The 72,089-nt window shown below is 32.3% G+C and overlaps 2 protein-coding genes across 2 annotated transcripts; one reads left to right on the top strand and one right to left on the bottom strand.

The window, feature by feature from the left end:
• Positions 1-9,395: 9,395 nt before the first annotated feature.
• LOC127727825 (T-cell acute lymphocytic leukemia protein 1-like) lies at positions 9,396-18,927 on the bottom strand. Its single transcript, XM_052234943.1, has 2 exons — positions 18,826-18,927; positions 9,396-10,266 (listed from the first exon to the last, which is right to left on the bottom strand). The coding sequence occupies exon 2, from the start codon at positions 10,241-10,243 to the stop codon at positions 9,491-9,493; it is 753 nt and encodes a 250-aa protein (XP_052090903.1). The 5' UTR covers positions 10,244-10,266; positions 18,826-18,927; the 3' UTR covers positions 9,396-9,490.
• Positions 18,928-26,282: 7,355 nt separating this feature from the next.
• Positions 26,283-64,916, top strand: LOC127727684 (WD repeat-containing protein 70-like). The gene is made up of 16 exons (XM_052234801.1): positions 26,283-26,353; positions 31,322-31,402; positions 32,077-32,342; positions 35,615-35,674; positions 36,390-36,523; positions 37,389-37,542; positions 40,252-40,328; positions 45,227-45,407; positions 48,912-49,011; positions 49,399-49,483; positions 53,477-53,615; positions 54,830-54,930; positions 57,951-58,030; positions 60,908-61,024; positions 61,484-61,652; positions 64,530-64,916. The coding sequence occupies exons 1-16, from the start codon at positions 26,317-26,319 to the stop codon at positions 64,621-64,623; spliced, it is 1,875 nt and encodes a 624-aa protein (XP_052090761.1). The 5' UTR covers positions 26,283-26,316; the 3' UTR covers positions 64,624-64,916.
• The last annotated feature ends 7,173 nt before the right edge of the window (positions 64,917-72,089 follow it).

Genomic DNA, 72,089 nt, shown 5'->3' with positions numbered 1-72,089 from the left:
TTGAAACACAAGGTTCCATACCACAAAGGGAAGGTTGGGTTTGACTTTGGGAGTTATGGCTCAAACCGTTCAGGAATAAGGGGTAAAAAGGGGGGAGGAACAAGGTTTTTCTGGTTTCCAGACAAATACTTAAGTATTAGTCGATGGATCTCTATGAAATTGTACCACAAGGTTCCATACCACACACACAGGAGGTTGGGGCCGATTTTGTGGGTTGTGGCTTTAATCGTTAAGAAACTAGAGGCCAAATAGGGGCTAAAAACAAGACTTTTCTAATACTGGCTAAGCTGGTTCTAACATAAATTATTTCTGATCTATATAAAGAAACTTGCAATATATAACAATAAAATGTAACAATGAGCATACAATATTTCAAAATAAACAATACTTTACGAGTCTAGCTATTGAAAAAAGATTACAAAAATGATAACTGAAAAATAGGTAATGATGATGTGAATGTACCGCAAATACCCTTTTCAGTATCATATGACAAGAAATGTCTAGGACCTTTTGATAAATTCGTATACATGTTTAAATATCTGGACGTTTTGTTCATACGAGAGGTTCGGATTACCAGATTTTAGTAACTTAACATTCAATATAAGGTCATCAGAGATTGTTGTTTAATTTTTGTCGAGCCTTCAACTTTAGTCGAAAAAGCGAAACATAGCAATCCTACATTCCGTCGTCGGCGGCGTCCACAAATATTCACTCTGTGGTGAAAGTTTTTGAAATTTTATTAACTTTCTTAAACTATCCTGGATTTCTACCAAACTTGGACAGAAGCTTGTTTATGATCATAAGATAGTATCCAGAAGTAAATTTTGTAAAAATAAAATTCCTGTTTTTCCGTATTTTACTTGTAAATGGATTAGTTTTTCTGCCGGGAAACATTACATTCACTCTGTGGTTAAAGTTTTTAAAATTTTAATAACTTTCTTAAACTATCCTGGATTTGTACCAAACTTGGACAGAAACTTGTTTATGATCATAAGATAGTATCCAGAAGTAAATTTGTTAAAAAAATTTTTTTATTTTTTCCGTATTTTACTTATAAATGGACTTAGTTTTTCTGCCAGGAAACAATACATTCACTCTGTGATTAAAGATATTAAAATTTTAATAACTTTCGTAAACTATCCTGGATTTGTACTAAACTTGGACAGAAGCTTGTTTATGACCAAAAGCTAATATCTAGAAGGAAATTTTGTACCTCAGTTTATCCGTATTTTACTTATAAATGGACTTAGTTTTTCTTCCAGTTAACATTAGATACAGTCTGCAGTTAAAGTTTTTAAAACATTTATTAGAATCATAAACTATCCTGGATTTATACCAAACTTTGACAGAAGCTTCTTACAATCAAAAGATAGTATCTTTAGGAATATTTTTATTGATTTTTTTCCTCATTTTTGTTGAGCCTGCGATTAACAGCAAAAGTAGGCGAGACACTGGGTTCCGCGGAACCCTTACGAATTTTTTCAACACTGGGGCGAAACCGCTGCTGGTGAACTATTAGTACTCGAGGGTATCATCAGCTCAGTAATATGACTTTTAGCAAACCTTTCTCAAATTGTCCGTTTATGAATTAGGAGTGATAAATAAACTAATGTTTCAACTCCCTCAGGCAAAATTGATGTTAGATGGATTTGGCTATTATTTTAATGTCCTTTTTGGTTATAACGCTCTTCAACTGTTTCTATTATAATACAATATGGCTTTAAAATATACGGATTTGGGCGTTCCTGGTGAAGGTATATCCAGAAAAGTGCTTCAGACGCATGAAATTTATATAGTGTTGTTTTTTTATCTCCATTTTTTTCTCAGCAAAGGAACTATTCAAGAACTGTTTTGTTAAATTTTTTAAAACAAATATAAATAACATTTGTTCTTTCCTCAAATTAAATAACCGGGAAAGGAGAATGCGGTAACCTCTATGAATTTTAGATTAATAAAACGGAAACTGTTATGAAACATTTATACTTCTATCTATTTAATTTGCTCATCTCGGAAAGTATTTAAGTTACAAATATACATTATATTTCTATATTCATATGCAGTTCCACACGCTGTAGTAGATTTACATGATTCTGTACATATTTGCTGTGTTATATTTTGGGTCTGAGTGTTTCTTACGTAGGATAAACTAGCAAGACACTTTAATTCGCCGCAAATTTGATATCGGTAACTTTGGTGCAATAGTACAAAGTTGCGTTAAAACAAACAATCAGCTGAAGTCGTCTGTATTGTATATTTAAGTTAATCTCTTCAAGCGTAGCTTCCAATGTTCAATAGATAACCAAATTTTTTTTATAACTGGTATTCTAAATTTTGTTTTCAGTCTTTTATATTTTAGTATGCAGAGTTTGAATGTTGAATAAGATAAAAATTCTGTTTTGCAACTAATTTAAATATTTCAATGATTATTTTTCTTGTATTTTCACTTTGCATTATTTAATCGACACGTGCGACGAGGTAATAAATTGTCGCAATTAAAATATAAACAAGTTTCTTTGTCATTTTCTACAAAACCTGAATGTAATTAACACATCAGTTCATTTTTGTACTATTTTCAAATACAGATATTCTTACAGAAATTAATTATAATGGCAAAGGTGATTGTTGGAATAAATAACACAAACACCCTTTTGTGTTGTGATTTTGTAACTCTTTGACAAAAAGTCATGACCTATAAACGACTCATAAATTTTGGAAATTTCATCCATATTCAAATAATAAATTAAACAAGTAGAATATCACAATTTCGGTAAATTTCATTTATGTACTATACTTAAAAATTCGGTCTACTTCAAAGAAATTAAAGAAAAAGATATTTAAACCAAAACACCTGTATAAACAATATGTATCAATCAAAACTAGCTAACACGCAAATATTAAATGAAAAATGGAACATATCAACAAATAAGTAAAATGAAAGGTTAATTAGAAATTCTGTAATTGATTCTGTCATCTCTTTGTATCAAATTCCTCTCTTACACAAACAATCACTGACGCAAACGGAAATAAAAAAGGTTTAATTTTCTTTGACTATAATCAGTGTTGAGGTTGCAGAAAACCTTGAAAAATGTACATTAGGTATTTGTTATCTAATTCAAAACCAGAAGTATAACATTATCTTTCAAATACAGACGCTCCTCATTGCGCCGATCAATTGACATGTGATTAATTTGTCACACAAGTGAGGACTCCTGGAATTCTAAGATAGACGGCTTAGTTTGAAATAATCCGATAGAGCACATTTCCCTTTTAATTAAAATCTCTTTATGGTTTGAGAGTTATAATAAAATATTGAATTTCTTCTTTCCATCGATACGTGTGAATGGCAGTCTTTTATTTCACTAATTTTCATTCGGGATGTACAAACAATGATAACGTATTATTTTAGTACATAGCAATCAGCAGCTTCAAAGCCCGTTCTGACATCGAAGCATAACCCCCTTAACTACTTTACAAGAAATTACCCATTTGCTATTTATTTTGAACAATGATAATTTATAACGGAAGTAGTCTATTCTGATATTACGTATATATATATATATAAATACGTTTTACGTAAGCCAATATATAGTCGCACAAACAAAGAAACAACACTGAACAGCCCGTGGTCCAGATATATGCAGCAGCATCCACTTAACATTTGACAAAACCCAATCGCCTGAATGGTCTTTTTCAATACGCAATGACATAAATTATTTGTCACATCTAGCGATAAAAAAGCTTTAATTCGTTTGAATGCCCCGCCAACAATAGTAGAGTCCTGTGTTTCCGTCTGTGTATTTGTCTACTTGTTTGTCCGTAACACTTTCGAAGTGATAACTTCAACTTTAACTTCCTTGTAAGCATTAACCCTATGTCAAGGAAAAGCCGATAGAACACGCAAGCTTTGTAACTTCATATCAACTTAGATATATATTCCATATGAAGGCGCTGGAAAATGTTGGTACTTAAAAATGGAAAGTTCACAATGAGAAAGCTGAAATCATCCCTGTGTCGGGAAAGTTTAATTTTCACCGACCATCATGGTCAATTTCAGTTTCTGGATGTAAGTGAAGATTTGTGACATACTTAACTGTTTTTGTTGTAGCATTTATTTCACGTTCGATGGGACGGATGCGATAAACATAGTCACCAAACTTTTTTATATCTAATAACAGAACGTCTCTATGTTGCGGAACATGCAGTTAAAGGATAATGCTATCTAAAGTTTTTTTCTTGAAGATCATCTGAAAGAAGTCTGTCTCGTATGAATAATGGAATAGGTCGGCACGAAGAGGACAATTAGTTCCCATAGGAATGCCAATTGTTGAAAAACACGCTCTCCAAATGTTAATAGTACTTTGTCAATAAAAAAATCAAGTAACATTGATGATGTCAGTTTCAAAAAACTTTTTGTTTGAATTAGGGTGGTTATTTACAAAGTATGATATAAAGCAAGATATTTGTATTTACGTTGGCCATTCTTTTAATGAAACAATCTGGACTAATTCTTTCAATCTATCTTTAAGGAAAGGATGTGATTGAATATGTGTTTACAAAGATGTTGACAAAAGTCGTCCATTGTTGAAAATCGTGTGTTGCCATCTAAATTATTTTGTTGTTTTCTTGTGGTTTCGGAGTTGATGTATTATTGACTTACATCCTACCCCCTCCACCCACCCCCTTTCTATTCACATCTTTCTATTCATATCTTTCAATTATTAGGCTTTGAGACATATAATTCAAACCCTTACCAAGAAAAAACATATCTTGAATAGTACTAGTAGTATGTAAGAAGAACTATCAGGCCCTCGACTAACAAAATAATATGATATTATAGGGTAACCCGGGTTATTGCATGAATATTGTCCTGGGAATATCGTTATATTATACGAGCTTGCGTGTGGAATATCTATTCTACCAGGCATAATATTCACCAATATTCATGCATTCAACCTTTTATTGCACTAAAAAAGTGCTAAACATTTTTGTCACTGATGACGTTTCTAACTTGGAGCTATATTGCAATATGATAGAATGATGCACGCGTTGCTTTCATTATGTTCTGTGGGGTAATTGTGTTGCTATACAATAAAAATATATTTATATATAATAGCAGGTCAATCTCAGAAAGGCATCCGCTTTTTTATATGAGGCTTATAATTTGAAAATTTGGAAGGGTGATGTTTACATATCCTTTTAACAGTTTTGTGAATAATATAAAAAATGGATATTGTTCTGACATTAATAATTTATTGTTTTATACTGCATCTAAAACTGTCCACAATAATATTTATTACTTATTTTCCATCCCTAAATTAGACTCTGATTGTGAAGAAAAGTTATGTGAAATGAAACTGACATTACACAAAATAGCACGTTATTACTAAACATACTAACAAAACATTTTTTTTTAACATGAGACTGGTGATGCCATATGCTATCTTGTGAGCGTAAATTACCTTTAACCGTATATATAACCGGGTCGTTTAGATGTTTGACTTAACATCTTTCTAAGTTGCTTATTACATTATTTCTACAGTAAAAGAAGCTTGCTTTCAGAAATATTATGATGAGGTATATTCAACCAGTGGTGTCAATCAGATTTGGATTCTTAAAAATTCTAAAGATCTACTCCAAAATCTTCAATCTATACAATCGGCAGTAATAATTAAACTGTTGATTTTTTTCTATGCCTTTTACTGCTACTCCCAACCCTCAATTAAAAGATAGCATACATCGTTACATTAATTAGAGATTTTTCTAAACAAATTAGAATCGTTGATACAAATTGTTATAGGTCATGAAAAAATCTTTCTCTATGAGGAACCACAATGATTCGAACAACAAATAAACCGAAGATGATATCATTAAAACTCTGCTACATATCTTAATGTTTTCCCTGATATTAACACATATGGAAGACTTCAAACTTGAATCAATGACAAAAGTAATATAAGTCATTTCAACTTTCCAATTGTCAACTTCATATCTACCCGGTGGAAGGTGTATACATATCTCAAAACTAGTAATACGTCACGCTCGTGTATGTTTAAACTTTAAGGACTTCATTAACAAGGATGTGCTTCTAAAACAATCCAAAACCCTGCCCAAACAGAGTTATGAGGGAAAACGACTGACATCAATTCTACAGATATAAGTCACCATCACGAATTAGTTGACCGATACGAAGTGACCGTTTCTCAACTCACCACTAATATATTTTCGCGTTCTTAGATCTTTAGATAACATTATAGTCGTCTGATCTGTAAAACAAAATGTGCCCCAGTTTTGTACTCATAAGAAGCAGAATTCACACAGAACCTTCTCAAAGACAAAACAAATCTTGCAAAGTTCTTTAATTTCACTTTCATAATATTGATGATGTTCTATAACTCAATAACCCACATTTCAAAGAGTGCCTTCATCTCATATATCTCAGTGAACTCGAAATTAAGCATACTAGGTAGGTCATATTTTCAATTTGCCCTCGATATTGACACAGACGGACGGCTTCAGACTATAGAATGTATGACACACGTGATTAAACTTTCCAATTGTCAACTTTCCATTTCTCAGCAGTAACTTACCCTCTATTCCATCTTATGGCATTTACTTATCTCAGTTAATGCTTTGAGTTAGTGCATGTTCAAACTATATGGACTTTATTAACAGGGGGCGCTAAAAAAAACTGTACCAACAAAGATATTTAGACACCAGTATAGTCTTTACCGGTTGTGTTCTGTTCCCGATTGGGATATTTTTACTGAGTGTGAATTTGCATGGTGGTCGATGGATGCATAGCAGGAGATGCTTACCCTGTCGACGCACACGTCTTACTATTTTTGAAGTTAATGCGATTCCCTCATGTTTTGTTTGTTACCTTGATTTTTATTTTCCTAATCGAATTACAAGATTTACATATCGGTAAACTTATGTCGCCTTAATCTATTCTCGATTTTGACATTTTGACTGAGTGCGGATTATGTTTGCAAAGTAGGAAACGCTTACCCAGTCGACGCAACCGGTCTCGATCTCTGTAGAGTTCATGCGATTCTATCAGGTTTTGTTTGGTTATTTTTAACGTTGATTTGTATTTTCTAAATGCATTTTTGAGATTTGAACATCGGCAAAATGGATAAAGTGTAGATTAAGCTGGAATGTTTTTATTCTTCCAAAATAATAATTGTTATGACAAACCTTTATTTTTGTCAAAAGGTATCTTAAAACAATACTTTTTTGAAAAATAGGTCCATTCATATCATATGAATAACAATATGAATAAAACCGGATAGTCTAGATCATCAGTGTTGTCATTCAAAACAAAGGTCAAGTTATTTAAAAGTGTGGTTAGGCCTATATCGGTACTACTGTATAGATGTGAAACCTGGAAAACAACAAAACAAGACAAAAATAAATTAAACACCTTTCAAAATAGATGTATGAGACAAATTTTGAGAATAAGATGTCCCAACATTATATCAAATGAAAACCTTTCCATCAGAGCTGGTACAAAGATATTAAGTGATGATATTATGGAACGGCGTTGGAGATGGATTGGCCATGTACTTAGAATGGATACCAACCTTATATGTCCCGTGACACTGACATGGAAACCAGAGGGAAAAAGGAAGGTTGGAATTATATGTGAGGCGAGGTGAGTATAAAAAACCAGGGGTCTGAAAAGGATGTTCATTCATTTAATATAGACTTTCAAAGACGAAATTCCCAAAATGACAAAAACATTATAAAGCAATCAAAAAAGATGTTCATTTGATATATCATTTCAGCAAAGTTGACCTTATATACAATTTATGATTTCGTTATTCAAGCTCCGAAATGTTTAATGTACTTAGCTTCCTTAACGTCTGGCCTAGATGAAGGTTATTTAATAAACTGATAGCATATGCATTTATTAAGCTTTTTCCTAGTATTTTCCAAAGTTATTGTATAGTATTTCCCAAGGTTATTGTATAGTATTTCCCAAAGTTATTGTATAGTATTTCCCAAGGTTATTGTATAGTATTTCCCAAGGTCATTGTATAGTATTTCCCAAAGTTATTGTATAGTATTTCCCAAAGTTATTGTATAGTATTTCCCAAAGTTATTGTATAGTATTTCCCAAGGTTATTGTATAGTATTTGCCAAGGATATTGTATTACATGCATGAATCACATATCCCTTCTTTTCAAATGGGGTGAAATTGAATGAATATAATTGTAAAGAGGCCTTTTCAGAATAAAGACGGTTACAAACTTTAATCCGCAAAGCCTAAAATAAATACAAATTATTCCGTATTCAAAACCTGCAAATTTATACAAGAATATCTGGTAATCATTCGAAAATATTTCTACAACTGATACGATAGACATTACTAAAATGAGGAATTGAAAAATGGTGGTTAATAGTAAAGTTTTGTGGAATTGAGTGAAATAGAGAGAAATAAGTGCCAACGAAATTAGTTTAGGGAGTTGAGTAATGTATCCACACATACAAAACCTGTTGCAAACAATGTCGATAAACACAAAAATAAAATGGTTCTTTATTGACCAACGAAAACTTTCTTGGTTTCTTTTGGAACAAAATTTGCCAAAATCTATCAAATTTACAGTTTGTAAAGAAAGATAAATGTTCATTGACATAAAACGAAAACTCGTGTTGACCAAAGTCAGTTGATCCTCTCGTTTGTGCAAAAGAATGAAAGGTAAAGAATGGACTTTTTTTTTAATTTAAAGTGCGAATTTTGACCTTTTTTTTTATCTCATGGAAATACTTATTATTTTTCACGTCCTGTATTTAGTGAGGATTTCATGTTTTCTAAAGGGAATGGTACAGCCAACGTTAATTTCTGCTTTTAGATTCACTTCAGCTAGGTTCACGAAGTATTTTTATTCACCGTAAAAATTCAAGGATTGTGTTTTTAGTTAGATTGGAAGAATCTATACTTGTCTTATATCGTTTATATTATTTTCATCGTCCCATTGTTTTATTGAATGTTTTTCATCAATGATAATTTAAAAAGATTTGTAACTATCAATTTCCCAGCGTTCGCTCGTTTCTAATATGTGCGTAGAAAGGTAGGAATTTCTATTTTTTTTTTTAAATATGTCTATTTGTATATATTATCGTAACACTTTTTCATGATTAGCCCAATTTTAACTTCTAGATAAGTAAATTCACATTTGGTAATAACCTGAAATCACAATTTGGGCAAGTATAGCATTTATATATTTTTCTTTGACAAAATTTAAAACAAAAGACAAATTTAAACTAGCTGAACTTTGCCATTCGATAAAAACATTTACACACACATACATTTTTTTTTTAGTGTGTGACTGAAATTATTATAAGATTCACATCATTTAAATATATAGAATAATATGACAATTAAACAGATATTTTCTTTTAAAACTAAATTTAATCATAAATTCAACAACAAAAAATGTCATTTTCCATAAAGTGGAATGTCTCACTTTTGCCTGGCTAAATAAAATCAGTTGGAATCGTCGCTTTCTGGACTGTTTGATTCAAACACTTTGTCGTCCCACAAAGTGTGGTTGGATTGGTTTTCTGTATTCATATTAGTGTCTTCACCATCAGCTGACATTTCATGTTTTACTATCTCACCCTCATTTTCATTTGTCTCGGCTTTCTGATATTCCAAAACACCACTTAAAAGTCCTATATATTTTATTGTGAGTTTCAAAATTTCATGTTTACTTAGTTTCTTATCTGGTGGATGGGTAGGAACTAATCGTCGTAACTCAGCAAATGCTCCGTTAACGTTTTGTTGACGCCATCGTTCTCGGCTGTTCGTGAAATTACGCCGGGGACATCTTGATAATGGTTTACATTCGTACTCTCCATCAATTATTGACTGACTTAGGTTTCTTTGTCGTAAATCAAGAGGTGCATCTGGGAAAATGTTGTCAGCGGAATGAGAATAGAAAGGTCTAGGCGACAGCAGTGGATATGGAACACTTTGTAGACAAATATAACCAGTTTCAGCTGGTCTTTCAGAGTCATAAAACACATTATCATCTCCTTCCTCGGAATCTTTTATGTATTCATCTTTTTCTTCGGATAAAGTTCGGACAGAATCAAATCTCGCATCGTACATGGCCTCACTACCGGAACCTAATACGAATTTTTCTGTAAGACATGTTTTTGAGTCTCCACCTTTTTGTTCAGAAGCATTGTTCAGCAATTCATCCCGAAGATACAAAACTGCTCTTGATATTGGCATTTTTTAAAATGGCAACATAACTTCTGCAAAGAAAAAAGTAATAAAAGACAAATGATATCTATGTTATGTATATTTTAAATAACTTTTCCTTCTGATAAGTAATTAATTTCAATCAATACATATATATTTAGGTTGCAAATATTTAGTACGGTTTGTATTGGTGTAGGTTCCTGTTGCATCACTGATTAAAAAAAGATTCATGATACCGGTATGTTGAAATTACATTAAATGATCTATTAATTTTAACTGGACACCTTTAATCGTATTATGGCGACATCGAAATTACGTTATTATTTTTTTTTTATTTACTATTTAGTGGGTTTAGTAGAAGAAAGTAACATACACAGAAAAAAGATTTAACAGCAAAGTTCAAGCATGGCAACAGAAAACAGCAAAGTTCAAGCACGCCATATAGAATTAAAAGAGCATTTTCAAGCATGACAACAGAAAATAGCCATGAAAGTTCAAGCATGACAATAGAAAACAGAAAAGTTCAAGCATGACAATAGAGAAGATGAGATTTTTGAAAAAAAATGAACTTTTCAAGTTTACTTATAACGAGTAACATGAGCGAATAAATTAGGCCTGAAGTTAAACAAAAATGAAGCAATGAATACAATGACGACTTTTATCATTAGCCTAAATATATTGACCTTGATGCTTGTTTGTATAAAAATAACACAAGTAACATTGAGTGTTCATTAATAGCTATTAATCATAATCAATCAAGAGTTCCTGAAACACGACGCTAAATAATTAGTTGTTGTTGACTTTACTGACCCTCTTACGTAAAAGTTACTACTTATATTTGACTAGACACTCTTTCAACAGTAGCTAACCAAAGAAGTAAATAAGAGTACTTAAGTACTAAATAGTCTGGGTCAAATTCTAATATCAATGGAGACATATATCACCGCAACCCAAAAAGATCTTTATCGGATTGAAAAATATGAAAGCTTTACTACATATCTATATCTAAAATGTAAAAAATTGAAGAATGAAACTTTACATTCAACTATACACTTTCAGATTACGAAAAGTTCAAAATCATGCCGCTCAAGGCGACAAATTTTTATGCCTATTGCCTTCAAAATAAACCTTTTATATAGGAAAACCCAATCTTAATTTAGTTAATGCGGGTTAATGATAGATCCATCAGTAACTAAGATTCAGATCATTGATTAGCCTTAAACAGTATGTATATCAGCATTACATTATATATAACAATTGAGATTCGTGTTTGTTCAACAATAGCTGAACTTCAAGGCACATTACACCAGCAAATTTTTCTGGATATTTACGCAATTTTGAGACCAATTTTACGTTTTCAACATTCAAAAGGTTCCACTAATTTCAAAGCACATGGTTTCATACAATAACAATGTTGGTTTACAGTAGCACATCCAGAATTATCAAAAGATGGAGAGGATGAAAAACCACCATACAAACTATGCCAAAAAGATAACCCCTGTGGTAAAAAGAAGGGAAAAATTTACTAAAAACATAGTTTTCCACACCGTTGGTTTTTGTCATTTCTACTTTGTACAAGTTATGAAAATCTTTACTATCCTTCGCCTAGAAAAGATTGAAAAAATCATTCAGATTTTACTGTAGCAGTAATTTTACCAGACATCCTCAGAATTTGGACTGGTTCTGCATCTTGTAAAATCAATATGGATTTTTTTCAAGGAAAATTACTGTCACAAAATTAACCAAATTTCGATATCCTTTTCAGTTCAAATCTTAAAATGTAAAAATTTAAAGCAGTTCGATTTTCCGTCATGTTGAATTTTCTAGTTATTTCAAGGTTACATATGAACATAAGAGAATTATCTTGGGTTTTTTGTTGTTTTTTTTTGTTGTTGCTTTTTTAAAATTTCTATTTTTAAAAAAAATTGGAGAGAGAAAAAAACAAGTATACGTGTAACTAAAGGACCAATGCTACGCAATATTTTCATTTCAAACATAGATATGAATATTCAGATTGCATCTATAACCATTTATGATTAATTTGATACTGTATTAGATAATTTGAATTTGATGAATAGCTAGGTTTATTTAGAAGTTTTTAAACAATAGGTAATTGCTGACTACAGAGTGATAAATTGAACGGCAATCGTTGTTTAAGATGTTGCTGTTTATGGCATTACAATTTAATGCGCAACATTGAAAATGTCATCTCGTTCCAAGATGCCGATACAACAGTGCACCTCACTTGTTTGTAATCGTTTTTAAATCTGTAAAGTGTTGTTTTAATTTTTTACATCACTGGGTCGATACCGCTGCTGGTGGACCTCCAGTCCCGGATGGTATCATTGGCTCAGTAGTCAGTACTTCGGTACTTCGGTACTGACATGACGTATGATGTTTGAGCGTTCCTAATGAAGGTTAATCCAGAAAAAAACGCTTCTGACGCAGTGTTGTTTTCATATTTTATACGTATTTAATCCCGATGCTATCGATAAATTAGAGGCAACAGTAGTTTACCGATGTTCAAATCTCATAAATTCGTTAAAAAGATACGAATCAAGGTAAAAAAAATCATAAACTGAGGAAATCTCATGAATTTCAAAAGGAGCTTAATTTGACATTTATTTGTAACTTCCTTATACAGATTTTTCGAAATCGTAGTTGAAGTTATTTCAACAAATGTTTATATGCACTATATTTTTCAATATTTATAATATACGGAGTTGTCATAAGATGGATCAAATGATCAGACATAAAGGTTGTTCGAGAACCAGACAACCAAACTTAACGACAAAAAGTTCTTATTGTAATTTTCCTGTTTCGAACTTAACATTTCTTTATAGTAACATTCCAGCAGCACAATCATATGAGGTTTATATCTCCCAGTTGATACGATATTCCAGGGCTTACGCTTCCTATCATGATTTCCTTGACATTGGGTTACAGGTGACAAGGAAGATATTAAACCAAGGGTTGTTAATGGTGAATTTGAAGTTTTACGGCCGCCGTTATGATATGGTAGGACCTTATTAGATGTTTGTGTCGCATATGAACACTGATATGTTCCATATATTCGTAGCCATCCTATTATCTTCAATTGTGGCATCACCGAAAGTGATCAGTCGGACTTGAATTTTGCTTTCAATGAGTAATACGTGAAGTGCCATCATTGAAGCAAAATTGATAGTATTTCCAAAGCAGCTGAGTACACTCTATTTTTACGGAATACATGTAACGTTTCTTGTGTTATATTTTGGATATCTTATATTTCAGTGGCTTTTCTGTTTTCGTATGTTTTAGGGGTCTTGTCAATTCTTTGTCTTGTTAGATATTTTCATTTCAAATCTTCATATTCAGTCAAGAATAAGGCTAGCAAATTTTCAATAGTCGATGGTTTGTAAATTTAGTATTGTCTGAAGGTCAGACATCAGAAATTTACCGACCCGGGTTATCAACGGTTATCAATCGTCAAGTTTTTAGAAAAGTAATAAGACGTGTGTCACTAGCAGAGCAGCAACGGGTGACCGGCTTCCGACGTACCTGTGTTCTTTCCGTTTTGGCGGGATTCTAGTTGCTCAATCTTTTGTTTTTCTGTATAGTGTTTTGGGGATTGTCTGTTCGGGTTTTTTTTTTTTTTTACCTTGATGATGTCCGTTTTTCTATATATTGTTTATGGGATTGTCTGTTCGGGTTTTTTTTTGTTGACCTTGATGATGTCTGTTTTTCTGTATAGTGTTTTGGGGATTGTCTGTATCTTATAAATAGAGAAAATATGAAAGGAGCAAAAATGTTCAGAATAATGAGCTCTACCAATTGCCTATATATACGTCAAAACTGTTAGACAAATTCTTATAGGAGTTATTGCCCATAAATTTTTTTTTCATTTTTGCATATTATCATGAAAACTATGATATTTAGAGAGAAACATTTTTTTTTTCGTTATGCGGTATACGATTTAAATTATAATAGATAAATAGACACTTTAAATCACAAAAATGATCAGCAAGGCAAGATTTATTAAAAAGACAAATTTTGCCGATATAGTTAGTAGACTGTCACTCTTCATAGGAGTGATTGCCCTAAATGAGGATTTTTTTAACCCTCTTTTGTGTTTTGAGCAAAAACTAAAGAGCCTCCTCATGGGGTTTTTGATTATGTGATTATTTTGCCGTTTTTATATTGATTATTTGATTACCAGACCAAATATTTCATGATTATTTGATTATTTAATAATCTAGGACTGTATTTTTGATTATTTGATTATCTTGTTTAAAAAAATAATTAATGATTATGTAATTATATTGGCAAAACATTTTTGATTTAGTGATTACTTGGACACACCCATGAGGGGCCTCACTAAAGAAGATAGAGAGAAACTAAACAGACTAAAAGATCAGTATTACAAGATCAACAAAAATATACTAATCAACGGGGTTTTGCGGTAGAAAATGTATGTATACAACAGGATAATGTGGTCAGTCAGAATGACATAGTTTTTTAAATTATAATTATAAAAAAGAAGATGTGGTATGATTGCCAATGAGACAACTCTCCACAAGAGACCAAATGACACAGAAACTAACAACTAGTTATAGGTTTACACTGTTTATTTTGAAGCATTCTTTCTGTTAAAAAGTTCTTCATTTTCATACATTTGCATGGGCAACATGAACAATTTCGTTTTTCAGTGAAAGACATTTAAAAATATTCTGATATTCATCTCCTATATCTGATTTGTCGCAAAGTGTGCATTTTTCTCTCTGACCTGTTGATTTTGTGTCCTTAAATTACGAAGAGTTATAGCGTATTTTTCTGAAAGTATTTGTAAAGAATCTTCCAATACCAAATCCTACTTGTATAGTTAAAATTGAAAAGTTTGGAGTGAATTAAACACGATTTGACGATATTGGAGATATATATTCAAAATTATAAAAAATATAATATAAGAATGTTTAAAACAATACAATTTCTATATTACGGGAACATGAACATACGATGTTAATTTTTACTCGACACTTGAAATTTTAAGTTGTTTACCAAAACCTTTCCGAGAGTACTTAAAATATTGACGTCATACGTTTATTTTAACCCCTTAATGAACGAACCGAGTCAAATGTTAATGAACAAACGATTTCGTGGAATCTGCCTACCCTCATTACAAAAAATGACTGAAATCTTACACCAACAAAGTTTATTGGATAGTGCATGTCAGTCCCTGTATATGACCGAACAATCAAAGCGATGTAGTAAGATTGGGTCTTTCATTTTTTTTGTACTACGGCACATTCTAGATTATTCGGGATTATCCATAGATTATGGAGTACGGCTGGTCTTCGTTAAATATACTATTTAGATATTAACAGTATAAGTTTGCTTGTATATCTAGATTGCGACGCGCAGAATCAAAGAAACGTATCACTCTTTTACTATGAGAAATAGAATTTTAGAAATCTAAATGTTCAAATAGACTTTTAAAGACAATACTGTTCTAAAATTGTTGTTGGTGTCGGACATTAGCTGTTCGGTTTTGTTTTGTCAGTAACTTGTTCTTACACTGTTAATTTAATTTATTTTCTATTCTTATCGTTATGTGTTGAAACTTGATCTTCGCAAGATAAATAACTATGAACAAAGCTCTCAAATTCATTTCAATCTATTTAAAACTGTGTTAGCCACTAATTTTTCAGGCTCGAATTCTGGCGGGGTTTACCCGGCATTCGTCATGCCTGAAAATCGGGAAAATAACATTATTTCCATTTAAAATGTCGAACAATAGTTATTCTTAGAGGAACCTCAAATCAGGGATCCGTGCCTGTTTTTGTATTATATATATAAAACCGTTTTGATATATACAAAAGAGTAAAAGAGGCATGACCAATTTCTCTGTTTTTGTTTCACTCCCAGGTTCAGAATCAGAAAGTTGCTGAAACCTATTTGATTACGAATATCAAAGAGTCTTTTTTTATATACTTAATAAATATTTCAACAATTTTAGATGTTCCCATAAATTCCAAATTTTGTTCAGCGTTATATATGGCTGTTGAAAACAATATTGCAAATTTTACATGTTTTTGTAAAATTTTACATCGAAAGAAATCTTCCAAAAACATATATCAATTTAAACCTGAAAGGCAATATATAAATTCAGCTTTATTAGAATTTCGGTTATGGGTTTTCCGGTCTTTTTTTTTTATATAATTACCGATATTTTGCCAAAATCTGCAGTTTTGATCCATCTCAAGATATCTAAAATTCAGAATAACGTCAAAATGTTGTTATAATTGCGTAAAGTACACAATATAACCTTATGCCATTGTGTAAAATACATTCAGAGGAAATTGGTCCTACCTCTTATTTTCTATAAGCTGCACATGTTCACGAGGAAGTGTCGTTCTTATAATCTTAATGTTGCGTATTATATTTTATTGACTAATCCATGCTTCCTTTATTACGGAATAATTCGTAACTAAGTAGGATTATGAAATAAAATTAACATTTACAAAGTAAAATGCAGTCATGATCTTACTTGCTACATTTTTTACTCGTAAATTAAAACGCGATTTCATGTGCATTTCTGGATTTACCTTCATAAGGATTGCTCAGAGCTAAAGATAATCATTAAAGTTGGAGCAGCAAAAACGAAAGGGTCAAAATGATAAATGAACATTTCCCCGGTATACAATAGAAATACTGCATTGTTGAAATGAAAGTTATCATTCTTATAGTAGACACGGTGTGAATTACCCCCAACACTCCTAAAATAAGGAAAAAACCAAAAACACATAACTTGCATTTTAGTCTCAAATTAGTTTTCCGCAACAATTTTGTAATGCAAGACAGAGTCTATTTTAGGCGTATCTAATACACAGATTAGTTGTTAAACATGGAAAGTGATATTGCAGTTCAAACTAGCTTCCGTAGTCAGTGCTTCGGTACAGACATGATTTATAACATATATTAAATTCACCGTTGGTTGGTAAATTAAGAAATTATTTTTTAAACAAAGAATCAAACTCTGATCTTTGATTAATTTTGCTCTCCCTTTTATGATTTGGTCATATAGTTCCTTACGTTTTCATGTAAATTTCTTCATCAATGGCTTTCAAAATCCAGAAAATCGCTTCGGATGCATCAAATCTATAAAGTGTTATTTTTAATCAAACTAGTGTTTACAAAGCTCTCGAGCTTCGTAATTAATTTGACCTTCAAACTGTTTTGACTCGAGGGCCATTGGCGAGTCTTGTGTAGACTAAACGCTCGCATGGCTAACTAGATTTATACTAAACCTGAGATCTTTGAAGTTTTGTTTTAACTGATGAAAAAACAAATTATATACATATATCTATTTTTTTCGTCCTGAATTTCATCTGTTCCCTTTGAAAGGTAAAATAAAAGAAATGTGGCATGTCTTTCTTTAGTTTTAACTTTATAATTCGACAAGCTGCATGTGAAAGCGCGTGATTGTATTAGATATTGCTTTAAGATTGTAAAGGAGAGACATATAAAAAAGAATTGCGTTATGTTAGATGCAATGCTGGATTAATTATATCAGTAATGGAGTTTTTCACACTGTGTAGTTTTTGAGAGTGAACGAGAGAAACATATACTTTATGCTATGGTTTAAATACGGTTTGTTGAGAATTTAACTCCCAACAGGAAATCTGAAAATTTTAAGTTTACTGTAGGCATCGTTTACTCCCCATTTTTTAAGTAGACATTGTCCTTTGTTACATCCTGACTTTCTATCAGTTTCCTAGTGTTTTTAATACCATCACATTTTCACTCTTAAGAAAATGTACTCTTGAATTTCTTTGGATTCTTGATTGATCTTATTTTTTTCTTAAATACTAATCATTTTTCATGAAAGTACTTAAAATATAAAGATTTTCAATTGTTTATAAGACTTAAACAATAATGTATGTCTCTTTCAAACAAACTATGACCCTTAATAGATGACGTTAACAATGATCCATAGCAGTTTCAAGTTAGGAATAAATGATTTGTGAACAAAATCATGAATATACAGTGTTTGTTGACATAGTCTGACATAGTTTAATAACAATAGAAACAAAAACAGAAACATAAATAGAAACGGAAAGCATAATAAAAGAAGAGGGGATATGGTATGATTGTGTGAGGCGACAATCTCCTTAGAACACTAGCAAATAATCATATATCAAAGGAACAAAACCTTTTTGGTTGTTGATCATCTTGACATTTTCTTAAAGCTGTTTTTTTTTTCAAACGGAATGGTGAAGTGTTCTACGGAAAAATCAAGATGGTCCTTACTTCTATTTGAGCGGTACGGCAACGGATTGCTTTGGTATTCAGCAGATTTCAGCAGATTTTATTCGATATTTCATTATACGTGCGTTAAAAGATGAACTATAACAGTAATCCATGCACTTTTTGAAAAGTAGTATATATTGATCGTTATTTTAAGAACATAGGCTTGCATGGCTTTAATATATACTAATTTGTTCTTTTTTTCCTCTAAATTTAATTTTATTCGAGTATTAACTGACAGATAAGATCCTTGGACAATTTTCTTTTAAGAAATTACCACAGAATTCAAATGTTAAGTTTTGAATGTAAATATAAAAAAAACTTACTTGTACATATAAATAATTAGTATCCTTTACTTGTCAATGTGTCTCCAAATTCACTTTATAAACCAAGTACGGAAGCCAACCTGATTGGTCACATGATGCTTAAGCCAATCCGTATTTCCTCGATATTAAGGTATTTAATTAAACTGTCTCATCATCCAATGCGATTTGATAACGCCAGAAAATTAATTCAAGTCAATAAAAATTAACAAATCAGTGTACTCTGCACTTATTACATTACGAAAATGCAAAACACAGCTGTTAAAAATTAGTTTTTTTTATAAATATTCTATGCAAAGATAAAATGAAATGTCAAATTTTGATTTAAAATTTTAACTTAGTAAATATGTGTTTACACATGCCTGTATATTTCAAAAAGATTTTGATAATTTATTTTTTTTTCTTGGATGGAACTTGTCTGGGATATATAAAACAGTGGCGACAGTAGTTTAGCGATATTCAAAATCGTCATTTATTTATTTCTCCAGGTTGCATAAACTACAGGTTATAAACGTGCAAAAATAAGCACTTGTTAAACTATATAATAATTACTTCGGATTTAAATGTTAGATGTTTTTTTAATATCCAAAATGAAAGCCATATACATTGAATGTCTGTAAAAGGGTTGAAAACTTGCGAGTTGCCAACATAGGTAAGTGTGTTATTTTACAAAAAATAAAAATACCCCAATACAAAATTCGACAAATCACATACGATTTTGTATTTGAAAATTCAAAAGGTAGGGTGTTTTTTTTAATATTTCAAAGCAATTTTTGCATTTTTATGGGAGGAAAAACATCGACTTTAATAATTGTTTTTAATTTTTGTTATTGATAGTCACCTGATCGACATGGTGAGTTTCATATACCTGAACTCTCAATACCATGCATCAATAGTTTATTGTTTTGTTTTTCTCACGAAAAAACGCTTTCGTGGTCTTTAACGTTTCGATTAGTGGTTCGAACATTTTGCGATGTGAATGAAATGATTTGATTATATTGAAATTCATTATAAAATGTGAGCATAAATTCATATAGAAGAAATGTCCCACATCATTCTCATAATTTTTTTGTGAAATTATTTTGCATTTGTTGGCCAAATTTTTGTTGATATTTGTTTAGTAATGCGACAGTATATTACCGATGTTCATTCAAATCCTGTAAATCGATTTACAAAAGACAAATCAAGGTAAAAAAAAAACTGAGGCTCTCATAAAATTGCATGAATCCAAGAAGGAACAAGACCGACGGGCTAATCGCCTCCTGCTTTGTTTGCATCACCCACAATGCGCTCACACTCAGTCAAAATGTCACAATCGGGGATAGGACACAACCAGTAAAGTTACAGACCAGCCGACTATACTGGTATTTATAGATCTAAGACTTATAAAACATGTCGCTAGTGATTTCAGACACCGAGACATTGTATCGGTCAACCAATTCGTGATGGTGACCGTACAACTCATAGTGTCGATTGTTGTAGCAGTTTTTAGTTAAGGAGCACACCCCTGTAAATGAAGTCCGTATAGTGTGAACATGCACGAGCGTAACGTATTACCTGAAATATATAAACGCCACACGATGGAGCAGAGGGTATGTTACTGCTGATAAATGGCGAGTTGATAATTATATGACGGGGAAAGGAGAAATATAAACAAAAAATAATGCATTCGGGTTGAATATTATTTCTTCCTTATCTGCCTGATAATCTTTAGTTAAATAGAACCAAAGTTCAGTGTGCCTAACTTTAACAAGGAAATTTATTTTTATAAACATGCATCTAACTGCTGTAATATTGCCATATATATTTCGTCGCGTTTCTTCCTTAAGTAAGATGCATTGATCTGAAAGATAAAGAACTATAAACTATTATTGTTAACAGAACGGATATCTTATTAATTGTTTTCCCGTTATTTTTACAACAACATCCTTTTATAGTAGATCACCAAATCTGATAAACTTTTAAGTATCGATCTTATTTATAGTTTGAAATTTATGAACCTTTAGGTCGTTTTATAAGTCAGATACATAATTTGAAGCACTTTTCTTCAGGTGAACTGATTGTCAATTGATAGATTCACACAATAGAAACAATGAAGTCCAAAGTTGCAAGGTCAAATTGAAAAACATAGGCTGTAATGCAGAATAAACTAATGGTCATACCTAGTGGCAAAACAAAAATTAGTTGATCTTTTAGATTACTTTTTTTATTATTTTTGGCAAACTGGTTTCACTCATTCATGAATGACCACTAAATGAAAATCAACTTTATCCCGAAATACTGCATAAATGATTAATTCTATATCCATTGATTAAAGTTCATTATTTGACCAAAATCACTAATAATGTATAACTTTTTTTGTTAGGAACTTATAATTATGAGTCATAGATATGTTTCCTAAGATTCCCTAATTTTGATTTGCAGACAACAATCGCGAGGCATTCCACTATTATGCTTTATTTCCAAATGAAATGCAACATATATGATTGAACGTGCTCTCCATTACATCATTATAACAATGCAAAGGAAAACAAAAGTTTAATTCTATTATACTAACTCTTTATCATTTCATGGTTCTAGCTTAAAAGTATAATTGAAAGAATCAAAGATTTTTTTTTATAATTTTATAATGTTATAAAAGCGTTGATCGTATGCATATTATAAGTTTGAAGCGCTTCCGCCTGCACAGTGTGATTCGTTTTACGCTTTTACAACATTGTTAAAGTACGAAAAGAAGCATTCGATTCTAAAGTATTCCATGTTGTTTTTCTTTTCTTTTATCCTATTTTTTTCTTAATTGAATACATATTATTTTAATGTATACATGATTTTAAATTTGGGAAACATATAAGTGGATCTAAAAGTACGTAGTTCTATTCTTTAAATCAATCTCATGAATCTAAAATGTACTTAAAAGAAAATTAGTGTAACGTGAAAACCACTACTTTTTTCTAAATTCATCCATGCGTTTTCTTGTGAAATTATTTGATTTGATGGAATTACATTAAACCACAGTGCTCATCAATCTGTCTCAACTTCTTAAGTGGACGTTTCATTTCACTTCCTATTGTTATACATCAAGCACCCGAAGAGAAAGCCCATCTTTTAATATTTGATTTTAATTATTATCTTTTCATTGTATTATGACGGTTTTAACTCCGGACACATAAATTTTGCCCTTATTCAAAGACAGCTATGAATTTAATCATAGAAGTGTGGCAAAACCCCATGCTCGTAGCTCGACTTAACATCCTATAAAAATTCTTTAAAAATCACAGTTTTCATTTTAACGGTTTGGAAACGGGCACGTGTCATGCACGGTAATTAATTTCAAATAACAACAATAATTCGTTTAACATTTAATTACAAATGGATTTATGCGATGCAAAAGTTAATAAGTCACCCAATGTTGCTTATCTCTAAATATTTGTTGTTGCACTCCAGCAGAGGATATGAGAAATTTGCACATTTAGTCATTGGTTGATATTTGTGTTGAAAAAAATTATATTGATGCCACGTGAAGAACAGAAGTTTTCTGTAAGATTAGACAGAAAACAAATCAAACTGCATTTGGATACAAATAGAAGACGTTCGATATGAATGAACTCTTGAACGAAATGAAAAAAAGAAAACACAATACTTTTACTATAGCTGATTGATAGCTTGGGGTTACATCTTTAAATGCATACTGTTTCTATAAACGGTAGAAAAGGTTTTTCATCAATATGTCACTTGAAATGCTCCGAATGTGGGGGTTACGGTCCGTTCCACCATGAATAATACGATATCATTAAATAATTCAATAAACTGAAGACATCTTCTGATGTATAAGACCCTAACAAGTTTTCGCCAGTTCCCTGATCCGATATTAGATGTCCCTCGGTCCAATTTTCTTTGATTTTCTAAAACATTTTGCTATTCTGATTTCATAAAATGTCTCATCATTTATTAATGTCTAAAGAAAAAAAAGAAAGTAATAAATTTGATTTTAACACAATTAAGTATGTATTCAACTTATCAAAGTAACGATTCAAACAAGTATTCTCGTGAATACGTGCATGATAATCAGTACAATGAAAAACTGCATGGGCAAATAATTTTGTTGATGATTTTTAGTTTCCGAAATGAAAAACAAATTTGTGCACCGATACGATGTTTAACAAAGTTTTAAAATAACTCAACCAGTATTATGTATAGATTGTTTTGCATTTATCTAGTTTCTATTTGAATTACAAGTATATCAAACCTGAAATATTTTGAAACTATAATGATGGTCATCCGTGGTTCAATCGTCCTTGACTATCAAATTCTAGCTCATTGTCAGTATGCCAGGAAGACTGAATTTTGGTAGTTTAATTGTTCCCAGTCTCAGAAATGAAATAAATGCGATCTTTTAAGACATCAAAACCTGATTTAATCATATGCACTAGGGGACAGGACAAATTTTTTTTTATTTCTCTTAATTTCAATCACTTTTGCGTTTTTCTGTGTTAATTTATAATATATATAATCAGCAACCGCTGTGGATGGTAAACTAGGATTTGATAGTATATAGCAAATACATGTTATTTATAGTATATCTATGTTAATATAACACAGAAAAACGCAAAAATAATTGAAATCAAAAGAAATATAAAAAAATAAATAAAAAAGGGGGAGGGCTAACAAAAATTGTCTTGTCTCCAAGTGCCTATGAATTTAATGAGCAGCTCGTCGAAAGAATATTTTCTTTTAATTATTTATAAGCAGTTTCGCCTTTTAAACAATTACATGCAGGAAAAAATCAGTTTTGCCGGAATGTGTTGAAAATTAGATCCTCGACACCAAATTGTATGACATATGGAGAACTTGGTCGTACACCAATAGATATCGTAATAAAATGTAGAATGGTGTGTTTTTGGAACAAACTTCTCGCCAATGAAAATAAACTAAGCAGTATACTTTATCAAATTATGTTCAACTTAAAAGACGATCACATGTTCAAATGGATTGACTATATTAAATCGCCGGGTTTTAGACAATTCCGGACTTAGCTATGTTTGGACTCAGCAATTACCATTAGATGTAAAACAACTAAAAATCGTTCTGAAAGAAAAACTTAAAGATGCATTCATTCAAAATTGGCATAGTCAAATTGACAACTCATCCAGAGGAGAATTTTATGGTCTTTTTAAAACAATGTTTGGCTTAGAAAACTATCTTGTACAATTATCACCAATCGAACGTGAATATATTTCAAAATTAAGATGTGTAATGTAAAAATTCCAGTAGAGCTGGGTAGATGGTACAATATTCTAAAAGACGATAGGACATGTAATTTGTGTTTAAATGCTATTGGTAATGAATACCATTATTTATTTGAATGCAATTCTGTATTAGTAAAAAGTATCAGAAATCAGCATATTCCAGAATACTATGTTAAATATCCCAGTGCAGCAAAAATGAAAGGACTACTATCATTGGTTAATATTAATGTACTTAAGAATGTATCTTTATTCGTTTCAAAGTTAACGAAAATATTATAAAGTAAAGTAATTATTAATATATTTCATTTCTAAGTTGGTCTATTTATTTCTATGATTGTATGTGATTGTATTTTGTATATATTTACCTCTAAAAGTCTTGTTTCACATGTCAATGTGACGGAGTGTTTTTAAATAAAACATATTGTATTGAAAAAAAGGCCCCTGAATGGATATGTCAGATATTTGTTTAGATATTCTTTTCTGGAACACAGGAAGTTACTGTACAATTCGAGTTGAATGAAAAACTACACAAAAAACATAACCCATTCTTGAGCAAAGAAGCAAAACAAATAAAACAAATGCAGAAAAGGTGTGTAGTTGTCGATGATACAGCTACCAACCACAAACCAGAAAACATGACTCAAGAGCCAAATGAAAAGTCGTACCCTTATAGTAGGAAGTAAGAGTGTGTGTTTTTTTTTAACAGAGAATGAATTTCCACTTACTTAAACACAGGCACTTGTCTCTGAAATAAAATAGATAAAAAACAGAGAAAGGTGCCTGTGATGAAAATAGGATTCTCATTAAAAATATGAGGCGAAACATCCTAATTCAGAAAGGATTGATTGATTGGTGTTTAACGCCATTTTCGACACTACTGTGCTAATGATGCAATAGTTCGACTACTTAGACCACTTGGCCACCGATACTACAATTCAGAAAGGAAAATTAACTTCAAGAAAGGAAGAATTTGTTGGTGCAGACCAATAAGATATAACAATGGATGGAGTCTTAGTCTACTATTTCTATATTGTGCAATAGTAGTCCCAGATGGAGTCCGAGACTACTATTACTATTACTATATTGTGTAATAGAAGTCCTAGATGGATTTAAGAACATAGAAATCTTCAACTGTAAAATTGTTAAAGGCAGAGGAATTTTTAAGGTATAATATAGAGTCTCTGTCAAAGCATTTGTACTCGTGTTTTCCTCATTTTTCCTGAATAAACAGGCGCTCATCAGTTTTGTAGTGTCAGTTTTCAAAGGACAATGTTGCAGGGTAGTGTAGTATCAAATATAATTGATACTTGTGGGATTTACAGAAATCTTTTCACTTAAGTTTAGAACTATGAAATTTGAGTTTGTAAATTGACAGATATAAATTTTCGGAAGTTTACATAAGATTTTAAATTTAAGTGGAAATTGGTTGAGATGTAGGAGAGCTATAATTAATAGTTAAATGATCGGTAATTTTTACTTGCTTCTATATTTAATTGATTGCCAAATGCTATGCAAATAAGTTAATTTGACATCAATTATGTAGTAATTCAAATACTTATCTTCTAAGTGGGTGATCATGGCGTTAGGTTCATTAGCATGATACAAATTTTCAATGCTAACACTTTTTTTTCTTTTCGTGCTTTTCGTATGGGAAAACAGTACACAACACCAATACGTCTTGGTATTTACGATTGGAAAGCGGCATACCATCATAATCTTAAGCTTTTCACTTCTTTTGTATCAATTTTTCCTAAAAGAAAATAATTCAGTATTCTACGATTATTTGAAATCAAGTTCTGCTGTAACTATTTGCATATTGACTTTATTTAAACCCCCATCTTTTATCACTAATAAAAACAAGGCCTGACAAACATTATTTTACTAAATATACGTCAATCCTTGACTAGAGCATGTCTTGATTATAGACATTTAAAACAGAGAACAATGAATGACTCTTCGTAATTACTTATGGTCGAGGCCATTGTCAGATATCCTCGATGAATACATGTTTAAAATCTTATCTTATATATTTTCGACTTATGAGTTTGAACGTCCTTTTAGTATCTTTCGCCTCTCTTTTATCTTAGTTTGCTTAGGTAATGCAACCTATGACGTTTTATCACCGCCTATACCGACATAGTCAACTTAATCTCAAAAACAAATGAGGTTGATGTGATATTCCGGAATACTGATTACGACATCGGTCCAGCTTTTATGTAAAAAACGCATTGGTGACGAAGAATCCAAAATGGCAGACAATTTGGAAAACAAAAATTCTGATTCAGGTAAACAAAAAATGCAGTACAATAAATTACTACATAGTTTTAAAAAAAAGAAAAAAACAATCGGTCGAATCGAAAACAAATAAGTTCCATTTAAATTTTTAGCCATTGGCTAATGGCTTTCCATCCAGATTAATGTACTGTGCTATCTGTCACCAAAAAGAAGCAACCTAAATAATATATACAGCACAGCTAGATTTTAAATGGTCATACACTTGAATCAGTAACATCAGCTAAGTACCTTGGTATCACAATACAGTCAAACCTCAAATGGGACAAACATATAAATGACATTACATCCAAAGGTAACAAATCACTGGGTTTTCTAAAACGAAATCTAAAAACAACAAACCCACACATAAAATCCCAGGCATACCAAGCCATCGTCCGACCCAAACTTGAATATTCTTGTTCTGTTTGGAACCCTCACACAACCCAATCGATATCCAAAATTGAGATGGTCCAACGACCAGCTGCTCAGAATGTCTGCAATAAATACCATAATATGAGTAGTGTTACAAACATGTTCACAACATTGAACTTACCATCACTAGCAGAATGTAGGCTACGCACAAGATTGGTAATGATGTATAAGATATCATACCATCTTGTTGCTATTCCTTCAGTCATACTCATTAAAAAAGAGGGATGAAAGATACCAGAGGGACAGTCAAACTCATAGATCGAAAACAAACTGACAACGCCATGGCCAAAAATAAAAAGACAAACAGACAAATAATAGTACAGATGACACAACATAGAAAACTAAAGACTAAGCAACACAAACCCCACCAAAAACTGGGGGTGATCTCAGGTGCTCCGGAAGGGTAAGCAGATCCTGCTCCACATGTGGCACCCGTCGTGTTGCTTATGTTATTACAAATCCGGTAAATAGTCTAATTCGGTAAGTCACATTCGTGAAAAGGGAAGGGTATTGTAGTTACGACATAAGGAACATATCCAATATCATCTGTGAAACGGTTATTCCATAACGGTCAACCAACTCGTGATGGCGTCCGTAAAATTTACGAAGGGATGATTTCAACTTCACCATTTGGAACTCTTGGCTTAATAGCTTCCTTGTGAGCAGCAATCCTCTATCAAGGAAATCATGATAGGAAACACAAGCCCGGGAATATCGTATCAATTGGGAGATATATACTCCGTATGCAGGCGATGCTGGAATGTTGCTACATAGAAATGGAAAGTTCACAATTGGGAAGCTGAAATCATCTCTTTTGTCGTAAAGTTTTGTTTTCAACTGACCCTCATTGTCAATTTCTAAATGTAAGTCAAGATATGAGGCAGACTTAACTGTATCTGTAGTATCCTTTATCTCTAGTTCGATGGGATAGATTCGTTCAACATAGTCACCAAATTTTGTATTATTTAGTGAGAGAACATCATCTATATAGCGGAACGTAAAGTTAAAGGATATTGCTAACTTCTTATCTTGCTTCCTAAGAAGTTCCTGTATGAAGTCAGCCTCATAATAATAAAGAAACAAGTCGGCAAGAAGAGGGGCACAATTGGTTCCCATTGGAATTCCGACAGTCTGTTGAAAAACACGTCCTCCAAACGTAACAAATATGTTGTCAATCAAGAAATCAAGCATCTTGATAATGTCAGTTTCAGAGAATTTTTTGTTTGAGTCAGAGTGAATCTTTACAAAGTAGGATTTATCCCTCCCCAAGACAAGATACTTGTATCTACGTTCGCCATTCTTTTTAATGAAACAAAGTAATACCAACTCTTTCAATTTGTCTTTTAGTTTGGAATGGGGAATACTTGTGTAAAGTGTAGAAAAGTCAAATGTTTTAATACTTTAAAAGAACTAGAAAAAAACATTCACTCTCATAAAGGCACATACATACATCTAAGGACTCCTACAGACATTCATACTTTCTGTATACAATACCACAGTGGAACCAGCTCCCTCTGGTTCACTTCAGCTGTTCTCTTCTATTAATTAATAGCATTAATTAAGATTGTACATAGTTTTAATAACAAATTTGATTTTTTCATTGGACTATAATTACATTTTGTTTAAATTGGGGTAAAAAAGTTTGTAAATAGTCCACGTATGCGAACAATATGTAATCATCGGATGTCGATGGAATATTGTATACCAAAAGAAGAAGGAACACTCTTCAGTAATTACTGTGACTTAAAAACAGACAAAAAACTAATCATTGTTGACTTTCAGAAAAGTTCCACACAGGTCAGTTGTCTCAAAAATACAAATTAAATGAATTTAAATTAATTATTACTGTATACAAACAAAAATAAGCTGGATATTATCCGAAAAAAAAAACAAGTTGTAATATGATGCAGGTGAAACCTGTGAAAGGGACGAAGTCAGCAAACCTTTAAAATAATTTGCGATATCCCGTTAACAGCTGATTTACATTTATATTCATCAACATTTATTGTAAACAAATTCCAAGCATAATTTCTGGTGAAAAAGTAATTGAATTAAGAAAATGTATCCGATGTTGGTCCTATTGTTAGGAATTTTATATATGACTTCATTTTCAATATAAACAAAGAAAACGCTATTTTCAGAGCTAAATTTTGAAAAATATTAATTTCATTTTTTCCGTATCTTACTGATAAATGGACTTATCAGTAGTTTTTTACAATTAACATTCAGGCTCAGTCCGAGGTTAAAGTTTTTCAGTCATCAATAACTTTGTCAAACTTTCATGGAATTTTATGAAATTTGGACAGAAGCTTGTAATTAATGACCAAAATACAGTATTCAGAGCAAAATTTTGAAAATATTTATTTTCAGTTTTCCGTATTTTACTGATAAATGGACTTAGTTTTTTTTTTGCAGTTAACAAATAGATGCAGTCTGAGGTTAAAGTTTGTTACACATCAGTTACTTTGTCAAACCTTCATACAATTTTATGAAACTTTGGCAGAAGCTTTTTTATGATTAAGAGATAATGTCTGAACTCTGAAGCACACTTTTGAAAATATGTTTTTTTAATATTTTCAGTATTTTACTGATAGATGGACTTTGTTTTTGACCGTTAACATTTACAGACAGTCTGGGATTGAGTTTTTTTGACATGATAAATCTGTAAACCTTCATGGATTGTTATGAAACTTGGATAGATGCTAATCTTCAAGACCAAGAAATAGCATAAAAAAAGTTTGATTTTCTTTTAAATTCTGTATTTTACTGATAAATGGACTCACTTTTTAGGTCAACATTAGTAATGATTAAAGCAACCTTTTGAATTATAGAAATCTATGATCTAGGGACTTTTAATTTATTAGGCCACACCAATTTGATTAATAGTTCTTTGGATTTTCCCACTCCTGATTTGGAGAAATTGACTTTTCAATAAAAAAAAAATTACCACTTCCCGTTCCGCAAATTTTTGGTCCGCATGCCGCTCCAAAATTAGTTTCTCCTTGAAATTTTTTTTTCACATAGACGCTTTTCTGTTGCATATAATGCATGTGTGATAAATCGATTTGTTAATAAAAGGTAAAAAAACAACATGCAGTTGTGTCAGCTCATTGCCGTGGACAAGTAGTTATTGAACACACAGTTATCTGAAATGCTACTCGTTTTACCTTTAAAGACCTGATGCAAAAATTAAAAATCTTTCGTTAGATGACCACAAACACATCAATATTTGTTAGAACCATCGTCACCCCCCATCCTGGTTTCAAAAGGCATAGACCTATATATTTTTTGGATGAAATGAATTGCAAATTCCCATGAACTTTTTGAAAAATCACAGAAGTATTTGATGTTGATGAAACCCCGTATTCCATTGTTAGTCTTTTGACATGCAAACAGAACTCTTCTTTTGTTGGGGGGAATTAAAGTCTAATAAAGAGTTCCAAAGAGAACAAGGTGATTCCGTATAATTTGTGATTGGCATGCTCATAATAATAAGGGGTGTCAAGCGAAAGAGTTTTAAATGCATTACAGCTTTTAGGAGCAAAAGGAAAGAGTATTTTGCTCAGTAAGAAAAATGCATGACAATGGGGTGACAGGTATTATAAGGGAATATTTTAATACATTTGGATCTACATGTATAGCAATATAACTATCGTACTCAGGATGTTGTTTTAGTACAAAGCAAGAAATATTCACCTCACTCATTATTTTGATCCTAAATATGAATAAATAGTTCCAACTGGATGTCAAGCAGCCAATAAATAAAGGCAACAGTAGTATACCGCTGTTGTGTTCAATAGTCAAAATTCGATTAAGCAAAAACAAATCCGAGGAACAAACTAAAACTGAGGGAAACACATCAACTATAAGAGAAAAACAACAAAGAACACTGAACTACAATAATAAACAATCATTACCATATAATGAAAACTATCAAATATCTTTCAGGGGCATTTTTTTGGATACATACACATATTTTAATTTTATTCAACATGTGTCATTTACCTAACTCACATACTTCCTCTTGTAAAACTGCATCTGCTATGCTTCCTAAATATATATATGGATTTAAATGAAAATTCACATAGACAAAGCTTACTTGAAGAAAATAACCAAAATTGACTAAACCACAGTGAGATAAGAAAGTCTGATATGGTACAGGCACCAATTATTCAAATTATATGCATAAGAGCATCTGTTGCTCCTCCTTTTCTATGAAATAACCCAGTTATAACATGTTCATAAATTGTACAACTTCTAAATCACAGTTTAAAAAAAAAATTATACCGCTGGCTTCACTTGTAAAGCACTCGCCTAAAAAAAACTCATTTTCAAGAAATATATAAAAACTAAAAAATTTTGCTCGCTCGTCCCATATTTTTTGGAGCTTTTGTCCATGAACTATTAATCAAATTGGTGTGGCCTTATAGAGCCTTTTTCGTTGCCTGGAACATATAGGCAGTCACAAGACATATGCATATATATAATGTATATACATGTATATAAGTAAATGTTTATTTTAAGAAGTAGGTTTTATTTGTTTCTAGGACCACAGAAGAAGCCAAGGTCCTTTGATATAACTGCCATGTTTGAAGAGGCTAGAAAAACAGCTATAGAGAGATCACAAGGTAAAATAAGAAATATAATAGTTTGTTCAATTGTGACATGGTTAACTCAAATTGTTCTGATTTGCTTTCAGTAGCTGCTAGCATTCTTTGATACAGTATTGTTTTTGTTTTGTTCTTGTATTTTTCTTTTTTTATAATCTTTTTTACCTTTATTATAGAGTTAAATGTTTTTTCCTGGACCAATTTTAGTATACATATTTTTAAGGCTAAATAATGCCATACCTGCACATTAGTCGAAACTCAGCTATTAAAGATTTCCGTATTTATGATTTGTTTGTAATATAGGACCTGTACATCCTTTAAAATTTAATGCAGTCTTCTGAAAATAGTTAAATCATAAATCCCTATGGGGAGATAACAGTTGGCATGTATTTCCTCCCTGACATAATAATTCTGCTCATTCTTAGGTTGGTGTCTTTAGTTGATCCTAGATCCAACTGAAAACTAAGGAATCTCTGTGCTTGTGGTGAGCATTCAACTATCAGGCTGGTTGGCTTTGTTTATGGTTATGAAGAATAGGTGAAACCAGTTTTAAGAGTACCTCTACCCCCTATTTATCTATTCAGAATATCTGTTTAATGTATCCACGCGAATGAACAAATAAATTTGTACTTGGATTTTAAAGACCATCATCATCTTTTCAAATGCATGTACATGTATCTTTATGTTTACAGGTAATATTGAACACCATGAAGACAAGGAATCGAAAAAAACTACAAAACCAGATGATTCCAGCAGTAGCTCAGGCAATGATTCAAGTGACTCATCTGATTCTGAATCAGACAAAACTTCTGGAAAAGCCAAAATAAAACCTAGTTCAAATGATGATGAAATGATTGGTCCACCACTACCACCTGGATTTGCACCTGTTGTAGATAAATTAAAACAGCAAATCCAGAAATATGATTCTGATGATGATGATTCTGAGGAAGAAGAGGAGGTCTGAGTTTACATGAAATAGTTTGGGGTTTCAATTTTCTATAATTCTAAAAGTTTCTACCTTCCATCCACAATTCTACATGGAAAGATAACTTTCCAAGCAAACTTATCTTTGATTTTTCCCTTTTCCAAGGGCAGATTTTCAATTGCCCTGGATTCTGCAGGTAAAAGGAAGTCTAAAGCATATTGTGTAACTATTAATTATTACCAATATCCTAATGAATTGGTTTTCTTTCTGTTAACTTTTACAAAAATCTTCTCCTCTGAAACTACAGGGCCAAATTTAACCAAACTTGACCAAAATCCTTATTGGGGTATCTCGTTTAATAATTGTGTCCAATGAACCAGCCTGTCAACCAACATGGCTAAAAATAGAACATACTTGTAAAATGTTTTGTCTATTATCTTGAAAATCCCTATGAATAGAGAAAATCTGACTAGGGCAGAAATGTTGAAAATGTTGATATCTACCTGCTATCCATTTGCGTCAAAACTGTCAGACAACTACTTATAGGATTTATAGCACTTAAATGTAAAATTTTGTCATTTTTTTGTAATTTTTATACTACCGCAAAAATTAAAAAATTTTTGGTCGTATATTGGTATGACGTTAGCGTCGTCGTCGTCGTTGTCGTCTCCGGCGTCGTCCGAAGACACATTGGTTTTTGCACTCTAACTTTAGTTTAAGTTAATGGATCTCCATGAAATTTTACCATAAGGTTCTATACCACGAAAGGAAGGTTGGGATTGATTTTGGGGGTTATGGTACCAACAGTTAAGGAATTAGGGGCCAAAAAGGGGCCAAAAATAAGCATTTTTGTAACTTCCAGACAATAACTTGTGTGTAGGTGTATGGATCTCTCTGACATTGTACCACAAGGTTCCATATCACAAAGGGAAGGCTGTAATTGATTTTGGGGGTAATTGCCTCAAAATGTTAGGAATTAGGGGCCAAAAAAGGGGCAAAAAACAAGCATTTTTCTAGTTTCATGACAATTACTTGTGTGTAAGTGTTTGGATATTTCTGAAATTGTACTACAAGGTTCCATATCACAATGGGAAAGCTGGAATTGAGTTTGGGGGTAATTGTCCGAAACGTTTAGGAATTGGGGGCCAAAAATGGGCCAAAAATAAGCATTTTTCTAGTTTCCAGACAATAACTTGTGTTCAAGTGTATGGATCTCTCTGAAATTGTACTGCAAGGTACCATACCACAAAGGGAAGGCTGGGATAGAGTTTGGGGGTGATGAATCATAAGGGGGTTCAAAAAATTTGGGGGGGGATTTTTTTTTCTTTCTTTTTTTTTCTTTTTTTCCTTTTTTTTTTCTTTTAAAATTTTCCATTTTAAGTTGGTTATTTCTGATTTATATTTAAAAGCAAATAATAATGATATGGTAGGAGATACACACCAAACAGGATGTGTAAATTATTATTTAATATGTATTGTGCAATAGCAAGAAATTTTCAATAGCACAGTATTGCACAATAGCAAGAAATCTTCAATTGCACAGTATTGCGCAATAGCAAGAAATCTTCAATGCACAGTATTGCGCAATAGCAAGAAATATCCAATAGCACAATATTGCGCAATAGCAAGAAATTGTCAATTGTACAGTATTGCGCAATAGCAAGAAATATTCAATTGCACAGTATTGTGCAAAAGAAGATACTTCGTATAAATTGCTTATTTCTTGATCAATTTCAATGGGGTTTTATTCTTGAATTCTTGGGGTTCTTTAATATGCTGAATCTAACTGTGTATTAAGTGTTTGGATTTTGGGCCCCGTTTTTTAAATTGGTCCACATTGAGGTCCAAAGGGTCCAAAATTTAACTTTGTTTGATTTCATCAAAAATTGAATTATTGGGGTTCTTTGATATGCCGAATCTAACCGTGTATTTAGATTCTTAATTTTTGGTTCCGTTTTCAAATTGGTCTACATTAAGGTCCAAAGGGTCCAAAATTAAACTTAGTTTGATTTTAACAAAAATTGAATTTTTAGGGTTCTTTGATATGCTGAATCTTAACATGTATTTAAATTTTTGATTATGGGCCCAGTTGTCAAGTTGGTCCAAATCGGGGTCCAAAATTAAACTTTGTTTGATTTCAACAAAAATTGAATATATGGGGTTCTTTGATATGCTGAATCTAACCATGTATTTAGATTTTTGATTTTTGGGCCCCGTTATCAACTTTGTCCACATTGAGGTCAAAAGGGTCCAAAATTAAACTTTGTTTGATTTCATCAAAAATTGAATTCTTGGGGTTCTTTGATATGCTGAATCTAACCATGTATTTAGATTTTGGATATTGGACCATAATAGGTGAATGTCCAATTTAAAATTTTTAAGTTCTTAGACCACATTCATTCTGTGTCAGAAACCTATGCTGTGTCAAATATTTATTCACAATCCAAATTCAGAGCTGTATCAAGCTTGAATGTTGTGTCCATACTTGCCCCAACTGTTCAGGGTTCGACCTCTGCGGTCGTATCAAGCTGCGCCCTGCGGAGCATTTTATTATCTTTTATTTTGAAAACTATAATAGATACAGAGTAATTTTTATTAGGAAAAATAATTAGCAAGACAACATCTACAAATAAATCAGCATTACTGAAATCATCAGACTACTCCTTATTGGAGTTATTGCTCTTTAATGACGATTTTTACTATTTTTTGCATTTTTGCCTTAAATCTTAAAAACTATAATAGATAGAAAGACACTTTATAAGTCAAAATGATCAACAAGTCAAGACCTATAAATAAGTTAACATGACCAAAATCGTCAGTTGATTCCTTATTGAAGTTATTGCCCTTTAATGACAATTTTCTCAATTTTTTCTCAATTTTTGCCTATTATTTTGGAAACTATAATACATAGATAGTAACTTTATATATAGCAAAACTGCCCAGCAAGACAAGATCTACAAATAAGCCATCATGACTGAAATCTTTAGTCAACTAGTTATTGGAGTTATTTCCCTTTAAAGATGTTTTTACTATTTTTGGGAGTTTTTGCCTATTATCTTGAAAAGTGTATTAGATACAAATGTTGATAGAGACTTTAAAAGCAAAAATGATCAGCAGGACAACATCTGCAAATATGTCAACATGACTGAAATTATCAGTTAACTCTTTATAGAGTTATTGCCCTTTCATGATGATTTTTACCAAAAAATGGCTGTTGTTGAAGATGCAGGTGAGCGACACAGGTAAAGAGCCTCTTGTTTTTTTACAGTTTCATTAACCATGACAAGTATATTGTATATTTTCAGACATTAGATCAAAAGATTCCATCTAGTCATGAAATTTCTCTCAATCATGGTGCTAAAACAGTAAGTGTGCATGTATGGAACTGACTTGGCTGCATTACACAGAAAATAGTTTTTCATAAGACAACAGAGATAATGAAATTACTACATGTATTAAGTGTTTTAATGGTGAAAACTTAAGTTTTTTTTGTGATGTTGGGTGTTGTCTAATTGATTTATACCCAACATCAATTATTAATATCAAAGCTGGAAATTATTGTATATAATTTGTATATTTAAATGGTAAACCATATGCATCAGGTTTATTTTTCGCTTTTGATGAAGGATCAAATGGTTCCCAATAACATGTACTGATTGCAATTACATTAAATACACAGTAGTATGAATTACTAAAGAAATCTTTCATGTCATCAGTTTTTAAACTTGCATCTCTCATGCTGATCAATTAGTTCTTGTGTAACTCACACTGTTATATTTTCACTCTCATAGTATAGGATATTAAATAAAAATTAGAAAAATTGGGGTTAGGGGTTTATAGGTAAATGTAAAATATATGGTTGTAATTTTTAAAATAATTATGCATTAATTTTATTTCCTGTTTTGATAGTGTCCCAGGCACTTGTTTTTTTCAATCCACCACTGCATTTAAATCAGTCCTATATAGAGCTGCCATTAAAATTTACCTCTAAAGGAATATCATAAATTTCTATAAAGTTGAATATTACTTATATTGTAACATGAATGGGACAGTTGTAAAAATTTTATTAATACATTGCAGGTATCAGCATTAACTTTGGATCCTTCAGGAGCTAGATTAGTGACAGGAGGCAATGATTATCAGGTTAAATTCTTTGATTTTGCTGGAATGGATGCATCATTACGATTCTTCAGACAAATCCAGCCATGCGAAAGGTAAATTGTTAGGAAAGCATATTTTAATATTCAAATATGAATTATGCAGATTTTCAGTATACATCAATGAGACTGAAATTAAACAACACAAAAACTAAAAGGCATCTAGAGGTCAACATACAGCCTCCAAAAACAGACAAGTGTCTATACATTATGTAAAGCCCTTATTCGTCAGGAGTCTAGAAAACATTTGTATAAATATAACAGAGACTATCAAAGCATATATTATATACATATATCATTTAGACATCCAGTCTCGACATCCTTTTTAGCCCATTATTTCTATTCTGTAAAGCCCATCCAGACCCTCTTCCATACCTATCACATGTTTAAATACATTTGAAACTCTGACTTAAATTTTACCTCATCCTGAACATAAGCTCTGAGTTAAATTTTACCTCGTCCTGAACATGCATGTAATGCTTACCTGTAGACATTTATATTACTTTAGAATAAAAATGTAATTTATATTTGTTTTATGACAGTTTTATTGATAACCATTCAACCAAAAAAAAAGGATCCGTTTTATATTCAATAACCATTCAAAAGTGACACTAGATAACTAAAACATAATGAAAAGTACAGGGTTGAAATATAGATAAAAAACATCTTTGATATCAACATAAATAAAGACAAAAACATATTAAAAAAAAATTCAAGGATTTTGTTCATATAAAAATAAGAATATGTGGTATGATTGCCAATGAGACAACTCTCCACCAGAACCCAAATGACATAGAACAATAGGTCACTGTACAGCGTTCATTAATGAACAAAACCCATCATACATAGTAAGCTATAAAAGGCCCTGAATTGACAAATGTAAAATCCATATGTAAACTACTTTTTTTCTTGCCAATTGTAGTCATCCAATAAGGCAGTTACAGTACAGTTCTACAGGTGATAAGATTCTGGTTGTGTCTGGTAACTGTAAGCCTAAAGTTTTAGATCGAGATGGTCATGAGGTGTTAGAGTGTATGAAAGGAGATCCATATATAAATGATGTAGCTAATACAAAGGTATTTAACAACAGGAGAAAATCACATAAAGTGAGATGTGAATACCTCTCTAAAGATCTTGTTTTGAAATAAGATGAAACCTTGATTCCAATGACTAGTTAGAAGACATGTTACTCAGAGTCAAAATATTATCTTTTATATTACTTCTTATGTCGAGGTTATTTATTCAGTTTAAGATATCTTGAAAATAATTTGCATTTAATATGAAAGGTTATGGGCCCAAAATTTGATTTAATAACATATTCATAGATATAAGAAGATGTGGTATGAGTGCCAATGAGACAACTCTCCATCCAAGTCAAAATTTATAAAAGTATACCATTATAGGTCACAGTACGGTCTTCAACACGGAGCCTTGGCTCACACCGAACAGTAAGCTATAAAGGGCCCCCAAAATTACTAGTGTAAAACCATTCAAACGGGAAAACCAACGGTCTAATCTATATAAAAAACGAGAAACGAGAAACACTTATGAACCACATCAACAAACGACAACTACTGAACATCAGATTCCTGACTTAGGACAGGTGCAAACAAATGCAGCGGGTTTAAACGTTTTAATGGTACCAAACCTTCACCCTTTTTCTGAAACAATAGTGTAACATCACAACATAGAAAGACACACTATAAAATATCAACTGAAATAGCTTAACTCAATCAAAGGACATATTAACACCATTGAACATACACTGAACAAATAAATTTGACCTATGATACAATGTAAATACAAAATAAATAAACTAAGGGAAGAATAATAAAAGTAACATGTTATATCGGTATGAAATGTTAAACAATTAAAGAAAAACAATCTGCTCGAACAAAAATATCAGCCGTTTGCAATAACTTTAAACACAGGTAAATGAAAATAATTTTGTTGTTAGGTATACGTATACAGTACCAATAGAGAAAGGAAATATTTTTACAAAATAAATAATTTTGATGTTCATAGTACGAAGTGAAAATTTATAGTAATACCAAACACTTATAAAAGCTGGTATATAGACCAGATATAACCCTGAATAACATTAAATAACAAAAAAGCAATACAATTAGTATCAACAGGTCAAATAAACAAGAAAGTATGATTTGAGAGTACTCGCAGTTACTGACAGCTAGTTAAAAGCCAAAACAATTAATAATAAAAAATCATGCATCAGAGACTAAAATCAACTAAAACACATCCCAGGGATTTAGTATTTTAACGTCATGGACAGTCAAAGAAGACATGACTAGTGCAATGCCAAAAATAAATGTATCGACAGACAGTAGGATAGTTAGGAGTTTAACCTCTTTATAGATCAAAACGAACGTGGGTGTGTCTTTATACATCCCGTTTGAAAAGAATACAAATTTAGTTATGTTTTAATTTGCTGATGACAAAATCGATATTAGTGCCAATGTAAACTATATTCAAAGATCTAATTACAACATTGGTAAGATAACCTTTACTAATAAGTTTGTTTAAAGGTTCGATGAGTTTACACGGATCACATAGTGATTTCCGCGCTTTAAGTACAATATTACCGTAAAATTTAGGATGTGAAATACCGTTTTTAATCAGTTTTCTACAAGTACAGCCAAATTTACTTATCAAATCTTTGTATCTATGAAAGAACTTAGCAAAAGTTTTACATAATTTATGGTAATGAAATCCCTGATTTAATAATTTACCAGTGATGCATTGATTACGTTCGTTAAAATCTATGACATCACTACACACACGGGCATAACGAACGAGTTGGGATATATAAACACCGTATGATGGATTCCAATTACATCCTGTTTGAAAAGAATACAAATTTAGTTATATTTTAATTTGCTGATGACAAAATCGATATTAGTGCCAATGTAAACTATATTCAAAGATCTAATTACAACATTGGTAAGATAACCTATACTAATAAGTTTGTTTAAAGGTTCGATGAGTTTACACGGATCACATAGTGATTTCCGCGCTTTAAGTACAATATTACCGTAAAATTTAGGATGTGAAATACCGTTTTCAATCAGTTTTCTACAAGTACAGCCAAATTTACTAATCAAATCTTTGTATCTATGAAAGAACTTAGCAAAAGTTTTACGTAATTTATGGTAACGAAATCCCTGATTTAATAATTTACCAGTGATGCATTGATTACATTCGTTTAAATCTATGACATCACTACACACACGGGCATAACGAACGAGTTGGGATATATAAACACCGTATGATGGAGCCAAAGGAACATCGCCGTCTAAAAAAGGAAAATTAACAATAGGGAATGAAAAATCGTCTCTTTTGTCGTAAATTTTTGTATGGAGTTCATATTCATGTTCATATTCATGTTCATATTCATGTTCATGTCAATTATTAATTGAAATTACATTAATTAAGACACAATGCAGTAAAAGAACTAATATAACTGTTTGTCAGTCCATCTTCAGATCATTTGGCACTATTTTTTTGTTGTGGTTGAGTCACTTACAAATAGTGATGAAATTAAACAAAATACCTTTGACATTGAAAAATTCACAGGATTGTTTGCAACCAATTTTGTCCAATAGAGACCTTTCTTGACAACAGTGTTTCAGGACTAAAGCATGTCTCTGGATATTTACCAATAGTATAATTGTTTGTATATTTTGTAATGAGTTAGTGCAGGATAATTTTGCTATATCAATATATATCAGATAACAAACAAAATTTACTTTAATTTCAATTTTTTTCAGGGTCACACTGCAATGTTAAATGGTGGATGTTGGAACCCAAAAGTCAGAGAAGAATTCATGACATGTTCAAATGATGCGTAAGATTATTATATTGTGTTTAAAAGAAATTTATTCAAACTTAGAAAGTTTTTCCCTCAACATTCAAATCTTAGGTAATTAGAACATAGGTAATTATAAAGAATGCTGCCCTGCCCCAACTGTTCCTTTAGGAAATATCACAAAATGTTGGGTGGTTTATTGAAGCCCTTTTTGTTTTTATTTATTAAAGCTTTTATATTTTTTGCTTTTCAAATTTTAGTTTCGTGTCCACATACAAAGGGTACATATCTGTTTTTCCTTCTGAACTATTATCCAGATAACCTTCATAACGTGACCATTTCCCTCAAATGCAGGAAAATATACAAATTCAACATTAGGAAAATTTCTAAGCCAAAAACCATATCAACAATTCAATAATCCTGTGGTTTTCTCACACAAAAAAAACTTAAGATCAGTTATAAATGATATATACACAAGTCATGGAAATATTTTAGAACAGAAGTATTTTTTGTCTTCATATGTCTGTTTTGTGTTGTTGTAGTGCTGTCTCATTAACAGATACCCAACATTTTATTCATACTTTCTGAATAGCAGATGCAATGTAAACATTCTCATATATAGACAAATAGTCAGAATTAGATAAAAATGTTCCAATATCTAAAATCCATGAAAAGAACATACTTTATTTCACTTTCTAGAAAAGTTATTTTAAAAATGTACAAAACAAGAAACAATATTATTACAATTATTCTTAAACATCAATACATGTACTGATATCTAAGATATTGCTTAGGACTAAAAAACAGGATTTTGATGGCCACTACTGTACTAGATATTATGGCAGCTTGACTTATTCTTAAACAAGTGTGCAATTTTTATATTCATAAAAACAGTGATTGATAACAAAGCATTTTTATGAATATGAGTGTTAGAACATATAATATTGTTGTTAATGGTGAATAACATATTTTTATTCTTTTTTGTCGAGCCTTCGACTTTTGTCGAAAAAGCGAGACATAGCGATCCTACATTCCAGCGGCGGTGGCGTCCACAAATATTCACTCTGTGGTTAAAGTTTTTGAAATTTTAATAACTTTCTTAAACTATCCTGGATTTCTACCAAACTTGGACAGAGGCTTGTTTATGATCATAAGAATGATCCAGAAGTAAATTTTGTAAAAAAAAAATTCCAGTTTTTCCGTAATTTACTTATAAATGGACTTAGTTTTTCTGCCAGTTAACATTACATTCACTCTGTGGTTAAAGTTTTTGAAATTTTAATAACTTTCTTAAACTATCCTGGATTTGTACCAAACTTGGACAGAAGCTTGTTTATGATCATAAGATAGTATCCAGAAGTAAATTTTATAATAAAAAAATCCTGTTTTTCCGTATTTTACTTATAAATGGACTTATTTTTTCTGCCAGTTAACATTACATTCACTCTGTGGTTAAAGTTTTTAAAACTTTAATAACTTTCTTAAACTATCCAGGAATTTTACCAAACTTGGACAGAAGCTTGTTTATGATCATAAGATAGTATCCAGAAGTAAATTTTGTAAAAAAAAAATCCTGTTTTTCCGTATTTTACTTATAAATGGACTTAGTTTTTCTGCCAGTTAACATAACATTCACTATGTGGTTAAAGTTTTTAAAATTTTAATAACTTTCTTAAACTATCCAGGAATTTTACCAAACTTGGACAGAAGCTTGTTTATGATCAAAAGCTAGTATCTAGAAGGAAATTTTGTAAAAATTTATTTCCTGTTTTTCCGTATATTACTTATAAATGGACTTAGTTTTTCTTCCAGTTAACATTACATACAGTCTGCAGTTAAAGTTTTTAAAACATTTATTAGATTCATAAACCATCCTGGATTTTTACCAAACTTGGACACAAGCTTCTTACAATCAAAAGATAGTATCTAGAGGAAAAGTTTTAATAAGTTTTTCCCCATTTTTGTTGACATAGTGATCCTACATTCCGTCATCGTCTGGATTAAGGGATAAATCATCAAACAATGTAAAAATTATCTTCTTTATCATTTGTTCATTCAATCAATTTATGTTTCAACTCTTTTATAAATCTATAGATTTGATTCCATACTGTATTCATTTTTACAAGCATAACTTTTTTCATACATTTCAAACGTTTTATTTCATTAACTGTAAATCTATTATGTGCATTCCCCTATCACACTGAAAACATAGATAACAGCAAAAGTAGGCGAGACACTGGGTTACGTGGAACCCTTACGAATTTTTCCTGGTGGTGTTTGGTCCATTTCATTGATACTTTTGTTGATAAGTCTTTATTAAAATAGACTGCAAATGATAAATTAATTATAATAATCAAAGGGTTGCAAGCTATCATTAAATTATTAAATAAGACTTGTTTTGTTCTAACTGATTTGAAGCCAAAACCATAATAGTTATTAAAGATTACTCTGTTAATTATAAACTTGTAAACCATTATACATTAGATCTTTAAAAATCATGATTAAAGACATACAAACAATGATCTACAAGCTACAACCACTACATCAAACATATAATTGATCTGAAGCTTGGAGAAGCCATTTGTATAATTATTACTCAAATCCAATCAGAGCACATGGGTGTTTATTTGACAATATAAACATCAAGCTGTGATCATATGATACACTATGAAAACATAAATATTTCCATTGGCAAATGAAATTACAAATTCCTGGTCATGTGTAGAAGTGCTTATTTTGTAAACAAAACATAAGTAAATTTTGTCCAATTAAATCATTGTTTGTTTTGAAATGTCCAATCACTATGGTTCTTTCAGACACATCACATACTTTGAACCAATAAGATTGTTAACTTCAATGGCTTCAAATTTAAAGTTGTATAAATTTCAGTCTAAAACAAAAGCAAAACATAAATAATTTAAATACTACAATACACAACATGGCATTTAATGACAGCAATCTACCAAATGACTTCCATGTATACCTTGATTCCTTGCCAAGTGGTCTACATCTGACAGTCTACAACGAAGAATACTTGTATCTAGACCTGGTGCTAACTATGACAATACTAGAGTTACAGACTACTTCTCACTACTGCCTGTATACTTCTGGACTTGCCTAGAGCACATCAAGTGTGTTCAGATTCCTACAATGATGATACAACAGACTCCAGATGAATACAAACTAACGTTACACTACCACGAAGATGACATCAGCCATGATGTCTACCACCAAAAAGATGACATCAGCCATGATGACTACCACCAACAAGATGACATCAGCTATAGTGTCTACCATCAGACTCATGCCATAAGCTATGATCACCAACATATTAGTAACTGCCACTATGATGACCATCAAGTAGATATAGACTATAAAGATGCCATCCATTATGAACTGCTAGATGCCTACCACCTACAATATGACATCCACTATCATCATCATCAAGATTACTATACCAGCTATCATGTAGATGACACAGAATACTATCCTAGAGATTAGTAATTGATTGGCCTGATGAATGACTCTAATAAACATTTTTAAAATGAATCCAGTGTGATATTTGTATTAATGTTATGAACATAATGGGAAATAACATTTTCTTCATGTTTTGGACTGTGCACTAACAACATAAATGTATTTTTGTTAACTTTTCAGTGCTTCATCAATTTTGTATTCTTTGTTTAATAATAACATATTGTAATAGTGCTTTAATATTCCCAGTTGCAATATAGTATCTTTAATACATATTGTTGTTCCATATTTTTCACTAAGGTTTAGATTTTTCTTGTACAGATATGGCATACATGTCTGTCTATTAACACAGAAAACTCATTTACAATTTATCCACAAAGAAAGCAGTTTAAAAGAAAAGAATACCCTTAGCACATCTCATGAGCTATGGGGAATATCCCCCATGAGAGTTGTTGACTTGACTCTTGAAATCATCTATTTTGTAAACTAAAAATCATTAAAAGAGCATTCAAAGGATTGAAATGTCATTTTAGCAGATATTTATATAATGAGTTTTAAAACAGTTATAACATGTATATGCATTAGGTTCATTTGTGTTTAAAGTCCCCCATGGAGATTTTAAAAAATTGAAATGTATGGTATTTACATAATCCATTTTTGTCAAATTTGGTGACTGCTTTCTACCTTTGGTGGAAATGCTCTTCTAATAAAATAAATTTCGGCGAAGAAGTACAGAACATAATTATTTAGAATTAAGAACTTTACAATCACCCATATATGTTTTCTGAAATTAAAAGATCTATTAGTCCACCAAAATTTTTCAAAAATATGTATATTTTTCAAGATTAAAGAAATTGCCTGAATACTTTACGTAGTAGATGTAAACAAATGACACCTTAACCTTCTGAAATGAAGTTTTCTTCTGGTTCCTGCTCCAGTACTACCATTAGGGTATTGTTATATGTAGAAAGTTATATGTTATATGGAGTTTGATGCGACTGTCATACAAGTGAGAGGTTTAGCTAGCTATAAAACCAGGTTAAATCCACCATTTTCTACTTAAGAAAATGCCTGTACCAAGTCAGGAATATGACAGTTGTTATCCATTCGTTTGATGTGTTTGAACTTTTGATTTTGCCATTTGATTGGGGACTTTCCTTTTTGAATTTTCCTCGGAGTTCAGTATTTTTGTGATTTTACTTTTTATACGTATCATGAAAAAAATCATAAGGTAGCACTGTAATCCTTAAAATTTGGTAAAATATGACAGCATTTATTCCTGTTCACTAAATTTTGAAATCATTTTGATTTATAACTGATTAATATGAAAAATGTCGCATTTAAATATTAAGTTGTAATTTGCCATTAAAAACAGTTCTGCATTTACATTAAAAAAATAGCATTTTTATCAATTGTAAAAGATTCAAAATTGTAAGTGACAAATATTTTGTTTGATATTTCAGATCTGTTAGACTTTGGGATGTAAACACAGGATGCAAAAAACATAAAAATATAATGAAACCTAAAACACAACAAGGAAGAAAATGTATTCCCACAGCTTGTTGTTATAGTAATGATGGACGATGGGTAGCATGTGGTTGTCAGGATGGTTCCATACAAATATGGGACCATAATAAAAATTTTGTAAGTTTTTGATATAATGACTTCATTTATTTTCACTAGTACATGTACCAGTTTTCATGGATTGATTGAAGAATTGTGAAATCTGTACTTGATTCATGGTTATTCATTAATCCATGTATTTGCTATCTATAAATATAGATATATTAGTTACTGAAAAGACCGTTTTATTTTAATGAACATTCTTGATTATAAGCAATATGTTTTGTGAAATTGTCTAAAGATTTGAAAGAATGTGCAATGTACATTTTTACAGTAGTGTTTTCATTTTCACCCAAAATCTGAAACCATATCAAACATTTGAGTTCTTTGTGTGTCAGTCTCATTATCAAAATTAATTTTTGTCCCTCACATGACACATTGCAGGGGACAAAGAAATACAGGGCATCAGTCCATGTGTCCATCATATACAATTGTTGCCAGGTTTTTCTGGTTTCTGAACAAATACTTATGTATTAGTCAATGGATCTCTATGAAATTGTACCACAAGGTTCCATACCACACACAGAAGGTTGGGGTCGACTTTGTGGTTTGGCTTTAATCGTTAAGAAACTAGAGGCCAAATAGGGGCCAAAAACAAGACTTTTTTAATACTGGCTAAGCTGGTTCTAACATAAATTATTTCTGATCTATATAAAGAAACAACAAATACTGATATGGCAGGAGATACACACCAAACAGGATGTTTAAATTATTATATTTAGTTTGTAAACAGAACTAAGTATTGCCCAACAGCAAGAAATCTTCAATTTTTACCATGTATTACTATATTGGATATTTGGACATTTTTAAATAGGTCTACATTGAGGTCCAAAGGGTCCAAAATTAGACTTTGTTTGATTTCATCAAAAAATGAATTCTTGTGGTTCTATGATATGCTGAATCTTACTGTGCATTCAGATTTTTAATTTTGGGCCCTGTTTTCAAATTTGTCCATATTAAGGTTCAAAGGGTCCAAAATTAAACTTTGTTTGAATTCATGGTTTTTTTTTATATGCTGAATCTAACAATGGAATTACATTTTGGATATTGGACCATTAAGTAGATTAAATGTCCCATTTCAAATTTTTAAGTTATCTGACCACATTTATTCTTAGTCAGAAATCTATAAGGTGTCAAATATTTAATCACTATCCAAATTCAGAGCTGTATCAAGCTTGAATATTGTGTCCATACTTTCCCCAACTGTTCAGAGTTTGACCTCTGCGGTCGCATCCAGCTGCTCCAGGCAGAGCACATTTTTATCAAACTTTTATGAGTAATGACTCATACAAGTTCAAGAACCAGGGCAGATCAATTATTTTTAAAGGGATGCCCTTAGAAATATTAATTACATGGAAAAAAAGCACTTTCACATGTAAAATTCTTGTCAGTTTTTTGTCAAGCCTGCGACTTTTGTCGCAGAAAGCTCGACATAGGGATAGTGATCCGGCCGCGACGGCGGCGTTAGCTAACTTCTTAAAAGCTTTATATTTTAGAAGGTGGAAGGTCTGGATGCTTCATACTTTGTATATGGATGCCTCATGTTACGAAGTTTCCGTCAGTCACATGTCAAATGTCCTTGACCTCATTTTCATGGTTCAGTGACTACTTGAAAAAAAAGTTAAGATTTTTTGTAATGTTAGATTCTCTCTTATTATAAGTAATAGGATAACTGTATTTGGTATGTGCGTACCTTGCAAGGTCCTCATGCCCGTCAGACAGTTTTCACTTGACCTCGACCTCATTTCATGGATCAGTGAACAAGGTTAAGTTTTGGTGGTCAAGTCCATATCTCAGATACTATAAGCAATAGGTCTAGTATATTCGGTGTATGGAAGGACTGTAAGGTGTACATGTCCAACTGGCAGGTGTCATCTGACCTTGACCTCATTTTCATGGTTCAGTGGTTATAGTTAAGTTTTTGTGTTTTGGTCTGTTTTTCTTATACTGTATGCCATAGGTCTACTATATTTGGTGTATGGAATGATTGTAAGGTGTACATGTGTAGCGGGCAGGTGTCATCTGACCTTGACCTCATTTTCATGGTTCAGTGGTCAAAGTTAAGTTTTTGAGTTTTGGTCTTTTTTTCTAATACTATATGCAATAGTTCAACTATATTTGGTATGTGCGTACCTTGCAAGGTCCTCATGCCCGTCAGACAGTTTTCACTTGACCTCGACCTCATTTCATGGATCAGTGAACAAGGTTAAGTTTTGGTGGTCAAGTCCATATCTCAGATACTATAAGCAATAGGTCTAGTATTTTTCGGTGTATGGAAGGACTGTAAGGTGTACATGTCCAACTGGCAGGTGTCATCTGACCTTGACCTCATTTTCATGGTTCAGTGGTTATAGTTAAGTTTTTGTGTTTTGGTCTGTTTTTCTTATACTGTATGCCATAGGTCTACTATATTTGGTGTATGGAATGATTGTAAGGAGTACATGTCTAGCGGGCAGGTGTCATCTGACCTTGACCTCATTTTCATGGTTCAGTGGTCAAAGTTAAGTTTTTTGAGTTTTGGTCTTTTTTTCTAATACTATATGTAATAGTTCAACTATATTTGGTGTATGGAAATATTTTATGATCTATTTGGCAGTCACGCAGGTTTTATTTGACCTTGACCTCATTTTCAAGGTTCATTGCTCAGTGTTAAGTTTTTGTGTTTTGGTCTGTTTTTCTTAAACTATAAGCAATAGGTCAACTATATTTGTTGTATGGAAGAATTGTTAGCTGTTGCCTGCCTAGCATGGTTCATCTGACCTTGACCTAATTTTCATGGTTCATTGGTCAATGTTTAGTTTACTTGGTTAATGTTAAGTTTATGTGACAGTTGTAATAAAGCTTTATATTTAGGACTATCACCATAATATCAATGATTAGTAAAGAAGGCGAGACATTTCAGCGTGTGCACTCTTGTATCAAACTTATAATTAACATAGAATTCAGAAGCTTGAATGTTAGGTAAACAAATTTCTTTTTAAGGGTACATTATAGGCCCCAAAGTCAGCACATTTGAATATATTGTCAAAACACGATGATTTTGTGTATTTACTGACCTACAAGCTTTACGAAAACCTTGGCCACTACCTTTGATCCAAAATGTTCTGTAACTTAAAGGTTAAATTGAATATCTGGACACAAAACACTTCTGGATCAAACCTGACATTACAACACAAATAAAGCATCATCAAGGGGTCATTACTTTATAATTTATAATGTGATCTGCCAAAAACAAGTTATTTTGTATTAGTTGCAATATAACTATTTTTATGTGTAATTTGTAGTATTTTGGCATGATTAAAAAAATATTAAAATCTTAGGGCCAATTTTAACCCTTCGGAAACCTACTCACTTTGAATGAAGGCTCATGATAAAAAAAATCATCCATAACTTTTTGAAGATATGTAATTGACCTCAATCTTTTTTTTTTTATATCAAGTATTTATTGAATTGGAAATGGGTGGCAGATGATCGGTATATGCTTATTGTTGGCCTATAATCTGGATGTAATTTTTCTGTTGCCAGGTTAATGTTGGAATGGTGAGCAGAACAGCACATATGAATGGTACAGACACTTCCTGTTTATGCTTTTCGTATGATGACAGGGTCTTAGCATCCAGGGGAGGTAACAACATCAGTATATGAGATTTAAAAAATTAATTGCTAAAAATTTTAAATTAGAATATTCATGAACAAAATCAAAGAGAAAAATAGTTGTCCAGATTTGTGCCCAGGAAAAGCTCTCCCATGATATTGGGGAAACAATAATTTCAGGTTCTTATCGATAAAAAAATTCATTGATAAAAAAAATGCTAAAAAAAACACCTTAATTTAGTTATATATATCTTTATTCTCAATAAACCATATACATAGTTATAGAGAAGACATTTATAGTGATCACTGATGTAAGATCTTTACACTTAACAAGGTAATTTACACATTGCCATTCATTCCCATTTTATTTTAAATATAAGCTTACATCCAGTTACCAGTACTTTATCCTTATTTTCAGGTGACGATACTGTCAAATTATGGGACATAAGAAACTTCAAAACACCACTTGTAAGCAGGGATGGATTAACAAACTTCTTTCCAGTGTAAGTGTTATATACATACAGCTTAACTTTAATTAATTCAGTTGAAGAACCAAATAAATTTAGTAACACTGTTGGGTAAATGTGTTTGTTCTATATTTATTGGCAGATACTAGTGCATGAAGTTGTTTGTATTTAAAATACTAGTACTTCTTAAATTTATCTGTTTCCATACATATAAACTGAACAGCTTATATTTGGAATATATGGATTTGCTTGCAGGGGCTGATTTAGAGGGTGTGCCTGGGCCCCCTTATTGAGTTTCATTTATGGTTAATCCAGACTATTTACCGGTTCCACTACAAATTTTGTCTAGTTTGGGGGACCACGGCCCCCCTTTTTCAAAATCCTGGATCCGCATCTGGCTTGGTGGATTCCATTATTGTCACAATTATTCTTCTATACTTTTAATTTTTATTGAACTATTTACCAATAGTACCAAGAATTTTATTTGTTTATTATCAATGTGTGGTATACTACTGTAAATTCAGAAATTACTGCATGCATTTGTTATTGCGATTTATGAAGAATGGACAATAATGCGTGAATAATTATTGCGATTTCAGGAAATTCTGCATACATATGCAAATATCAGATATCTGAATGCGAGTTCCAATTATTGCGATACTAACTTAGTCGCACTATTCGCATTAATAAAAACCTCGCAATAATTTCTGAATTTACAGTATCCACTCATATGAAATAATGGAAGATAACACTTTTTTTTAACAAAAATCATATGAGGGTCTGGATTGGGTTTACAGAATAGAGAATAATAGGGGAAAAGTTCAGAAAAAAGGCAAAAAAGAAAAAGAGTAGAGAAAGATAGTAAAAAAAATAAAGTTTATAGAATAATGGGGTGCTAAAATAGAAAGAATAGAGAATAATGGGGGTGGGGGGGGGGGGGGGGGGGGGGAGATAAAAAATAGAGAAAAATGTCTTTTGAAATTAAAAAAATACTAAAATGAAGAACCCTCCATCCAGACACTCATATCCACAATGGAGCTCCTGTGAGACATGCTTCAATAGAGGGCACCTTACACTTTTCATTGATCTCACACAGAAATGAAAACCTACCTGCATTCTTAGTTGTTAGTTTAATTGTGCAAGCAAGTTTTTCCCCATTGATTGATTTTTAAAACTGATTGAAATTGGAATAAATATGTTTTATTGTTGGTTGCTATTTGTATAGAAAAAAGTTTACTGACTTGAAATATTTTTAATGGGAAGTAACTCTAGTTCTTTTTATACCTGATTTTTGTCGAGCCTGCGACTTTTGTCGCAGAAAGCTCGACATAGGGATAGTGATCCGGCTACGGCGGCGGCGGCGTTAGCTAATTTCTTAAAAGCTTTATATTTTAGAAGGTGGAAGGTCTGGATGCTTCATACTTTGTATATGGATGCCTCATGTTACGAAGTTTCCGTCAGTCACATGTCCAATGTCCTTGACCTCATTTTCATGGTTCAGTGACTACTTGAAAAAAAAGTTAAGATTTTTTGTAATGTAAGATTCTCTCTTATTATAAGTAATAGGATAACTATATTTGGTATGTGCGTACCTTGCAAGGTCCTCATGCCCGTCAGACAGTTTTCACTTGACCTCGACCTCATTTCATGGATCAGTGAACAAGGTTAAGTTTTGGTGGTCAAGTCCATATCTCAGATACTATAAGCAATAGGTCTAGTATATTTGGTGTATGGAAGGACTGTAAGGTGTACATGTCCAACTGGCAGGTGTCATCCGACCTTGACCTCATTTTCATGGTTCAGTGGTTATAGTTAAGTTTTTGTGTTTTGGTCTGTTTTTCTTATACTGTATGCCATAGGTCTACTATATTTGGTGTATGGAATGATTGTAAGGTGTACATGTGTAGCGGGCAGGTGTCATCTGACCTTGACCTCATTTTCATGGTTCAGTGGTCAAAGTTAAGTTTTTGAGTTTTGGTCTTTTTTTCTAGTACTATATGCAATAGTTCAACTATATTTGGTATGTGCGTACCTTGCAAGGTCCTCATGCCCGTCAGACAGTTTTCACTTGACCTCGACCTCATTTCATGGATCAGTGAACAAGGTTAAGTTTTGGTGGTCAAGTCCATATCTCAGATACTATAAGCAATAGGTCTAGTATATTCGGTGTATGGAAGGACTGTAAGGTGTACATGTCCAACTGGCAGGTGTCATCTGACCTTGACCTCATTTTCATGGTTCAGTGGTTATAGTTAAGTTTTTGTGTTTTGGTTTGTTTTTCTTATACTGTATGCCATAGGTCTACTATATTTGGTGTATGGAATGATTGTAAGGTGTACATGTCTAGCGGGCAGGTGTCATCTGACCTTGACCTCATTTTCATGGTTCAGTGGTCAAAGTTAAGTTTTTTGAGTTTTGGTCCTTTTTTCTAATACTTTATGCAATAGTTCAACTATATTTGGTGTATGGAAATATTTTATGATCTATTTGGCAGTCACACAGGTTTTATTTGACCTTGACCTCATTTTCAAGGTTCATTGCTCAGTGTTAAGTTTTTGTGTTTTGGTCTGTTTTTCTTAAACTATAAGCAATAGGTCAATTATATTTGTTGTATGGAAGAATTGGTAGCTGTACATGCCTGCCTAGCATGGTTCATCTGACCTTGACCTCATTCTCATGGTTCATTGGTCAATGTTTAGTTTACTTGGTTAATGTTAAGTTTATGTGACAGTTGTAATAAAGCTTTATATTTAGGACTATCAACATAATATCAATGATTAGTAAAGAAGGCGAGACATTTCAGCGTGTGCACTCTTGTTAATAATATTTTGTTTTACATGTATTTTAATCCTATATTTAATAGATTATATATCTAAATCTGGTTTCATACATTAAACTTCCAAATGAAAAGTTTTTACAATGTATATTAATTTTTATTTACCAGTTTGATAATTTTAAAAAAGTCTTCTTAAGCAATTTATTTTTTTTCTATTTATACCGGACAACATGCATTAGGTAGTACTGATTACCAACAAAAGTAGATATCTTTTTAATTACCTCGAGAATATGTGTGGCAACACACAAACAAACAAGTAATTTAAAGGTTAGGTTATAATTAGATTTAAATTAATTTCTGATATTCTTTTCTTACAAACCTATGATTTGAATTCAGAAAGCCCGAAAGATTCTGAAATAACCTCCATAATGTAAGCTTGTGTGCAGAAACTCATAAATTACGTTGAAATTGAACCTAATTTGATAGATTTTTTAGTCAGCTATATGTGATTAAGTATGCAGTAGAGCAGAAGGCTGTAACATGACAAACATGTTTAACCCCACCACATTATTAAATGTAGCTGTCCCAAGTCAGCAACCTTTAATTCAGTGGTTGTCATTGGTTCGTGTTTGTCATATTTATTTTTTCATAAATTAAATTATTATAAATAAGGTAATTGTTTCACATTTTTCATGTCAGATCCAATTGTAATTAACTACACTGTATGAGTGCCCTATGATTACTATCATCCTCATCATTTGAACTATAGTAGGTAGTTGTCTCATTAGCAATCATACCACATCTCCTATTTTGTATTTTTGTTCTATAAGTGTTGTGAGTTACAGATCAAATATGCATTTTGTACCTTCTTACAGAATTACACCTCAGCTGTATACATAGAAACTGTTTGGCAGCATTTATTTCTAAAAATATAACTCTTCCAATCCTTAAAAAAATTGATTCACGATTTATTTGACAACAGAGTGATGCTCAAGATAATGACAGACAGAAGGTGGCATCAAAACATTACAAGTGGTATCTGATATCACATGGTTTATTGCCATAATATAGGTAAACATTATCCTGAATAGAATGAATGTCCCGTGGTATCAGATATCACATGGTTAATTGCCATAATATAGGCAAACATTTTCCTGAATGGAATGAATGTCCGCCTGGTATATTCCTTCTATTATTTATTTTACTTTACTGTTTATTGATGTTTTAATAATATTTTTTATTGATTTATATAGTACTGACTGTATATTCAGTCCAGATGACAGAATGGTGATAACTGGTTTGTCAATTAAAAAAGGTCAAGGTAAAGGCAAGCTGCTATTTATGGACAGACAGACACTTGATACTGTGACAGAAATTGAAATATCAGATACAGTAAGATATTTCTTGTAAATTTTCCATTCTATAAAGATTCTATTGAAGAAATTTTAATCCAAAACATTTGTTTAGATACCTTATAAAATTTACATCTTCTTGATTGATTGCTAGCTTCATTTTCAAATTGGAAAACATAACAAAAATGAAGTAATGAATGAATTATCTAAGGGAAGCTTAAGCTATTTATGATAGAGATCTTGAATTCTTCTGATATTTATAGTTTTAATTTATCAGATTCCTAATTTTCAACTGTTGTCTTCCAAATGTAAAAACTATTGCATGTAGCATGTTAATAAATGCTTATGTTTAAATTGAGAGAGATATTGTGTTACAATTGAACAGGAAAGCTCTAAATTTCTCTTGTAATTCACTGGCAGTTTTCATGTAATTTGGTACAGTCTTGACTACTTGTCAAATAAAGTTTTCTTTTCCAATTTTTAAATCTACGTTTAAAAAGTTTTAAATGGGTAATCAATAAAGTCTTTGTTGGTTTTTTATACCCCCGCTTCAAAAAAGTGGGGATATGCTGTTTTACCTCTGTCTGTCCGTCAGTCCATCCATTCATCAGTCCGTCCGTTCGTCCCATGAATATTTTTCCTCGCATCTTTCTCAGGAACTACATTACAAGGATTTCTGAAATTTGGTTTCAGGGTTTATATGAGTCAGCTATACTGTGTGATGTGTTTTCAGATTCATCACTCAACAACTTCCTGTTTACCTTATACTTTTAGCGGGGCGGGGGTATCATTAGTGAGAAGTAGCTCACAGATTCACTTGTTTGCTAATGAAACTAAACGAAAGTGAATGTCATTTAAATCATGATATATAAATTTCAGAACAATACATACCTTTTAATCCACAATATAGCTCCATATCAGATATTAACTCTATTCTTGCATGATAATAATATATACTTTGAATGGTTCAATCAAATTGCATTAGGCATAAAAAGATTCTAGTTACTTATCATTTACTGATTCATAAACACTTTATTTTCTAGGGAAAAGCACTAAAGCTAGCTTTTGGTTAAAAAACCCAAACAAAATAGTAAAAATTTATTTTGCAGGATTAGCTTATAAATTGTAATTTGTAATTTTAATATACATGTACATCTGATTTCATAAATTTGCCATTGAATTATTATTATGATTAAACAAATTAGTAGACAGCAAATATGTAACATTACTATTTCTTTTTATTCTTCATTTCAGAGTGTAGTCAGATGTTTATGGCATCCAAGGTTAAATCAAATAGTTGTAGGTAGTGCAGATGGCATTGTTAAGTTATTCTACGATCCAAAAAAAAGTCACAGGTAAATTTGTCATTAGTACTCCTTATATAATCACATTGCATGGTAATGCTATTGTCCTACATATGCATGTAATAATTGGTGCATAGCATTAAGCAGCAATCAATCAATAAAATGGTTGCCTTTCAAATTTTTTAAAGGGAGGACAACTCTGCCTTGTCACCCATTATAAATGCATGATACATGTCTCATACATGTATGTATATAACTTTTTATTGCATCACTTTTTAAGAATTCTCTGTTAAGAAACTTGTGTTATATAAACAATTGAACTATTATATGAAGAATGAGCAACTTTAGTGATTTCATATGTCATGCAGACCATTATCCAGTTTATATAATATTTCTTTCACATAAGGAATTTGATACTGAGGAGATTCAGACATATGTGTATATTAAAAATGTGTCAGTGATTCAGTTTATATTATAGGGCATAAAAGCTCCAGTTTTTATACGACCGCAAAAAATTTTTTGTGGTCGTATATTGGTATGACGTTGGCGTCGTCGTCGTCGTCCAGCGTCGTCCGAAGACACATTGGTTTTTCGCACTCTAACTTTAGTTTAAGTGAATGGATCTCTATGAAATTTTACCACAAGGTTCAATACCACAAAAGAAAGGTTGGGATTGATTTTGGGGGTTATGGTACCAACAGTAAAGGAATTAGGGGCCAAAAAGGGGCCAAAAATAAGCATTTTTGTAACTTCCAGACATAACTTGTGTGTTAGTGTATGGATCACTCTGACATTGTACCACAAGGTTCCATATCACAAAAGGAATGCTGGGATTGATTTTGGGGGTAATTGCCTCAAAATTTTAGGAATTAGGGGCCAAAAAAGGGGCAAAAAACAAGCATTTTTCTAGTTTCCAGACAATAACTTGTGTTCAAGTGTATGGATCTCTCTGAAATTGTACTGCAAGGTACCATACCACAAAGGGAAGGCTGGGATTGATGATGGGGGTAATTGCCTCAATATTTTAGGAATTAGGGGCAAAAAAGGGGCAAAAAACAAGCATTTTTCTAGTTTCAGGACAATAACTTGTGTGTAAGTGTATGGATCTTACTGAAATTGTACTACAAGTTTCCATATCACAAAGGGAAAGCTGGGTTTGAGTTTGGGGGTAATTGCCCTAGACGTTTAGAAATGTGGGGCCAAAAAGGGGCCAAAAAACACATTTTTCTAGTTTCCAGACAATAACTTGTGTTCAAGTGTATGGATCTCTCTGAAATTGTACTGCAAGGTACCATACCACAAAGGGAAGGCTGGGATTGAGTTTGGGGGTGATGAATCATAAGGGGTTCAAAAAATTTGGGGGGGGGGATTTTTTTTTTTTTCCTTTTTTTTTCTTTTTTTCCTTTTTCTTTTCTTTTAAAATTTTCCATTTTAAGTTGGTTATTTCTGATTTATATTTAAAAGCAAATAATAATGATATGGAAGGAGATACACACCAAACAGGATGTGTAAATTATTATGTAATAAGTATTGTGCAATAGCAAGAAATTTTCAATTGCACAGTATTGCACAATAGCAAGAAATCTTCAATTGCACGGTATTGCGCAATAGCAAGAAATCTTCAATTGCACAGTATTGTGCAATAGCAAGAAATATCCAATAGCACAATATTGCGCAATAGCAAGAAATTGTCAATTGTACAGTATTGCGCAATAGCAAGAAATATTTAATTGCACAGTATTGTGCAAAAGAAGATACTTCGTATAAATTGCTTATTTCTTGACCAATTTCAATGGGGTTTATTCTTGAATTCTTGGGGTTCTTTAATATGCTGAATCTAACCGTGTATTTAGTTTTTGGATTTTGGGCCCCGTTTTTAAATTGGTCCACATTGAGGTCCAAAGGGTCCAAAATTAAACTTTGTTTGATTTTTATCAAAAATTGAATTATTGGGGTTCTTTGATATGATGAATCTAACCGTGTATTTAGATTCTTAATTTTTGGTTCTGTTTTCAAATTGGTCTACATTAAGGTCCAAAGGGTCCAAAATTCAACTTAGTTTGATTTTAACAAAAAATGAATTCTAAGGGTTCTTTGATATGCTGAATCTAAACATGTATTTAGATTTTTGATTATGGGCCCAGTTTTCAAGTTGGTCAAAATCGGGGTCCAAAATTAAACTTTGTTTGATTTCAACAAAAATTGAATATATGGGGTTCTTTGATATGCTGAATCTAACCATGTATTTAGATTTTTGATTTTTGGGCCCCGTTATCAACTTTGTCCACATTGAGGTCAAAAGGGTCCAAAATTAAACTTTGTTTGATTTCATCAAAAATTGAATTCTTGGGGTTCTTTGATATGCTGAATCTAACCATGTATTTAGATGTTGGATATTGGACCATAATAGGTGAATGTACAATTTAAAATTTTTAAGTTCTTAGACCACATTCATTCTGTGTCAGAAACCTATGCTGTGTCAAATATTTAATCACAATCCAAATGCAAAGCTGTATCAAGCTTGAATGTTGTGTCCATACTTGCCCCAACTGTTCAGGGTTCGACCTCTGCGGTCGTATCAAGCTGCGCCCTGGAGCATTTTATTGTTTTTTTGTTGCACGAAATCGTCATTATTGGTATTTACTACCAATATAATCATGACAAAAATATGTGTTCAGTATCGAGGTCAATATGAGAATCCAAACCTGTTTGCTTCCAAAATCGATCAATAGGAGGTGAATTCGTGAATTCCCATTGAAAAAAGTATCACCAACTTATTTCTCCAAGAATATTAACACATTTTGAAAGTTTTCTTCCTATTTACAACACTGGAATCTACCATTTCTTTATTTCACTGCTTCAAGAACGATAACTCTACCAATTGTAAACACTAAAACAATTTGCCGCGGTCCCATCAACGAATGATGTTGGATTCAGAATTTTTTTAGAACCTTTTTTAAAAGGTCACTGTTCAATTTTAATACTTCCTATCATGGCATGAGTGAGTGCTTAATGAAGGTTTAACTGTAACTTATAGTCAACTTAAATGAAATGATTCATTATCTTTTCAGAGGAGCACTACTCTGTGTTGTTAAGAAACCCAGGGAGTCCAAACAGATGCAAGTATTGTCAACTAGACAGATTATCACACGTAAGTTTTTTTGTTAACTTATGAAAAAGTAGGTTTGAAAGCTTAAAGATATTCTATTAGACAGAAGTTTAGTTAAGTTCAACTCCCTCTACCCATTTTTCAGAATGTCTGTTTGTTAGTCTGTTCTCCCATTCTGTAATTATTCATCCATCCATCTGAAATGAGTTTGAAAGCATTTATGATTTTCTATTATGGAGTACTTGAGTTTGTTTTAGCTACCTCCACTGTCTTTTAGAGCTGCTGTGTTTTTGTCTGTTCTTTAATTTTATGTTTTTCCATCTCTCTGTAAGAAATCTTAAATACACTTCTCCTCATTAATTAGGGCCCCGCCTAGTGGCGGGTCGCCCTATAGTGATCAGTCCGTCCGTCCGTAACAAATTGTGTCCACTCTATATCTAGAGAACCGTTATAATTTCATACTTTATATTTGACATGTATATTAACCAACACCAGAGGGTGTGTCAAAATGTATGTACAACTTCCTAGGTCAAAGGTCAAGGTCAAAAACTTTGGTTTCAGTTGACAACCCCATGTCCTATGGTAAAGATTGTGTCTGCTCTCTCTCTTGAGAACCGTTATGATTTCAAAGTTTATACTTGACATGTATATTAACCAACACCAGAGGGTGTATCAAAATGTATGTACAACTTCCTAGGTCAAAGGTCAAGGTCAAAAACTTTGGTTTCAGTTGACAACCCCATGTCCTATGGTAAAGATTGTGTCTGCTCTCTCTCTTGAGAACCGTTATGATTTCAAAGTTTATACTTGACATGTATATTAACCAACACCAGAGGGTGTGTCAAAATGTATGTACAACTTCCTAGGTCAAAGGTCAAGGTCAAAAACTTTGGTTTCAGTTGACAACCCCATGTCCTATGGTAAAGATTGTGTCTGCTCTCTCTCTTGAGAACCGTTATGATTTCAAAGTTTATACTTGACATGTATATTAACCAACACCAGAGGGTGTGTCAAAATGTATGTACAACTTCCTAGGTCAAAGGTCAAGGTCAAAAACTTTGGTTTCAGTTGACAACCCCATGTCCTATGGTAAAGATACAAATTTTTTACTACACATTATTTACAGCGAGGCCCACAGAGATGGCTCCCATCTCAATGATGTCTAGTTACTTTAATGCCTAAAACTTAATCAGTTTCTCATTATATAGTGAAATTGGCATCTTGTATTAAATTTTTGATTTTTTGTCGAGCCTGCGACTTTTGTCGCAGAAAGCTCGACATAGGGATAGCGATCCGGCGGCGGCTGCGGCGGCGTTAGCTAACTTCTTAAAAGCTTTATATTTTAGAAGATGGAAGACCTGGATGCTTCATACTTTGTATATGGATGCCTCATGTTACGAAGTTTCCGTCAGTCACATGTCCAATGTCCTTGACCTCATTTTCATGGTTCAGTGACTACTTGAAAAAAAAGTTCAGATTTTTTGTAATGTTAAATTCTCTCTTATTATAAGTAATAGGATAACTATATTTGGTATGTGCGTACCTTGCAAGGTCCTCATGCCCGTCAGACAGTTTTCACTGGACCTCGACCTCATTTCATGGATCAGTGAACAAGGTTAAGTTTTCGTGGTCAAGTCCATATCTCAGATACTATAAGCAATAGGTCTAGTATATTCGGTGTATGGAAGGACTGTAAGGTGTACATGTCCAACTGGCAGGTGTCATCTGACCATGACCTCATTTTCATGGTTCAGTGGTTATAGTTAAGTTTTTGTGTTTTGGTCTGTTTTTCTTATACTGTATGCAATAGGTCTACTATATTTGGTGTATGGAATGATTGTAAGGTGTACATGTCTAGCTGGCAGGTGTCATCTGACCTTGACCTTATTTTCATGGTTCAGTGGTCAAAGTTAAGTTTTTGAGTTTTGGTCTTTCCTTCTAATACTGCATGCAATAGGTCAGCTATATTTGGTGTATGGAATGATTGTAAGGTGTGCATGTCTAGCTGGCAGGTGTCATCTTACCTTGACCTCATTTTCATGGTTCAGTGGTCAGAGTTAAGTTTTTGTGTTTTGGTCTTTTTTTCTAATACTATATGCAATAGTTCAACTATATTTGGTGTATGGAAATATTTTATGATCTATATGTCAGTTACGCAGGTTTTATTTGACCTTGACCTCATTTTCAAGGTTCATTGCTCAGTGTTAAGTTTTTGTGTTTTTGTCTGTTTTTCTTAAACTATAAGCAATAGGTCAACTATATTTGTTGTATGGAAGAATTGTTAGCTGTACATGCCTGCCTAGCATGGTTCATCTGACCTTGACCTCATTTTCATGGTTCATTGGTCAATGTTTAGTTTACTTGGTTAATGTTAAGTTTATGTGACAGTTGTAATAAAGCTTTATATTTAGGACTATCAACATAATATCAATGATTAGTAAAGAAGGCGAGACATTTCAGCGTGTGCACTCTTGTTTGTAGTAGGAAAGTGAATTCAAGAATATTTGCTAATCTCTGAAAAATATTCATATAATATTAATTACTATTTTCATAAATTTGTCTTTGAAATTTCTTTGTGATCTGAAGCTGAGGTGGGTTTTTCTCTGTCCAATAGAGTGAGAATGTGGCGATGTCATAAGGTAACGTCATTGAAGTTGCCTTGAAAAATAGTGATGAGCAGATTATCTATGGTCTTTTAAACTGGAGGAAGTTTCTCAGCTACATGTTGTGTTTCAATGAGATTGTAGCTGAGAAACCCCCTTTCCTTTTTAGAACCATCAATAATCTCTATAAAATATATCTGTTAAAAGAAGATACAATATGAAAATTGCAAAAATTCTTTTGTAGTTATACAACTGACAGAAACCAAAACACCAAATATTTAATCATATTTGATAAGATTTATTATTTTTGTTGCAGCATATGCCTTACCAATGTTCAGAGAAGCTAGACCTACAAGTACAAGGAAATTTGAAGAAAGACAACGCAAAGACCCTTTAAAATCTAGACGCCCAGATTTACCTATAACTGGACCAGGTAATACTAAAGCCAGGACAAAATTCTTGTATGGCCATATAACAATCTGATTTATGATATTTATAGTATTTTTACTATCAAGCTATTATAAAACATTGAAAATCCTTTCACTGAAGTTGAATGTTACATTGAGCCCCAAAATCAACTCTTAATAAATATTTTTTTATTAAATATAATAAAATTTCTGCTTATTTCTTATCTGAAAAATAAAATATTTGATTGATATTGTACAGGTTTAAAAATTACCAGGGAAAAGGACCTGCAAGAAAACAGTTATAAGAAGTTCAGCATTATGGATATTTGAAATCTAAACATTACTATATAATATGCATGAATCTGGATCATGAATTCAATTTTATCATATCATTTAACATTATTTAAATAGACTTATCTCATTCGGCTAGGTAACATTATCAAACTGTATTCATAGATAAAAACATTTTGAAATTTAATGAACAGGTGAAGGAGGACGATTAGCAGAAAAAGGTGCTACTTTGTCACAGTATGTTGTACAGAGTATGATACTAAGGAAACCAGATAAATATGAGAGCAATCCAAGGGAGGCTATCCTGAGACATGCTAAAGAAGCAGCAGAAAATCCTTTTTGGGTGGATGTAGCTTATCAGAAGTAAGTTTGTATTTTTAACTTTGTCAGATCATTTGCTTTAGTTTATGATCCAGCTGAACATGTATTTTACAAAATTTCAGGTATTTTTAATGTAAAATACATGTACCAGTTAATAAAGTAGTAAGTGCTTGCAAAAAATGAAAAACCATAAAGAATGAAGGGAGCTCATAAGGAGATGTGTGTGAAAACAAGACAAATTATTGAAAGCACCAAAGACTAAAAACTGAGTTAACCCACAATTTCACCCATGTTGACTTATTTGTAGATATTGTCTTGATGATATTTTTGGTATTTAAAGTTTCTCTCCATCTATTATAGTTTACAAGATAATAGGCAAGAATACAAAAAAATCAAAAAAAAATTGTCAATTAAGGGCAATAACTACTATACAAGGAGTAGTCTAACAGTTTTGGTGTAAATTAGTAGATCACAACATTCTGATAATGGACAAAGCTTGTATTTTACCATTTTCAGCCATGTTGATAGGCAGGCACGATTGGACACAATTTAGAAACTAGATACCAAAATGAAGATTGTGTCCAAGTTTGGTCCCAATTGACTAAGTAGTTTCAGAGTCGAAAATTTTGTAAAAGTTATCTGATGATGATGGACACAAGTGATGAGAAAAAATGATTCGCTATTAGCAGACAGTTTGATTCAATTTAGAAAAAGTAACCTCAAAAACATCGCTGATATATTATTGTTTTCCAAGACAATAATTCTACCTCATTTGGGTCCTTTTGCATCTAGACTCTAACATGACTCTAAATTGATATGGGTTGAAAATGTGCTCAGCATGTTTAGGAATTAAAAAGAAACGAATATCACAATTTAACTTGAAACAAGGATGCTACTGTGAAGCACCATTTCATTGACCGATTCAGCCCACAAAAAAATCATTATTATAGAGGGTAAAAAGATGATTGTCTTATTTTTTTAATCAATAACATGAAGTCTAACAGACATAGAAAAATCTTCAGTATACCATTGTTCGTCTGTATATTTATGTTTTTATCGGGGCTTATGACCAAAGAAACTTTGAAGGTTTTTTCAATGGTGAGGGTAAAAATTAATTTTTGTCCTGTGCGCAACATGTTGCGGGGAACATAGAAATACCGGGCGTCAGTCTGTCTGTCTGTCTGTCTGTCTGTCCAGTCTTGTTAGGGCTCTCACATGTACAATTCTTGCCAGATTTTTATGAAACTTATATCATAGCTTTATTTCAGCAATGTCTTGCAGGAGTTCGAAAATAATTGCTGATCAATTATTTTTAAAAGAGTTATGCCCCTTGGAAACATTAATTATATGGAAAATTGCATCGTTAGCTCTCTCATGTGTACAATTCTTATATTTTATGAAACTTATATCATAGGTTCATATCATCAATGTCTTTGACGAGTTGGAAAATCAGTGCCAATCAATTATTTTTAAAAGTGTTATTCACCTTGGAAATATTGATTATATGGAAAATTGCCTTATGAGCGCTCTAATGTGTACAATTCTTGCCAGATTTTTATGAAATTTATATTATAGCTTTAAATCATCAATGTCTTTGACGAGTTCGAAAATCAGTGCCGACCAATTATTATTTAAAGAGTTATGCCCCTTGAAAATATTGATTTTATGGAAAATTGCATGGTTAGCGCTCTCACATGTACAATTCTTGCCAGATTTTTAAGAAATTTGTATTATAGGTTTATATCATCAATTTCTCGGACAAATTCAAAAATAAGTGCTGATCAATTATTTTTTAAAGTTATGCCCTTGGAAATATGGAAAATTGCATTGTTAGCACTCCTATGTGTACAATTCTCGCCAGATTTTTATAAAACTTTTAAAAGCCTTCATTTCTCTAGATATTTAATATAAAAAATGTTTTTTTTAGTTATTGCCCTTGTACCTTGGATAGATAAATTATGTGCAATGCGGGGGACATTGGAACTCTGTTCTTTTATTTTTATTGTGAAAATCATTACATACACATTACAAAGGATAGTTTAAATTGGACTGAAAACAAGTGATTCATCACGTTTATGAATTTCTCTATTGATGGTTAATAAGATGGTGGCATCTAAAATACACATGGAATGCTTTATTATACCCCCCGCTTTAAAAAAGTGGGGGTATACTGTTTTACCTCTGTCTGTCCGTCAGTCCATCAGTCAGTCCATCCATCCGTCAGTCCGTCCGTCCGTCCGTCCGTCCCATGAATATTTTTCCTCGCATCTTTCTCAGGAACTACATTACAAGGATTTCTGAAATTTGGTTTCAGGGTTTATATGAGTCAGCTATACTGTGTGATGCGTTTTCAGATTCATCGCTCAACAACTTCCTGTTTACCAAACACTTGTATCATTTTACACATGATAGCCAAGTTGAAAATTTTCGTCACATTTTTCTCAGGAACTACAATACAAGGATTTCTGAAATTTGGTTTCAGGGTTTATATAAGTCAGCTTTACCGTGTGATGCTTTTTCAGATTCATCACTCAACAACTTCCTGTTTACCAAACACTTACATATTTTTACACTATTAAAATTATCCACTTGCGGCGGGGGTATCATCAGTGAGCAGTAGCTCACAGTTTCACTTGTTATGATATGAAATATTTATTGTTTCTTGCAGGACTTTTGTAATTCTTGTTCATATTTTAATATGTTCTTAACCAAATTAAAGAGTTCAAGTCAATTCGATGGCAGCTAATAATGCCCCTTTAAAGATTGAGGTGGATAAAATTTTATCTAAGTGTAGCATTTTCTTGTAAATTATCAGCCCTTTAATGTTATTACAGACATGCATTTCTTGTCAACAAAGTCACTTTAGATGTGACAGGAAAAAGTTTGCTAACACTAGTCCTTATCATTATTTGTTTACAGGACACAACCAAAGAAAATATTTCAACAACCTGAGAGGGAAAAAGAGGAAGATGATGATGACCATCCTTTGTACAAAAAACACAAAATGGGATGAACTTAATGTCACAATAATACCTCTTTTAAAAACATATATCTAGAATTTATTGACTACAAGGTTGGTGTGTATATTGTGAAGTAAAATTCTGAAGAACAACAGCTATTCCAGTATTGCCTGAGAGAGCTATTTACATTTTGCCATATTGGGCCAAGAGACGTACCGATTCTTTATGGAAAAACACAAAAGCAATATAATATGCTATCAAGATATGAATACACTTTACCAGTAACTAAATTCAGACACGACATCCAGACTGTGATGAAAAATACAGTATAAATTTTTAAACTTTGCTTTGTTTTCTATTTAATGTTGCCATATAGAAAAATAGTTTAGTAAACAGTATGTAGGATCCCATACATGTTTTCTATAGCATATGGATCTCTGGTCATCACCATGTAGCAACAAATGAACTTTAGGAGTGTGGGGAAGTATATTGCAATCACATTGTCTGTTAATCAGCTCACCCATCAAATGTTTTTGTCACATTTTCTAGATACTACTGAACAGAATGACTTCATGTTTGGTCAGCAGCTTAACATTAATGAGTTGTAATGTGGTAGTACGTTCCGGATCTGTCAGAAACCTAATTCCTGTTAGCCCATACTTTGAATTGTTGATGTTTAATGTTAAATGAACTGAATATTTTTGTCACACATTTCTCCAGTACTCCCGAACACAGTAACTTCATATTTGGTCAGCAGGTTGACAGTTATGACTTTTGTTACGTAAAAGTGCTTTTCAGATATGTCAGACACCTACATGTTCTTGTTGTTTGCAGATACTTTGAATTTTTCAATATGTTGAATGAACTGAATACATTTTCATCACACATTTCTCCAGTACTACTGAAGAGAATGATTTCATTCATCACTGGTTTACAGTTTAACCAAGATTACTTAACTTGTAAGTGCATTATGGATCAGACATCTTACTATTTCTGATACTTTGATTTATGTTTGGGGGTATGCTCAATGTTACATGCACCTTCTTATTACTACTGTAAATTCAGAAATTATTGCGAGGTTTTTATTAATGCGAATAGTGTGACTGGGTTAGTATCGCAATAATTAGAACTCGCATTCTGTTATCTGATATATGCATCTGTATGTAGAATTTCCTTAAATCACAATAATTAATCTCACATTTTTGTCCATTCTTCATAAATTGCAATAATAAACGCACGCAATAATTTCTGAATTTACAGTATTTATCTTTTCTCACATTTAGGAAGTTATCAGTTGAGATGATGGTGTCATGTCGTAATTTTTGCCTAACAATTTTCAGCATTAATGGCCCTAAACACATACAGTAACCTTATGCAGTTTACTTCATAGACATTATTGGAACATTTTGTAGTTGATAAAATGTATGGTCAGCATGTATGGAGATTATTTTGATAATTGTGTTAAGAGTTATGACCCTTTGTACCCTTATATACACTAGTTATAGAATAGAAGTCAAAATGTAGCCATGGAATGTGAAATGCAGACTGATAAACAACATCATGACAACAAAACTTCAACAAATGTTTTGATTAATTAACAAACGAAATATAAATACAAAGTAAATAGATGTTAAGTTTAATCATTATTTTTCATCATCTTTTTAAAGCGTGAAAATAGAACAATCAATGCCATAAAATATTGTCTGCTAGATCTAGTAAGACATTTGTGAAAATCTTGTTTATATCACGTTCAATTACTGAATGTGTACTTTTTTACGTGTGTAATTATTTTTTTAGTATTGCTGATGAATTCGTGTGTATTTAATTTTGCAATATTTCCAAAAATATCGAGACATATTTTTAGTCCCCTATCGACGAAGTCGAAGGGGACTTTAGGTTTGCACTCCGTCCGTCCGTCTGTCCATCCATATTTTTCTTCGTGCTTGAAGATATTTATTTGATATTTGGTGTATTGTTTAATCATGACAAGTTACAGATCAAGTTCCAATTTTGCTCTGGTCTGACGATTTTTTGCAGTTATGGTCCCTGAACTAAGAAAAATTCACTCAAATAATCAATTTTCCACATTTTTTTTTTGTCATGCTGTCTCATTGGCACTCATACCACATCTTCCTATATCTATTGAAGATATTGACCTGATGATTGGTGTAAAGTTTTATCATGACAAGTTACAGATCAAGTTCGAATTTTGTCTGGTCTAATGATTTTGTGCAGAGTTATGGTCCTTGGACTTAGAAAAATCACTCAAATAACCAATTTTCCACATTTTTTTTGGTCATGCTTGAAGATATTGACTTGATATTTAAGTCTCCCAAACGAAGTTTGGGAAGACTTATTGTTTTTGCTCAGTTATTATTATTATTATTATTATTATTATTCCTCTTCCTCTTCCTCTTCCTCTTCTGCCGCTTTTAAATTTGAACTTGTCCGCACCCGTTCTCCAAAACCGCTTGTCAGATTAACTTAGGGTTTCACAATATGTTAGACTATCATGTCTAGTGGTGCAATCAGGGTTTTGTTTGTGCAATGGGGTTTATAAAGGGGTACTTTGAGGGGCAAAAAGAAAAGAGGGTTTTACTATAGAACCCTATGGGATTTTATTTTTTAAAATTTTCAAATGATTATAAATTGAAAACCGTTTGTGATAGACACAATCTTTTTAATTGAAAATGTTCCAAATGATAAAACCCATTAAATGAAATACAGGGTTAGTCCCCAGGGGTCATCCCCACCCCCTGCCATTTAAGAAAGTTCTAATACCTTGTAAGTGGTCAAGATCCCCACCCCTAAACCATATATATTCTGGTTTGTCATGCTAAGATGTTTGAATGATATACAGGGTTAGTCCCCAGGGGTCATCCCGACCCCCTGCCATTTGAGAAAGTTCTAATATCTTGTAAATGGTTGAGATCCCCACCCCTAAACCATATATATTCTGGTTTGTCATGCTAAGATGGTTTGAATGATATACAGGGTTAGTCCCCAGGGGTCCATCCGACCCCCTGCCATTTGAGAAAGTTCTAATATCTTGTAAATGGTCGAGATCCCCACCCCTAAACCATATATATTCTGGTTTGTCATGATAAAGCACATGAAATGATATACAGGGTTAGTCCCCAGGGATCACCCCCACCCCATGCCATTTAAGAAAGTTCTAATATCTTGTAAGTGGTCAAGATCCCCACCCCTAAACCATATATATTCTGGTTTGTCATGCTAAGATGTTTGAATAATATACAGGGTTAGTCCCCAGGGGTCATCCCGACCCCCTGCCATTTGAGAAAGTTCTAATATCTTGTAAATGGTCGAGATCCCCACCCCTAAACCATATATATTCTGGTTTGTCATGCCAAGATGATTTGAATGATATACAGGGTTAGTCCCCAGGCATCACTAATGCATATAACTTTACTGGACCAAACCAATTTTCACTGGACTTTGCCCAATGTCAGGCGACCCTGGGAATTACGAATTATGGGAGCTTCGTTTGGGAGACTTCGTAACAGCATCCTGTTACAATCATTTCTTGTTGTTATATAGTTTACCCCATGACAAGTTATAGATCAAGTAAGCATTTTGTTCCAGAACGATGAATTTTTAACCAGTAGGGGACTATGTATTGCCAGGCAATACTCACAGAATGCTTGTTTTTTAATGAAGTCAGTACAAATGGGCATTTAACAGGATAGGTAGCCTTAACTGATTATTGTTGATAGTGAGTACAGTTTAGACTGTAAGTTGTTAATTACACAATACAGCTGTCATATTTGGCTTTGGGTATTATTTACTACTCCTTTTATCCTCAATCAGTTTTCTGTATAAATCATTGGTGTTGCTTTAAGTTTGACAGGTTATGTAAGGTATATAACAAGGTAAACATAAATGGGATTATTCTCATTGTTGAAGGCCGTACAGTGGCATACAATTGCTTACTACCACTTCATTTTAACTCTGGTGGATAATTGTCTCATTGGCAATCATACCACATCCCCTCATTTTTGTCGAGCCTGGGACTTCTGTCGAAGAAAGCTCGACATAGGGATAGTGATCTGGCGGAAGCGGCGTTAACTTCTTAAAAGCTTAATATTTTAGAAGGTAGAAGACCTGGATGCTTCATACCTTGTATATAGATGCCTTAAGATATGAAGTTTCTGTCTGTCATATGTCCATTGTCCTTGACCTTATTTTCATAGTTCAGTGACTACTCGATTTTTTGTAATGTTAATTTCTCTCTTATAATGAGTAATAGGATAACTATATCTGGTATGTGCGTACCTTGCAAGGTCCTCATGTCTGTAAGACAGTTTTCACTTGACCTCGACCTCATTTCATGGATCAGTGAACAAGGTTAAGTTTTCCTGGTCAAGTCCATATCTCAGATACTATAACCAATAGGTCTACTATATTTGGTATATGTAATGATTGTAAGGTGTACATGTCCAACTGGCAGGTGTCATCTGACCTTGACCTCATTTTCATGGTTCAGTGGTAAATGTTAAGTTTTTTGTGTTTTGGTCTGTTTTTCTAATACTGTATGGAATAGGTCAACTTTATTTGGTGTATGGAAGTATTTTATGATGTACATGTCAGTCTGGCAGGTTATATCTGACCTGGACCTCATTTTCATGGTTCATTGCTCAATGTTAAGTTTTTGTGTTTTCGTCTGTTTATCTTAAACTTTAAGCAATAGGTCAACTATATTTGGTGTATGGAATGATTGTAAGGTGTATGTCTGTCTGGCAGGTATCATCTGACCTTCACCTCATTTTCATGGTTCATTGGACATGTTCAGTCTTCTTGGTTAACTTTGTTTCTTATATACTATAAGCAGTAGGTCAACTAAATTTGATGCATGGAATGATTTTAAGGTGTACATGTCTGTCTGGCAGGGTTCATCTGACCTTGACCTCATTTTCATGGATCATAAATGTTAATGTGATACTTGTAGTAAAACTTTATATTTAGGACTTATTGACTATCAACATAAATTCAATGGTCAGCCTAGTAGGTGAGACATTTCAGCGTGAGCACTCTTGTTATATATATGCACAGTTATACCTGCAGGAATATTTATTCAAGGGTTTTGTAAGCTGAGTTTGTATTCGTGTGTATGTAGTTTTCACAAAAATATACATCCTGTATGACAAAAGTACATACATGTATACAGTAGTTTTTTTAAAATGCAGGAAAAATTCAAATTTAAATAAAGTTTTACATTAATAAAATTATAAAAATATATATTTTACATGAAAATTATCATAATTAGAATAGAGAATGGAAACGGGAGAATGTGTCACAGATAAAAATAAATTTGCTTCGCTGAGCGCAGCTGAATACGACCACAGATGTCCAACCCTGAAAAGTTGGGGCCAAAATGGACACAATATTCACGCTTGATACAGGTCTGAATTTGGGTTGTAATTAAATTTTTGACACATAATAGGTTTCTGACACAGAATAACTATAGTCAAAGAACTTCAAATTGGCTATATGATTTGTTTTTGCTTTTGTGCAATACACTATGTGAATTGACCCCCCCCCCCCCCCTCCATTTTTTTTTTTTGCGTTTGTGCAATACACTATGCTGTTGAATATTAACCCCCCAAAAAAAAATATTTGAAGAAATTTTGTTTTAATTTCTGAAATCTGAAATGAGAAAAATTGTCCCTTTTAATTTTTTTCACCTCCCCCCTTTCCCTTATTCCTAAAAATAATTCTTTCCCTCAAGTTATGGTCAGTATCTCAGACAATCATCATTTCTTAATACATAATTTACAAGCAGTGTAAGGGAGGTAATCAAACATTGTTATTTAAATTGATTTGGATTTTGATTTGGATTACCTCCCTTACACTGCTTTTAAATTGTCTCAATTGTCCTTTAACCAGAAAAACCCTTGTTTTTCCCCTTTTTTTGCCCCTAATTCCTAAATGGTTTGAGCCATAACCCCCCCAAAGTCAATCCTAACCATCCCTTTGTAGTATGGAAACTTGTGGTATAATTTCAGAGAGATTCATACTGTCACTTTAACACAAGTTATTGTCTGGAAACTACAAAAATGCTTATTTGGGCCCCTTTTTTGGCCCCTAATTCCTAAACAGTTGAGACCATAACCCCCAAATCAATCCCAACCTTCTATTAGTGGATACAAACCTTGTGTTAAAATTTTATTGATTTCTATTTACTTATACTTAAGTTATTATACGGAAACCATCTGTCTTTGGACAACGCTGACGACGACAACGTGATACCAATATACGACCAAAATTTTTTTAATTTTTACGGTAGTATAATGACTCAGTATGCTTTCAAATGCAGGTATTGCAAAAGGTCAGGCTGAAATAAAATGTTCAAACCCATGTTTTAATATAAATGGAGAATGTGTCCATGGGACACAAATGATGCCCCTGCTTGCATATAACGTTATAAAGAGACATAACTAGAGAACTGTAAAAAGTGACGCCACTTAAATTCAAACTTGATCTGAGTTTTATGGTAAAAAGCATTTTGTATAAGTTTCATAACATTTGGTTGAGGCAATCTAAAGTTGGAGAATGGAAACGAAAAATTCAGCAATTTTTCCATTTATAAAAGTAACGCCACCCAATTTTTACTGTTGTGTACAAGTTTTATAACATTCAGCAATTTTTCCATTTATAAAAGTGACGCCACCCAATTTTTACCGTTGTGTACAAGTTTTATAACATTTGGTGGTTGGCAAACTAAAGTAAGAGAACGGAAACTAATTTTGGGACGCACAGACTGACAAAGGTAACACTTAATGCTCCCTCTGCCACGAGGGCACAATAAGAAACTAGAGGCTCTAAACATGCTAAAGAGCCTGTGTCACTCACCTTGGTCTATGTGCATATTAAACAAAGGACACAGATGGATTCATGACAAAATTGTGTTTTGGTGATGGTGATGTGTTTGTAGATCTTACTTTACTGAACATTCTTGCTCCTTACTTTTATCTCTATCTATAATGAACTTGGCCCAGTAGTTACAGTGGAAAATATTTTGTAAAAATTTTAAAAAATTTACAAAATTTATGAAAATTGTAAAAAATTGACTATAAAGGGCAATAACTCCTTAAGGGGTCAATTGACAATTTTGGTCATGTTGACTTATTTGTAGATCTTACTTTGCTGAATATTATTGCTGTTTACAGTTTATCTCTATCTATAATAATATTCAAGATAATAACCAAAAGCTGCAAAATTTTCTTAAAATTACCAATTCAGGGGCAGCAACCCAACAATGTGTTGCCTGATTGGTCTGAAAATTTCAGGGCAGATAGATCATGACCTAATGAACAATTGTATCCTCATCAGATTTGCTCTAAATGCTTTGGTTTCAGAGATATGAGCCAAAAACTGCATTTTACTCTATGTACTATTTTTTAGCCATGTCGGCCATCTTGGTTCACAGGCCGGGTCATCAGACACATTTTTAAAACTAGATACCCTAATGATGATTGTGGACAAGTTTGGTTAAATT

Source organism: Mytilus californianus, unplaced genomic scaffold (assembly GCF_021869535.1).
Source record: "Mytilus californianus isolate M0D057914Y unplaced genomic scaffold, xbMytCali1.0.p SCAF_1, whole genome shotgun sequence".
NCBI classification, from domain to species: Eukaryota; Metazoa; Mollusca; class Bivalvia; order Mytilida; family Mytilidae; genus Mytilus; species Mytilus californianus.
Note: the sequence above shows the minus strand (reverse complement) of the source record. Positions and strands in the feature narration are given on the sequence as shown.

Bases quoted from the DNA above. Each gene is read 5' to 3' on its own strand.
- LOC127727684 (XM_052234801.1), top strand. From the start codon at position 26,317: ATGGCAGACAATTTGGAAAACAAAAATTCTGATTCAG. The intron at 26,354-31,321 runs GTAAACAAAAAA...ATTTGTTTCTAG, and splicing joins AAACAAAAATTCTGATTCAG to GACCACAGAAGAAGCCAAGG. The intron at 45,408-48,911 runs GTAAGTTTTTGA...TTCTGTTGCCAG, and splicing joins GGGACCATAATAAAAATTTT to GTTAATGTTGGAATGGTGAG.
- LOC127727825 (XM_052234943.1), bottom strand. From the start codon at position 10,243: ATGCCAATATCAAGAGCAGTTTTGTATCTTCGGGATGAATTGCTGAAC.